We start from the raw sequence: 72089 nt of genomic DNA on the forward strand, positions 1-72089 counted from the left end.
TTTTCATTTCTGAACTCGTTGCCTGTTTAGAAAATCATCTACATCTTTATTCCTTCCTCCAAAGTGTAGGGTTAGGGTTAGGGTTAGGGTTAGGGTTAGGGTTCTGCAGACTCAGCGGTCTTCAACTTTGTATCATCTGGGAGTCACGTGATGGAGTAGTGGCCGGACGGTGAACTCCAGCCCTCTCCAGAAAAGTCGGGAAAAACAAAGGAAAACACAAAGGCACAGAAATAAAAGTTAAAGAAAAGTGAGTATAAAGGTGGAAAGAAGATGGCGACAAAAAAATAAAAATCGAAATCAACGGTAAGAAGAGAGGAAGAGAAGACAACGGAGGAAGAAGGTGAAGGCCTTACCTGTTCGAAGAGGCCCACGGTGGAGAGAGAAACCCGCTCCCTCAGGTCGGTAGATAATGGACTACAAAAATGGCTTGCTGAGCCGAGTAAAAGTGCGCAACCGCGCATGAAAAAAAACACACCGACGGGAGGGGGGACCAGCTGGGGAGTCGATCTCCACAGCCGGCAACGACAGCTGCAGAACACCTGCAGCAAGAAGAGAACACAGAAGACAATGGAAACAAGAAAGAAGAGAAGAAAAGGGCAACAAAGAAACAACAGATGGCCAACCCAGAGGAAGAAGAAGAGGAAGAGGAAGAATACAGTGAAATAGAAGAAGAAGAGAAAGGCAAGATAAAGGTTGTACTTTCTCTTATTAAAGGATACATGGAGTCATTTAAAGAATGGCAAACACAGGAATTTAATGATTTAAGAAAAAGAATAAACAACACAGAAGAGAAAATGAATAAAATAGATATGACCTTAACAGAAATGGGAAATAAAATGGACAAGATGGAAGAGCGGACAGTAGCAGCAGAAATGGAGGTAGAAGACTTAAAAAAGAAATTGGAGGAATCTAATAAAAAAGCGATAGAGACACAAGAACTGTTAGCTCAAAAAATAGATATAATGGAAAATTATAACAGAAGAAATAACATAAAGATAGTGGGCCTTAAGGAAGATGAAGAAGGCAAGAATATGAGGGAGTTTATAAAAGATTGGATCCCTAAGACCCTAGGATGTCCAGAACTACAGCAAGAAATGGAAATAGAAAGGGCACATAGAGCATTGGCCTCTAAACCACAACCACAACAAAAACCAAGATCTATTGTAGTAAAATTCCTAAGATATACTACAAGAGAAAAGGTACTGGAGAAGACAATGGAAAAAGTAAGAGAGGGCAACAAACCACTGGAGTATAAAGGGCAAAAAATCTTCATTTATCCAGATATAAGTTTTGAACTCCTAAAGAAGAGAAAGGAGTTCAATACAGCAAAGGCGATTTTATGGAAGAAAGGATATAAATTTATACTAAAGCATCCAGCGGTATTGAAAATATTTATTCCAGGGCAACAAAACAGACTATTCTCGGACCCAGAAGAAGCACGAAAATTTGCAGAACAATTACAAAAATAGACTGAGGGAGGAAGACGGGTAATGAGAGTAAAAATGATCACGATTGATATGTATGTGGGTAAAGAGGTATAAGAGTGAATAGATACAATGTGCATACGTGAATGTATCTGTACTTAGAGGAAAATATAGATAGTATAGACAAGAATGAATAAGGGAAGGTAATGGAATAGAGAGAATAAGGAGGGAATTAAAAGAGTGACCTTTGTTACATATGAAAAGTGAAATCTTTTCTGGGGGGGCTGGGTGGGGGGAAATAGTGGTCACTGCAAAATCAGTTGACGCTTGTGAGTGGATTCGCAAACCCAAATGGTGAGGGGAGATGTGGTTGTCCGACAAGGGATAAAGGACAACTCAGGAGGGGAAGGGGAGATTGGGGATAAAGAAGATATAAACAGGAGAATAAGGAAAATGTTGGATGTTGTAGGAATGTTGTCTTATAAAGAGTTGAAAATAAGAAAACAAAAATCGAAAAGGAGGAAAGGTAATGATGGAAAAACGGAAGGAGAAGATAAACAAAGTATAAAATGGCTACGCTGAACTATATGACTTTAAATATTAATGGAATACATAACCAAATTAAAAGGAAGAAACTACTAAATTTACTGAAAAAGGAAAAAATTGATATAGCATTTGTCCAAGAAACACACTTAACTGAATTGGAGCACAAGAAATTAAAGAGAGATTGGGTAGGACATGTAACAGCAGCATCGTATAATTCAAAAGCAAGAGGAGTGGCTATATTAATTAGTAAAAATGTGCCATTTAAAATAGAAGAGGAAATAATATATCCAGTAGGGAGATATGTAATGATAAAATGTCAGATATATTCGGAGTTTTGGAATCTACTTAATGTATATTCACCTAACGAAGAAGATCAAAAGTTTATGCAAGATATCTTTTTGAAGGTAGCTAATACGCAAGGGAACATACAAATAGGAGGGGATTTCAACCTGAATTTGGATCCAAATATGGATAAAACGGGGAAAAAAATTAACAGAAAGAACAAAGTAACCAAATTTATAATTAAATCAATGCAAGAAATGAAACTTTTGGATATATGGAGAAAACAAAACCCAAAAGAAAAGGAATACTCATACTACTCGGCTAGACATAAAACATACTCAAGAATAGACCTATTTTTGTTATCAGCTAGTATGCAGGATAGAGTAAGAAAAACAGAATATAAAGCGAGAATACTATCGGACCATTCACCCTTAATATTGACAGTAAAGCTAGAGGACATCCCTCCAAGAATGTATAGATGGAGATTAAACCCCATGCTACTTAAAAGACAGGATTTTAGAGAATTTATTGAAAAACAATTAAAAATGTATTTTGAAGTAAATACGGAATCAGTGGAAGATAAGTTTACACTATGGGACGCAATGAAAGCATTCATTAGAGGGCAAATAATAAGTTATGTAACCAAGATGAAGAAGGACTATAATCAGGAAACAGAGCAGTTGGAAAGGGAAATAGTAAACATAGAAAAAAAATTAGCAATGAAGGAAGATACAACTAAAAGAAGAGAATTGGCAGATAAAAAAATAAAATATGAAACATTACAAACATATAAGGTAGAGAAGAATATAATGAAGACAAAACAGAACTAGGTGAAAAAACGCACAAAATCCTAGCATGGCAGCTTAAGACAGAACAAGCTAAGAAAATGGTATTGGCATCAAGGAAAAAAGATAAACAAATTACATATAATCCAAAAGAAATTAAGGAAAACCTTAGAGAATTCTATGAACAATTATACCGAACTGAAAACGAAGGGAAAGAAGGGAAAATAGATGAATTTTTGACTAAAATTGAACTACCAAAACTACAAATAGAGGAACAAAATAAATTAACAGAACCATTTGGAACAGTAGAAATACAAGAGATAATAAAAAAAATTACCAAATAATAAGACACCAGGAGAGGATGGATTTCCAATAGAATTCTACAAAACATTTAAAGACTTATTAATACCGCCCCTCCTGGATGTAATCAACCAGATTGATGAAACACAAAGCTTACCAGATTCATGTAAAACAGCAATAATTACAGTAATACTAAAACAAGGGAAAGATCCACTCTCACCAGCGTCATATAGACCAATATCTTTGCTAAACACAGATTATAAGATAATAGCTAAACTATTAGCAAACAGATTAGCAGAGCAGGTACCGAAAATGGTAAATTTAGACCAAACTGGATTTATCAAAAAAAGACGCACAACAGACAATATTTGTAAATTTATTAACTTAATTCATGCAGTAGAAGGAAATAAAGCACCTGCAGTAGCAGTTGCTTTAGACGCAGAGAAGGCCTTCGACAGAGTAGAATGGAATTATTTGTTCAAAGTATTGCAAAAATTCAGTTTACCGGAGAAGTATATTAATTGGATTAAAGCATTATATAAGGGACCGTTAGCGAAAGTGACAGTAAATGGACATGTATCAAAGCAATTTAACTTAAGCAGGTCAACGCGGCAGGGATGCCCACTATCACCTTTATTGTTTGCGCTAGCTATAGAACCACTAGCAGAATTGATAAGAATAGATAAGAATATAAAAGGAATAAAATTAAAAGACAGGGAATATAAAATCAGTCTATTTGCGGATGATGTTATAGTGTACTTAACAGAACCAGAACTATCAATAAAAGAATTATATAAGAAATTGAAGGAATATGGAGAAGTGTCGGGTTACAAGATAAACGTAAATAAAAGTGAAGCAATGCCTATGAATAATGCGGATTTCTCAAAATTTAAGAAGGAATCTCCATTCAGATGGCAAATGCAGGCAATAAGATACCTAGGTGTACAAATAAACAAAAATCTTGGCCAATTATATAAACTCAATTATAATCCACTAATGAAAAAATTACAGGACGATTTAGAGCATTGGAAAGATCTACCACTAACACTGATAGGAAGGATAAACTGTATTAAAATGAACATTTTTCCAAGGATATTATACTTATTTCAGGCATTGCCAATACAACTGACAGAAAAATTCTTCAAAGAGTTAAAGAAAATAATAAGGAAATTTTTATGGAGAGGGGGGAAACCGAGGATAGCACTAGATAAATTAACAGAATGGTATAAACAAGGAGGCTTACAATTGCCAAACTTTAAAAATTATTATAGAGCCGCACAATTAAGATACCTATCAGATTTTTATCAAACAAGGGAAAAACCAGACTGGACGAGATTAGAATTAGATAAAATAGGGGAAAAGATACCTGAACACATATTATATAAATGGGACGAAAAATTGGTACAACATAGAACTTCTCCAGTATTACATCATCTCCTCAATATTTGGAAGAAGATTCATGTAGAAAGAAATAAAACAAATTATCAATTACCAAAACTAATATTGACGCAAAATAAGCTACTCCCTTTTACAATAGATAACCTTTCCTTTAGAGAATGGGAAAAAAAAGGGATTAAAAGAATAGAAAATTGTTTTTCAGGAAGTAGTTTCTTATCCTTTGAACAAATGAGAGATAAGTACAATATAACTGGAGATACAGCGCTGGCATATTACCAACTGAGATCCTACTTGAAGGATAAATTAGGAAGCAATTTGAGTTTACCAGAGGGAAGTAACCTTGAATATGTGATTACAGATACAATGTTAATCAAAAGATTTATAACAAATATGTATATTAAACTGCAAGAAAAGGAGAATGAGGAAACAAATGGTAAAACTAAACAAAAATGGGAACAAGATTTAAATATAAAGATAAAAAAGAAACATGGGAGAAATTATGTTCTGGAACGATGAGAAATACAATAAATACGAGGCTACGTATGATACAATATAATTGGTTACACAGACTATACATTACACCGCAAAAGTTAAATAAATGGGACCCAACAGTATCTGATAGATGTTTTCGATGTAAAAAAGAAATGGGAACAACAATTCATGCAATCTGGACATGTGAGAGAGTAGAAAAATTTTGGGATGATCTCAATCAGATATTAAATAAAATAACAGAAAACAATATACCAAAGAATCCAGAGATCTTTCTCCTAAGTAACATAAAAAACAAAGAATTTGGAATTGATTTGGAGGATGCACAAAAAAGTTTTGTTAAGATAGCCCTAGCCGTAGCAAAAAAATGTTTCATGTCAACCTGGAAATTGGAAGATAATTTGAAAATACAACAATGGTATATAGAAATGAATAAATGTATTCCATTAGAAAAAATAACATATAGTTTAAGAAATAATATTGAAATATTCGAACAAGTATGGGAGCCTTACATTAAATACAACAGCGAAAACCTACCGGGGACAAACATTACCTAAGTTGATGGAAGGAGAAGGAAAGAAAAGAATGGACTCAGTAGAATTTCTGGTGTATTTTTGTTGAATGACAACATTGTCTGACTGGTTTAATGCAACCTAGATTGTATACCTAAAATGGATGAGAGGGGGGGGGTGGGGGGTGGCTTGGGAGGGGGGGGGGAGAAAAAGTCACTGTATATGTGTGAAAGAAAAAGTGTATATCATGGCTAGTGTGATTTATGGTGTGAAAAATAAAAAATTTAAAAAAAAACAAAAAAAAAAACTTTATATCATCTGAAATTTGGCCTCAAGGCAATCTAATCCATCATCCAAGTCATTGGCAATATAACGAGAAAAGGATCACCACTGTTCAGCTAACTAGAAAAGGCCCCTTTCATCCCCATTTTCTGCTTCCTGCCAATCAGCCAATCTTCTATCCATGCTAGAATTTTTCCCATCATACCATGGGCTCTCATCTTGCTTAGCAACCTAATGTGAGGCACCATGTCAAAGGCCTTTTAATAGTCCAAGTAAACCACATCCACTCCCTTGCCTTTATCTAAGATTTTCCCTTCAGAAAACCATGCTGACTTTGACCTATTTCACTTTGTGCCTCCCAGTACACTGAGAGCTCATCCATAATTATAATTTCTAACCAATCACTGAGGTCAGGCCTATAATTTACTATTTTTCCTCCCTCCTTTCTTTTTTCTGGAATATTTTATTTATAGACATGGACGAGAGCTTGAGTTGTAAGGAAAGACAGGATAGGCTGGGACCAGTCTCCCAAGAGTAAAGGAAGCTGAGGGGTGATCTCATAGACCAGTGGTTCTCAACCAAGGTTGTATGTGGGTGGAAAGAAAATGTTTGAAAACCACTGTTTTTTCTTCCCTAATTGACTCATTATGTGCACATTTTCATAACTCCAAAAGAAATGGGCTAATGACAATTTTTCTCAAGCAAAATATTTCAGCAACAATTGGGTCAAGAGCAGTGATTCTCAACCTTCCCTTCCCACTCACATCCCACCTGACGCAATCCCTTACTAATCACAGAGCACCGATGGCATAGGGATTGGTTAAAGTGGTATGTGAGTAGAAAGAAAAAGGTTGAGAACCACTGTTGAAGATGTTTATAAAGCCATAAGAGCCATCGATAAGGTAGATTGCTGGAAACTTTTTCTCATTGTAGGCATATCAAAAACAAGAGGTGAATGGTCACTCTTTTTCCCAGGGTCTAAAATTGGAGGTTTCATTTTTAAGGTGTGAGAGAAAAAATTTAAAGGGGATCTGAGGGGCCGCTTTGTGTTGCATAGTATGGTGGGAATATGGAATGAGCTGTCCCAGGATGCAGTGGAGGCATTTGAAAGAAATTCAAGCAGGTGCATAGATAGGAAAGGTTGCATAGATGTCGGCCAAATGTAGGTAATAGAATCAGCTTCGGCAACCACCTTGGACAGCATTGGAGAGATGACTGAAGGGCCTGTTTCCTTGTGTTATAATCTATGACTCTACACCATCTAGCAGGGATTAAGATTCTTTGTCTGTATGTATGATAGGTTTTGATGTGCAAATTTCAATTATATGTACCCAGTTGTTCAATATAATTAACTGCCTTTGTTGCATGCATTCCTCTGTCTGAATCTCAAAGTGTGCTCAGCTGTTAAATATATCTTCAGTGCTTTTTCTCCAAGTAGTACATTATTTTCGCTGTAGGAGATTGCTATGTCTCAGGAACCCAGACTTCATTTATTCCACTAACTCATGATTTAATCTTGATCTGTCCTCTGGTTCTCCCTGTCTAACCACATATGTCTTAAGCAACAATCTCAATTTCAGTTTATTAATGGGAGGGAGGTAAACAAACACAAGAAAACATGAAGCATGTGTTGCTAAGCACTCTACCTGCTCTTGTAGAGAAATAGAATATTCAGGTCACTGATCCAATGTAATATTTGTGTTATCGTTCACTTGCCACTAACATCTTGCAGGCAATATCTCCACCAAAACAACAGCAATGAAACAGTGGAAGATTATTACTTCCTGTTTCATCCAGTCACTGCAGCGATATGGCAAGTAAAGCCACTACCTTACACTTCCAGCAACCCGAGTTAAATCCTGATCTCCAGTGCTACATGTGTGGAGTTGGCATGTTCTCCCTGTAGCCACATGAATTTCTTTCAGGTACTCCTGTTAGGGCCCCAAAGATGCCAGGTTATCCGATGAATTAACCTCTTATTGTGCCCATGAGTCATAGACTTTGCGGGGAGGGGGCAGGGGAAGCAATAATGGGAATGTGGAAGGAATAAAATGGACCCAGTATAAATGGATGCTTGATGGTCAGGTGGGCTTGTTTCTGGGGTGTACACCTTCATGAACCATGACTTCTCCAAACACAATCCAGAAATTTCAGATGTAGGTACAGAGATAGAAAAGGTTTGATAGATGTCAGCCAAATGCAGGTAATAGAGCCAGCTTTGGTAGCCACCTTGGTCATACCTTAATGAAGGGCTCAGGCCCAAAACATTGGCTATGAATTTATATCTTTGCTATATAAAGGACACTGAGTTTCTCCAGCACTGTGTTTTGACTTCAGTCCCGGCATCTGCAGACTTCAAAAATGTAATGAATACATCCACTCCTTGATGAAAAATATTATGAGCTTTGGTCTTCATTGTGATTTGTTAATCATGTCCTTGGATTTATTGCACCCATCATCAAACTTATAAAAATGGAGCAGGATGAAGGTGTTTGTTCCCTCATACATGCTCTGCTATTCTGACTGAATGTCAACCTCAGAACTGTTTTCCTACCCTGTAGATCAGACATTGTGTTCATATCCTGTATATCCACGTTACTGGTGTTCCAGGGGATTCTTTATGCTGGCGCACTCCAGCGGCCATGTTCTGTTACTTTGCATCCTCAATGTATATAGTAATAAAGTAGGTTTGAAGTTAATCCACTTGTTTTCATTTATCTAAACTCACAACATGGAGTCAGAAGTGGGATGTCCTGACCTTTCATGGATAATGTTTTTCGTCCAGGATTTGGTTTTTTTTCTGAGCGAGGACAACTCAGCCAGCCATGACAGCACAGCTAAACAGCGATTATGGCGGATGAACTCCGGAGACCTGACCCACTTGTTTCTGATGGTAACATCATTGGATCTTTGAACAAGAATATATTTTCCTTGCCGCGGCATACTCCGACAAGCTCGTACTCGAGCCAATACATTCTCCTCAATCTAACGGGACCTCAGGCCACTGAACATCAATGGTCTCTCGTGTACACAGGAGAAGTGTTGGATCTCTGCGAGAGAGGGATGATCCTCGTTCTCCGCAGAATCTAAAGAGGATCTTGAATGCCCCAAGAGAAAATTTAAAGATATCTGCAACCCTCAAACCAATATTACTATGGAAAGACAAGTTCAACACACAAAATCGGAAAGCTGGTGAGACGATTGACTCGTATGTGAGTGATTTAGGAATCAAAGCAAAAAGCGGCAGTTTTGGGGTTATTAGAGATGGACTCGTCTGTGGTATTAATAATGACAATATGAGAAAGGTGCTACTGTGTGATAGGGATTTGGCATTAGCTAAGGCTATCTCCATCTGTCAAATTCACAAGATGAATGAAGAGCAGAACAAAACACTGGCTTCTCCAGAGCACCCAATCACAAATGTTGATGCAGTCCAGGCCGGGTTCAAGAGAAGACAACAGTATGAGACATAAATGAAGAAACGGCTAGAAAAAAAAAAATTGTGACGCAGTTTATTGCTAACTAGAATAACTGTGGAGGTGATCATGGAGCTAAAGGAGACAAATGTCCAACTTTGGTCAACAGGGCAGTGCCTGTAACAAATGGAATCATTTTTTAAAATGCTGCAAGCCCAAACAACAGACCTACAATAGGCAGAGACCTAAGGAAACTGTTCACCAGATAGAACCAGACCAAGCTGATCGCGATACAATTGAGGCATGCTATGTCGATGGTATAACTCTGCAAATGGCTGTTCAACAGATGCACAGATAAAAGACAATGATGAAGTTTTTGTCTCTTTGCAACTTAATGCAACTTCAGTTAGAATGAAAGTTGACACAGGCACCAAGTGTAATGTCTTGTCAAAAAAGGTATTTGAGCAAGGAAAGTGTGCATTAAATCCACACGCCTTATTGCATTGGGGGGTAGCAAAATCCAAACGGTTGGTACAGTTAAGTTGCAGTGCGACCTAGAGGGATGCCTGTACACATTGCCATTTTTCTTTGTTCATGAGGATGTTCTACTGCTGCTAGGGCTACTTGCATGCATTCAAATGGGGGTGGTCTCATTCAGCAAAGCCATTCACCAGTTAAGCCCCACTGAAGATAATCTGTGATTTCAAATTCAAGCTAACTACAGCGACCTTTTTTTGGAAAGCTACCCGTAATCTATTCCGTGAGACTTGATCCAGAAGTGAGACCAGTTGGTTGACCTGCACATCGCATTCCTGTGGCTATGAAGGACAGAGTTAAATCTGAGCGAGACAGGAATTGGGTGTCATCACTCCAGTTTAGAAGCCAAATGAATGGGTATCTTCTATGGTTGCTGCCAATAAAAGGGACAAACAAGAAATCAGAATATGCATCAATCCAAGAGACCTGAACGCTGCCCTGAAAAGGCCACATCACCCTATGAGAACTGTGGAAGAGGTGGCAACACAAATGTCGAATGTAACTGTGTTTTCGGATCAAACTGTCATTGCTAACTACCGTCTGCCCTTATTTTGGTCGCTACAGATTTCTACAGATGCCATTCGGACCCAACTCTGCCAGTGAAGGGTTCCAGCGCTAAGTTATTGAAGAAGCCTCCCAAGTAATACAGGGACATGATTCCTTTATTATCCAGAAATTGATCAATCTCAGTTTTGACTGGTCTTTGCCAGCCCCCTGGACTACAGGGCTCCAAGGATTTTCCACCCTTTGAAGGAAGAACATCCCGCTCACATCTGTCCCAAATAGCAAACACCTAAAGAAATTTGTTCCATCCACACCTTCCTGCTTTTTAATGGCTATATCTGCTTCATTGTCCTTTTCACCCTCTCGTACAAATCTATGGGCTGGAAAGTACCTACCTTTGATTAATGGTGCCATGGAGAACATAAATCAAAGCCCTTTTTGACCTCTCAGTTGAATACGAATGCCACCCACCCCCCACCCCACCCCCACACCTGCCAGTTTGTGAAGAGCAGGATGATCCACTAACTGCTATTCTTGGTGTCATAAGCCAAGTCTTCATTGCTGTCCTTGAGAGTTGGCTCTGTGCCACTGAGATGCAGTAAAACTCCAATAACCAAGTATCCCCAGGACCTCCGTGGTGCCGAACTATCTGGAATATTAATACTCAAACACATTTTTATTCCTTCCTTTTTTGATACATACGAGTTTAAAGGGATCAGGAAACTGAGAAGCGGAGTGTAAAATTGAATAGAATAATTATTTAGTACAAACGGGAGCCTGCTGGTTTGCAGGGATGTAGTGGGTTGAATGGCCTGTGGGACACTAACCCAGCAGCTTTCATTTGTTTTGGTTCATTTGTGTGGAGTTGATGATAATGAGTTTACTGTCATACATATGCCCCGAAATTCTTACTTACTGCAGATGGACAGGTACCTTTTAACAAAATTACACCTACAATGGTTCACGGAATAGAATTAAAAAAAGATTGTAGCAGCTGTGTCGCAATGTGAAATTAAGAATGAGAAAATGATCAGACATAGTCGAGTCGAAGTTCAGTAAAAGTCGTTCTACTCAAACAGTCAGCTGCAGCTTTTTAAAACCCCGCGTGTTCCAAATGGGATCACTCAGAACCTCCTGAGCCAGTTCAGTTAAGCCTCCAGTGAGTCACTACATGCCCTACCCCCCAGAACTGGTGATAGGTGGCTAAATCTTTGGTGCCATTACTGTCTACCATTCTCGGGTGGTTGTCCGCGCCTTCACATCGGGGGTCGTGGCAAGGGCCGATCAAGGTCAAGATGAATGGGCATAAGTCAGTCAATCTGTAACAGTGGCCCGTGTGCACCTCTCTACACAAAACACAAACTCACAGTCCCTGAGTTCCTTTGGGATGAAGGGTGTCATTGTTCCAGTCCTTGACGTGGGAAATGGAGCCGATTTTCCAGACCATTCCCACAGTCTGCCAAAGACTTCAGTTGGTGGCACCTCCTGTCCATGTGCTGCGGGCACAAACTCCCCAGGTACAATGAGCAGGGATTCATAAACCAACTCTGCTGATGAGGAGTTGAGTTCTTCCTTAGGTGCTGTTCTTATTCCCAGGAGGATCCAGGGCAGCTCACTCACCCAATCAGGACCCTGTAAATGGGCCATCAGTGCAGCCTTCATGTGCCTATGGAACCACTCCATCAGGCCATTCAACTGCGGGTTGTCGGCTGTTGTGTGGTGGAGCTGCATTCCCAGCAGTCGCAACAAAATGTCCCAGAGTGCGAGGATAAACTGTGGGTCTCTGTGGGGAGTGATGTGTGTGGGTAAGCCGAACCAAGATGCCCAGGCAGAAATAAAAGCTCTAGCGTATGAATCATTCAATAAGTCCATCATAGGAACCACCTCCAGCCACCTAGAGATTCTGTCGATGACTGTTATCAAGTACCTAGACCCTTGTGACACCAGAACCTGGCCGACAATGTTGACACGTATGTGGTCGAATCTGCGCTGCGGTGGCTGGAAAGGCTGAAGTGGCACCTTCACGTGCCTTTGCACTTTTTCAGATTGGCCGTCCCTGCACATCTTTGCCCAGTACGTGCCCTGCTTTTTGAGTCCATGCCATAACAAACCTGTCAGCTCTCAGGCAGACTGACAGTCCGTGAATGGCATGGAAAATGCAATATATGCTGTGTTACAAGATAAGACGAGTAAACCAGATTCAAGTAAATCTAGAATTAAATGGGAGAAAGATTTATTTTTTGATATATCCCAGGAGGAATGGGAAGTTATGTGTCAAGAGAGTGTGACTAAATTGATTAATGTAAGATATAGTTTAGTCAATTATAATTTTTTACATCAGTTATATTTGACCCCTGAAAAGTTAAAAAGAGATGGTTTTAGTAATTCAGATTTGTGTTTTAGATGTGGATTCACACTGGAATGTTTTTATATGCAGTTTGGTCTTGTGACAAAGTTCAACCATTTTGGAAAAAAATTAAAAACTTTTTGGAAGATTTATTTAAGATTAAATTACCATTGGATCCATTAATTTTTTGGTTAGGTTACAGTGTATCTTTAACTTCTGGTTTAAAGTTGGGTAAGTTTCAGATGGCATTTGTTCATCTGGGTTGGCAGTGCGCAGAAATGTATTGCAATTACATGGAAAGATAATGTGGAATTAAATATGGTTCGTTGGCATAATGAGTTAAGATCCTGTATTTATTTGGAGAAGATAATGTATAACTTGTATAATAATTACTCTTTTGTTTAGATGTGGTCACCTTATTTGAAATTTATGGGTTTGGAAATATCTTATTTTTTTTCCTCTGGTATTGTTAGTTTGACACACCACACAGTGTAAGTAATTAATTGATACATATTTTTTGCTCCCCTTGATGGGTTAGTTGGGGTTGGTGGGAGGGAGGATGGGAGGGCGTAGTGGGGTTAATTGTTGTTTTTTTATGTATCTTAAATTTATAAATAAAGTTTTCAAAAAAAAGAAAATGCAACGTCTCCACACAGCAGGGATGATAGGGCGAAGCTGACCTTTGGAAATGTTGCAGAGGAGATTGATATCTTGCGGCCCAAAGGCTATGTCCTTGGGTTGCAGGCTTGTGACAGCAGTTCTATAAGCTGGGAGCTCATCATCCTCGCGCTGAGCTTTGGTGAGCACCATGTAGTTTACACCCGGACAGGGGGCACATACTGCTTGAACAGAGGAGCAGGGCAGGGCATTAGCCACCACATTACTCTTACGTGAGATAAGTTTAATCGTGGTTGAAAACTCAGATACATAAGATAGGTGGCGTTGCTGGTGGGCTGACCAGGGATCTGATATATTTGCAAGGGAGAATGTTAGCAGTTTGTAGTCAGTAAAAACCGTGAAGTCCTTCCCTTCCAAAAAATAGTGTACAGCGCCAGCTTGTATAAATACAAGCTATCCTTTGTGGTGTATTTTGTTTCCGGAGGGTGGAGGTGCCTACTGTGACATAGTATATAGAAGTGTTTAGGAGATAAATTGGGAAAGGTTTGTTAGAGCAGGTCACATACAAACACTTTAAAGCACAGAATTTTTGAAGGAGTTTTTGCAAGAGGCTCAGACTCATGATGGACTGTTATTTGCAAAAGGCAACAAATGTAATAACAGGCAGTAACAGCTTTGTCTGGAAAAGAGAATTTACTGCCTGGAAGATCATGTGATCTTTGCAGGCAGAAAGGAGAGGAAAAAACAGACTTTGCTTTCAGAGTTGAAGGAAGTGAGAGAGAGAGAGGAGAGACAAGCTGGCAACCTTTGGAAGACGGCCCGGTCAAAAGAGAGGACTGGCTGTCTGGTGTTTCCCTTGGAATAGGAGAAACAGAAAGGAACTCTGTGGTGACCTGGAAGAAAGAGGTTATCATCTGGAGAATCCTGAAGGGGGCAAGTTTTGTCAGCAAGACATTGGAGTGGCTGATTAAAAAGGAATCAGTTGTGGATGTCCTGGAACAAGAAAAACTCTCTCTCTGAAAACTAACAAGAATCCTTCTGAGTGGTAACCATTTACCTGTTAAGCACCAAAGCCTGGTGAAGTTTATTAATGTTAACTTCTGTGCACAGTACAAGAATCGGCTGCAACCAGTGAGATTGGACTGTGATCTAAAGAACTTTGCTGAACTTACACACATATTACACAAACGTGGGCTTAGCATTAGAAGGAGGTTAAGTAGGTTAAGTGAGTCAAGAGATAAGTTTGATTCTTTTTTCATGTTCAAAGATAATTAAAAGCAACTTTTATTCAACTAACCCTTTGTCATGGTGCATATCTATTGCTGCCGGGTTTTGGGGTCCTCTGGACTCTTAACAATCTTTGCTTCTTACTTATGTTTGTTTCATCAGAGATGAAAGTTTGGTTCAAGAGCTGTTATTTGCAATACAACTGGAAACAGATACAAAAGGGAGACTGTATTTTGTGTTGTTGAGAATTTTTTCAGAGAGAAAGACATCCCACTTTCCAACATTCTTGCTTGTGCAACAAATGGAGCACCATCGATGACAGGTCGTCATCATGGCTTCATCACTTTCTTGAAAAAAACTGTACTTGCTGTGTTTATGGTTCACTGTGTAATCCACAGGCAACATCTGGTTGCAAAAAACCTATGTGGTCGACTTAACAAATCATTAGGTACTGTTATCACAGCAGCAAATAAAATCAAGGCTCATGCTCTCAACTCCCGACTGTTTCGACAGCTCTGCACTGAGATTGAATGTTTGTTGGTGCACACAGAAGTTAGATGGCTGTCAAAGGGAAAATGCCTGAGATGTTTATTCACTTTTTAAAACAGTTGTCAAATTCTTCCAAGACTCTAATTCTGTTCTCTAATGAATTAAGAAACATCAAGCAAGACATGGCTTACGTGTCAGATGTATTCAAAAAGTTCAACAGTTATCTTGCAACTGCAAGGAAACGAGGTTAACCTTATCCAAGTCAAATCAGCCCTCTCCACATTTCTGTCCAAGTTAGTTATTCAAACATAACATAGTCCATCGTGAGCTCTTATAGTTTCCGGGTCTCTCTGAATTAGAAGGAGAAGAACAAACGAGACGATGACCTTCAAATGTATTGCGTACACCTGGATGAGCAGCACAGAGACACGTCTGACAGATTTCAGGATCTTTTTTTGCTTGAAATACGAGACTGGGTGATCAATCCATTCCTAGATATCAGCAGTGAGGAAACAGGAATGGTGGAGGAAGAATTGATTTCACTCCAAAATGACAATGAGCTGAGGCCAAAGTTTTTACAAAAATCATATCAAGATTACAAAAAAAAATTTCTGACCGAAGTTGCCAGCTTCTTTCCAAGCAAAGAAACAAACTGAAAATGACTGAACGTGGGGATCTAAAACTTCTTCTTAGTGCCTTTCAGCCTGATGTTGAAAAGTTGATATCCCTGCATCAAGCACATCCATCCCATTAAAACAGTGAAGACAATGTAGTTACAGATGAGAGCTAAACTTACCCTTTCATATTGCTGAATAAATTGGTTTTCAAAAAATTTTATTTGTGAAATACATATGCTTGTTTTGAGTATTAGATTAGTTGTTGTTTTAAATTTACAGTGGACCTAATACCAAGAAAGGTGTGTGTGTGTGTGTGCATGTGTGTGTGTGTGTGTGTGTGTGTGTGTGTGTGTGTGTGTGTGTGTGTGTGTGTGTGTGTGTGTGCGCGCGCATTTATCCATAAGACCATGTCCAGAAGTCTGAGGAGCAGATAAAAGGTTATTCAGCCCATTGAGTCTGCCCCACCATGCAATCATGAGCTGATCCATTTCCCCACTTATCCCCAAGCTCTGACCTTCTCCCTATAACCTTTGATGCTCTGGCAAATCAAGATTCTATCTATCTCCATCTTAAATACACCCAATGACCTGGCTTCCACAACTGCCTGTGGCAACGAATTCCATAGATTTACCACCCTGTCAAATACCCTCAGGATTTTATGTTTCAAAGTGATACACAAGAGCTACAGGGAGCCAGTCATTCCCAAAAGGCAAGAGGGGAGTAGCTCGGAGGTTGTTAGGAGGGGGAAAAGGAAGATGTAGTCAGTGCAGAGCATCACTGAGGCCATTCCCCTCAACAATAAGTATACCATTATGGATATTGTTGGGGGGGGGGTTGGCAAACCACCAGGGACACATCTCTGGCACAGAGTCTGTCTCTGGTTAAAAGGGAAGGAGAGAGAAGAGGAGAGTGATAGTGATTGGGGATTCAATAGTTAGGCAAATAGATTGGAAGTTCTGTGAACAAGATCAAGACTCCTGGATGGTATGTTTCCCCCCAGGTGCCAGGATCAGGGTCATCTCTGAGTGAGTCCACAGCATTCTGAAGCAAGAGGGTGAGCAGCCAGATGTTGTGGTCTAATGACATAGATATGAGTCGGGATAAGGTCCTGAGGAGGTTATATCGGGAGTTAGGAAGCAAGCTGAAAATCAAGACCTCAATCTCAGGATTGCTGCCTGTGCCACGCACCAGTGAGGGCAAGAACAGGAAGATGTGGCAGATAAATGAGTGGATCATTGGGATCTCTTCTGGGGAAGGTCTGACCTGTACATACAGGATAGGCTGCACCTGAACTGGAGGGAGACCAATATCCTGGCAGTTTGCTAGAGCTGTTGGGGAGGGTTTAAACTAGATTGGCAGGGGAGTGTGAACAAAAGTGTGAGGGCAGAAAATAGGGCAGAAGGTGAAAAGGATGATGCGATGCGTTGTGGGTGTGTGAGGAAGGAGAGGCAGGGGAGGAAGCATAAATGTTGTCAATTGGGAAGTTTAAATGTAAGGAGATGAACTTAGAGCATGGATCAGGACATGGAATTGCAATGTTGCGGCCATTACTGAAACTTGTCTGGAGAAAGGGCAGGATTGGCTGATGCAGGTACCTGGGTTTAGGTGTTTTAAAAATAATAGGATGTGGAGGGGGGGGTCATTAGCGTTTCTGTTTAGGGATGGTTTTGTGGCTGTAGAAAGGGAGGACACTGTAGAGGGAGTGTCAGCCAAATCAGTGTGGATGGAAGTCAGAGATAGGAAGGGAGGTATCACTGTAATGGGAGTAGTCTATGGTCTATATTCCCAATGCAATCTAAGCATAGGTGAAGAATAGAAGGATCCGAATCAGAATCAGAACTTATTGTCATGAACAAGTTGCAAAATTCAATGTTCTACTGGAGTGTCACAGAGCAAACATTTATATAAACCACCTTACAACAGTAAATTTTTAAAAAGTCAAAGGAAGGCGATGTCTTTGGTCCATTGATCATTCAGGAATCTGATGGCAGCAGGGAAGAAGCTCTCCTTGTGCCACTGGGTGTTCGTATTAGGCTCCTGTACCTTTTACCCGATGGTAGCAGAGTGAAGAGGGCATGGCCTGGGTGGTGAGGGTCCTTGAGGATAGAGGCTACTTTCTTAAGACACCATCTCTTGTAGATGCCCTTGATGGAGTGGTCTGGTGCCCATGATGTCACTGGCCACATTAATCTTCTGAAGTTTTTTCTTGTCCTGAGCATGGCATCTCCGTACCAGTCCATAATGCAACCAGCCAGAATGCTTTCCTGTAGAAGTTTTCAAGAGTCTTTTGTGACATACTAAATCTCCCCAAACTCCTCAGAAAGTATGGCCACTGGTGAGTCTGCTTCATTTTTTAACTTTGACATGGAGACTCCAGGACTGGAGATGTTGACATCCAGGAATTTGAAGATATTGAGCCTCTCCACTACTGAGTCTTCAAAGAGTACTGGATTGTGTCCTTCTGACCTCCTCCTGAAGTCCACAGTCATCTCCTTGGTTTTCCTAAAGTTGAGTACACGGTTGTTGTTACACCATTCAACGAGCTGATCTATCTCCCTCCTGTAAGCTTCCTCATTGCCGCTTGTGATTCTGCCGATAACTGTGGTGTTATCGGAAAATTGGTGGATATAATTTGAATTGTGCCTGGCCATACAGTCATGAGTGTATAGTGAGTAGAGCAGTGCCTGCATTGATAGTCGGGGAGGAGGAGACAGGAGGAGACATTGGTCTTCTAAGGAGAAAGTCAAGGATCCAGTTGCAGGGTTGGGGGGGGGGGGGGTTGGTTTGGAGCTTCTTGACCAGCACTGAAGGAATAATGCTTTAGTTTATGAAGAGCAGCTGTATGTATGAGGTGATCCAGAGCTGAGTGGAGAGGCAGCGATATTGCATCTGCTGTGGAGCAATTGTGACGATAGGCAAATTGAAGTGGGTCCAGTTCTTTGATTAGGTACATGCTAATTCTGGCCGTGACCAACATCTCAAAGCTTTTTATCACAGTAGATGTTAGTGCTACTGGGCGAAAGTCAAAAGCTCACCCTCTTTTTGGGCACCGGGATGATTGATGCCCTTTTGAAGTTGCAGCAATGAGAGGTTGAAAACATCCGTGAACACTCTAGCTAGATGGTTGGCGCTGTAACCTGTCAGGTATGCCTTCATGGCCTGATGCCTGTATGAATGTGAAAGTAGGGCCGCTTAAGGATAAGGGAAGAAACAATATTGGAGGTGGATGAGGATGGGGAGGAGCTAAATGAATATTTTGTTTCATTATTCATCAGAGAGAGGGACCTTGATCAAGGTGAGGTCAGAATAGATCAGGCTTGTGTGCTAAACCGTGCTGAGATTAGGAAAGAGAAAGTGCTGGATCTTCTTAAAAGCATTAGGATTGATAAGTTCATGGGACTAGACGAGATATACCACGGGTTACAGTGGGAAGGGTGGAAAGAGATTGCTGGAGCTTTGATGATGATCTATGCATCCTTATTTGAAAGAAAACTCCTCAAAAAGACTCATGAGTTTAATGAGATCTAAAGATATTGATGCTTAAAAATTTCTCAAAATTACTTCTGAACTGTGATTTAAAAATCTTCAAGCAACATAAGATATTTATTGCTGAAGTTTAAAATGGACTTTTCAGACCCAATCTTAAACTATAATGGTTTGGATTTTGACACACACACCCGCACACACACACACACACACACACACACACCCGCACACACACACACACACACACACACACACACACACACGCACACACGCACACACACACACAGTGGGAATTAAGTTAGAGTTAAGTTTATAACTGTTGTGTTAGTAATAGTTCAATAATAACTCAATCAAATAGCAAATGTGATCCACTAAACACGTGGTAGTAGGGAAATCCTGGAACTATAGACCAGTGAGCTTTCTGTCAGTGCTGTGCAAACTATTGGAGAGGATTCTTAAGTGCAGAATTTCTCAGGGATAGTCAGCAAGGCTTTGTGAGGGAAAGGTCATGCCTCATGAGCCTAATTGAGGTTTTTGAGGAGGTAACAAAAGAAAAAGATGAAGTTTGGCTTTTATTAAGGCATTTCATAAGGCCTCCCATGGGAGACTGGTTCAGAAAGTCATGAGGCATGGAACCTACAAAGCCTTGGCTGTGTGGTTTTAAAGTTGGCTTGCCCATAGAAAGTAGTAGTGGACGGAACATATTCTGCGTGGCGATCAGTGACTAGAGAAGCTCTGCAGGGATCTATTCTGAGACGCCTACTCTTTGTAATTTTTATAAATGACCTCAATGAAGAAGTGAAAGAATGAGTCAGTACATTTGTGGATGGTACAAAGGTTGGAGGAGTTGTGAATAGGGTTGAAGGCTGTCATAGGTTACCAAAGAATATAGACATGTTTCAGAGTTGGGTGGAGAAGTGGCAGATGGAGTTCAATCCAGATAATTGTAAACTGATGCATTTTGAAAGGTCAAACCTGAAGGAAGAGTATGTGGTCAATGGTAGGATACTTAACAGCGTGGAAGAACAGATCCAAATCCATAGATCTCTCAAGGTTGCCACACTGGTTGATAGGAAAGTTAAGAAGGCCTGTGGTATGCTGGGCTTCATTAGTTTAGGGTTGAATTCAAGATTCAAGAGGTCATGTTAGAACTCTAAAAAATCTCTGGTGAGACCACACTTGGAATATTGTGTTCACTTCCTCATTATAGGAAGGATGTGGAAGCTATGGAGACAGTGCAGAGGAAATTTACCAGCATGTTGTGTCTGGTTTGGAAAATAAGTCTTATAAGGCAAAGTTAGCAGAGCTGGGGTTTTTCTCTTGGGAGTGCAGAAGGATGAGAGATGACTTAATAGAGGTCTACAAAATACTGAGAGGTGGAGATAAGGGCAGACACCCAACATTTTTTCCCAAGGGTAGGAATAGCAAACACCAGAGGACATCTATACAAAGTGAAGAGAGGAAAGTTTAGTGGTGAGATAAAGGTTATTTTTACACAGAGAGTTGTGGGTGCCTGGAATGCCTTGCCAGGAGTGGTGGCAGATGCTGTCATGTTAGGGGAATTTAAGAGACCTTTAGACAAGCACATGGATTTAAAAAATAGTGTGATAAGAGGTAGGAAGAGTCTTGAACTAACAAATTTTGTTATAAACTAACAAAGAAACAGGAATGAAAAATTCACCAGACAATGGTAATTTCAAAATAATAGTTCTTCCTTAACTCTAACTTAATTCCCATTATTGCAAATGTAGATATGTGTGTGTCAAAATCCAAACCATTATAGTTTAATCTTGAGTCTGAAAAGTCCATTTTAAACTTCAACATCAAACATCTTATGTTGCTTGAAGATTTTTAAATCGCAGTTCAGAAGTAATTTTTAAACATCAATGTTTTCAGATCTTCATGAACTCCTGAGCCTTTTTGATGAGCTATCTTTCTTCATACGAGTGATTTCACAAACTCCCTTTTATCTTGCCTAAGAGTTTTGGTCTGTTTTCCACAATGATTTATTTCTTAATCAAGAGCTAAGTTGTCTTACTTACTTTAAAGCCACTTATTTTGAGTATCTCATATAATAAAGATAATACATTGCAAAACAGTATCTCCCCCTCTCTCTCCAGAGATTACTGTTTTACCCCTGTGTCTTTTACAGGATGGACAATTTCTTCAGTATGGTTTCAAAATGTCTCTCTCGACCTTCAGTTATGTCTGTCTGTGAAATCATGTGACATGACATAACCACTGTTTCAGTTTAATTTCTTCCAAAACACAATCATGGTAGATGACCTTTTGCCTTCCTTCAAATTATCATTTCACATCCACAAAAACACCTGACCTCATCTCTGTCCAAGAGGTTTAAGTGTCTCTGGAAAATCTTAGCACATATCACTTCAAGAAAGAATTTTCTTAATTGCACATCTGCTAGCATAATGTTGTGTACACACCCATTGCTTTGAAATCAATTAAGATCCACTTCAGTTCCATTAGAGTCCTGTCCTTCCAGACTTGGTGACTCATATCATAAATCATAAAGCCATCATTTTAGTGAGGCCTCTCCAGAGCTATGACGTAACTTGTTGCAGATAGTTTATGTCTCTGAAGTGTCCAGGAGGGAAGTAATCAATGCTGCCCAGAAAGCTAGATGTTTATTGTCAATCTGATGTACTGATTTTTAAGCAATCTTTTACACAGATGGCCCATGTGATGTTTCTTTTATTGTAATAAAGAAATTTGGGTTCTTTTAAAACAATTATACTTTATTCACTAAAGTACACAAGACCATGTGGAAGCATCCACCGTGAATCCAACCAAACCTGTAAAAAACTAGGCTCCGGCTCCCTCTAGTGGGCAGGAGGATAACTAGTACTCTATCACTACATCCCCTTTCCTTGAGATGTTTAATCTAACAACATGACACACTAATACAGTATTAATTTCAATTTAAAGTTCAATGCAAAAGTAAACACAAACATCAGCAGTACAAACTTTTGAAGTGTGCAGTTCTTTTTCTTTTAGTGATGCAGTCTGTCAGGTCCTTTGATAACACATGTGGATCATCTTCACACAGGCGCTTGTGTCTATTCTGCTGGCCCACTACTGTCTAGTGCTGGTGGTGTTTCATCTGTTGCTGTGGATCTTCTGCATTTGTCTGTTCCTGCAGTGTCTTTGGCACTTTCACCAAGCTCTTTTGATGCCACCTCAGTATTTGACCATCTTCTGTTCTGACCGTGTAGGATTTACTTCCTCTAGAACAGTGGCCTTTTGGTCCTAAGTGTTGGAATCTCTGAGTCTCACTGTGTCATGTTGTGCCAGTGGCTCTAAACTTCTCACTGACATCATAGTTTGCTTTTTGTCTCCATGGCAGACCCTTTTGTTTCCATTTGACATCTTGGTTCTTGTTTGGATCTGCAGAGTAGGGAAGTGTGGTGCATTGTCTATGTCCCATCAGAAGATCAGAAGATGGGCAGGGTGTGTGGCCTGATGGCGTAAACAAAGGACGTGGGAAAGCGCCTCCCCTGGGAGAATTAATTAATAACAGAACAAACAAAAGTTTAAAAACATTTTCATTAGTTAAAAATTACTCTCAGTCTCACTTGCACGGGTTGACTATGGCTGTGAGAAAGGCAAAGCCTCCAACAAGTAGAAAACTGGTCTTAAAAGAAGTCACAAAATTGGAAAGAATTGGGCTTACCTTGACATCGGAGCCTCGGGCTGGATTTGCTCCTCTTCCACAGATGACAGGAGCGATAGCAGCGAGTGTTCAAGTGACCCTGGGGCCAAATCTTTGGGGACCCAAAGAATATGGCCCCGGTGTCCCGAAGAAGACTGAAACTACAAATTTGCAAGACTGAAAGTTTGCACATGCACAGAATGGATCAAAACGGAATTCCAGTCGGAGACTGATAACCCAGCTCTCACTAATGTTGAATTACAAAACTTTCCCCCTTTGTATTTGGAGGCAGAGCAAGAACCATTTTTTTTTCACCTATTGGTGATGTGGAGTGGAAGAGGAAGATCAAATTAAATAACTGGAGGAGGGGCCAGGAAAACAATATCAACAGGCTCAATTCCAAGAAGAGGCTGTGCAGATAAAGTTACCTGAAGTCAAAGGGTAAGGTATGGGCAAGTATTTGATGAATCAGCTGCAAGCACCGATTCAGAAAATGGATTTACCATATGGATCTATTATATGGAATGTCAAGACTCAATTTGAATAAGTTAAAGGAGAAATTAAGATAATTAAGAAAGAGATGAAGAAATATGTCAAAGTGGATGATAAAGTTAAAACGCAAGTTCAAAAAATTGAAGAAAATATGATGTAGTAGATCAATGTAAATATTGGTTAATAAGTTGGAAAAATAGGTTATGGCATGGAGTGTTGAGAAAAAAGAACTTTTACAAAAGATTAATTCCTTAGATCAATGGTTCTCAGTCTTTTTCTTTTACTCACACACCACTTTAAGTAACCCTTATGCCATCAGTGCTCTGTGATTAGTAAGGGATTGCTTAAGGTGGGATGTGGGTGGGAAGGGAAGGTTGAGAACCACTGCTCTAGACCCAAATGTTAATGAAGTATTTTGCTTGAGAAAAATTGTCATTAGCCCATTTCCTTTTGAGTTATGAAAGCATGCACATAATGAATCAATTAGGGACGATTAAAACAGTGGGTTTCAAACTTTTTCTTCCCACCATCATGCCACTTTAAGTGATCCCTTACTAATCACAGAGCACCAATGGCATAGGAAATACTTCAAGTGGTGAGTGGAAAGAAAAAGGTTGAGAACCACTCCTCTAGCCAATCATAGTTGAAGAAATAATGTGAAGATTGTTGGATTGCCAGAAAGTTTTGAAGGTCCCAAAGAAGTGCAATTTCTTTCAAATATGGATCCGGAGACTTTGGGACCTGGAAATTTTCCAAATAATTTTAAATTGGATAGAGCACACAGGGTGCTTAGAAAGAAACTGTTGTCGGGTCAGTTGTTATGCTCAGTTTTGATTAGATGTCTTTGTTACTGAGGCAAAGAGATTATTTTGAGAGTAGCAGTTCAGAAAGCTTGTGAATTTCCTTTGATGTGGCTGATAAAATAAGTATTCTTTTAGGCAAATCTTACTATGAATGTGGCGAAAAGAAGAAAGGAATTTAATGCTGAAAAATCTTTCTTTTTCAATCTTTTTATTATTATTATAATTTATAAACACATACAGTTCAAAGAGATATAAAAAATACATAGTAAGTAATGAATTAATACAGAAATATTAAACAATAATATTACAGAATAAAAATATATCATTAAAAAAATTTAGATCAGTTTAAGGTGTGAACTATCTCTAAAAAAAAGATATAATTAATAACAATATATGAAAAAAGAGAAAAAAAAACCCCAAAAAAGAAGAAAAAACAAATCTGAATTTAAAAAAACTTTAAAAAAAACCTACAGATATAGCTAAACCACGCCGATCACTCCGATCTCATCTTACAGCCCAATTATCATACATAGTCATAGAAAGAAAACAGAGCCAGATCAACTCACCACAAATGAAAATATTGAATAAATGGTCGCCAAGTTAACTCAAACTTAGAAGGGGATTCATAGACAGAGTTTCTAATTTTCTCTAAATTTAAACATAGTATAGTTTGGGTAAACCATTGGAAAACAGTGAGAGGATTAACCTCTTTCCAATTCAATAGTATAGATCTTCTAGCCATTAGTGTAAGAAAAGCAATCATACGATCCGCAGGAAGAGATAAATAAGTCAAATCTATCATAGGTAATCCAAAAATTGCAGTAATGGGATGTGGTTGTAAATCAATATTCAAAACAGTAGATATAATGGAAAAAATTTCCTTCCAATAATTCTGTAAAGAGGGACAGGACCAAAACATATGTGTAAGGGAAGCTATTTCCAATTGACATTTATCACGTATAGGATCGATATAAGAATAAAAGCGATGGAGTTTATCTTTAGACATATGAGCTCTATGAACAACTTTAAACTGTATTAGTGAATGTTTTGCACATAGAGAAGAAGAGTTTACCAGTCGCAGAATTTTATTCCAATTTTCATTAGAAATATGAAGGTTGAGTTCTCTTTCCCAATCATTTTTAAACTTTTCAAAAGTCCCAGAATTTATTTTTGTAATTATACAAAAATCTGTGCTCTGGAAGAAGGGCTATAAAGTTTTATTTTCACCACCCTGCAATACTTAAAGTCTTTTGGGGTAACAATCAGGAAAAATTATTTGACAATGAAATGGAAGCTTTAGAATTTGCAAATTCTCTTCCAAATAATAAAATGGATCAACAAGTTGATTTATTCACAGCAGATATACCACAAATTGAGAAGATGCAAATATCAGATAAGGAGAAGTTACAGCAGGAAATTGTGCACCTTGAAGATGATGATTAAGTTAACAGAGACGTGGAAGCAGCCGACTTTACCTGATGATAATGGCTATTTGAATATTTTTTCTCTCTCTGCGGGAGGTGGAGCTCTTTCCTTTTCCTTAACTAGCTGTGTGCCAACTAGTGATGAGAGTCACTTCCCACACAATTGAGGGCAGTGGGACTGACTTTTTTTGACAGTACTTTTTGGGGGGAATGTTGTATTATTTTTTTCTTTCTCTTTTTGTCTTTCTTTCCTCTTTCTTGATGGAGATGCCAAGTGTAGTTAATGATTTTGTGATGTGGGAGGTCCAAGAGAAGATGTAGAGGGGAGTTATGATTTTTTTTCAATTTAGTATAATGGCAAACAGTAAAACTTTGAAATTTTTAAGTTAAAAAGTTAATAGACTTAATAATACAATAAAAAGAAAGGGGGTGTTAGTTTATCTGGAGAAAAATAGAGTTGATATTGCTTTTTTACAGAAAACTCATCATCTGAGAAGGACTGTCAAAAATTGGAAAGAGATTGGGTTGGACAAGTGGTAGCTTCGACTTTTAACTCAGTAATTTTAGTTAACAAAACATTACCTGTCAAAATTCATAGAGTGATTAGTGACCCTCTGGGAAAGTTTGTATTAGTAAATGGTCAAATCTATTCTGAGAATTGAACTTTTATAAATATTTATACACCAAATATAGATGATGAAGGGTTTATTAGGGATACTTCTATGAATTTAGCTGTCATATGAAAAAGTATTGGTGGGAGTGGATTTTAATGGGTGTTTGGATCCAGTTTTAGATAAAATGACCAAATCAGTTATTCTAGCTAAAGCAGCAAAGGAAATTTTGAATATAATTAAAGATATTTGGAGGAGATTAAATCCTAAAATAAGGATTCTTTTTATTCTTATAGACATGATTCTTATTCTAGGATAGATTTATTTTTAACCTTGACACATTTGCAAGGAAATGTTATGAATGTGGATTAAAAGGCTAGAATTTTATTTGATCATTCTCCACTTCTAATTACTTATTTGTTTTTGATAAAGGAACAAATGGTTTATAGATGGGAATTAAATTCAACATTGTTAAAAAGGACAGATTTATGTGTTTTTATAAGAAAGCATTTTCAGGAATTTTTAAATAAATTCTAATTCTTTTCTCAATAAATTTATTGTATGGGATGCAATAAAGGCATATTTGAGAGGACATATAATAAGTTTTACATCAAAAATTAAGAAATATTATATTAAAGAGGTTGAACAGTTAGAAAGAAATACTAGATTTGGAAAAGGTATGACAGAAAAAGCAAACAGATGAGAAAGAAAAGGAATTAATTTTAAAAAGTTTCATTTTAATGCGATTCAGATGTATGGGACTGAAATTTTTATTGATAGAACTAAGCAAATATATTATGTATTAGGAGAAAGAGCTCATAAAATTTTAACTTGACTGTTAAAAATAGAGCAATCATCTAGAACAGGGGTGTCAAACTCAAATTCACGGAGGGCCAAAATTAAAAACTTGGACTAAGTCGAGGGCCGAACTAAATATTTATTGAAAATTTTCAACAACATCTGCATGTTTTCTCTTCTTTCAACATATGTAATGTTAAACATTTTCTTATTAAAATAAATGTTTAATAATAGTTTTGGATAAACTTTTTCCAGAAGCATTAACAAATGAGAAATAATATATTCAATAAATAATATTTCTCTATAGAGGATTTGTCAAATGTTGCTAGTGTGCTGTCGAATAGTAAAGTCTGAGGGCTATTGAGAATGTGGGAGAATAACATGATTCCTGAAACAATCAAATGGGTGGCTGATTGTGGGCATGAACTCTAGCAGGGTTATTTGCCATGCCCTTTTTCCATTGGTACAGATATCCTTTGATTTACACACTTTTCAAGTTTTATGCCTAATGAGCTTGTATCCAGGTGCAGGACCATTTTTAACCAGGAATATATTTATCACTGTGATATGAAACTATTGGAAGATCGTTTTATCCTGAGATTAAAGTTCATAATATTTACTCAGGCCTGTGTGCGGGAGGGCGGGGTTTGCGGGCGATTGGGTTGGACAACGACAGTGCGGGGGCATCGGCTCTCACTGCAGGGCGGCATCTCGGCGGATCAGCGGCCCCGTCACCATGAGTCGCGGGTCGGCCTGCGGCAGGGAGGGGGAGTGGGCAACAGTCCTGGCGAGGTCAGGCCCCCCTGAGTTTCTGCTGGATCCCCCTTGACCTGCTGAGTTTCTCCCGGACCTCCCTTGACCTGCGGAGTTTCTCCTGGACCCCCCTTGACCTGCTGAGTTTCTCCTGGACCCCCTTTTCTTTCCGTGCCGGTGTCCTAGGACCTTTCCAGGGCAGTCTCCGCATTCAGGACCATGCTGGGATCCCGGTCAGCGGTGGAGGAGCAGGTGAGCGTGGCTAATCCCGATCCAGCCCACGCCACTCCCGAGATTGGCGGGGGGTTCCACCCTACCTGCCCGACCAGCCTCGCTCTCCACGTGTACTCCGGGCACCCGCCGCTGGTCCGGTGGGAAGGTGCAGGGCGGCCGGCGGCCGGCGCCCCCATCGCCCGGCGGGGAGCCCCAATCTTCCCTCCGGCGTCCTGACTCCATCTGCAGCTCCAAGAAACGCTGTGCCACTGGGGTTCCAGGCGCTGGGAAGCGGCCTTGGCTTCCCCTGACACCAGCCAGGCCACACTGCGGTGGGGGGGTGGGCGGGGGGACACGACAGCGTGTTTATAAAACCACCCACCACTACTTTTCAAGGAGCAGGATTTTTCTCTCTCTCTCTCACCCTGGGACACAGCGGTTACTGTGCATGCGCTATACTGGTGCGGCGGCCAGCGGGCCACCTCTAATACATTTTTGATATGATCTTGTGGGCCAAATATAATTATATCGCGGGCCAGAGTTTGACATGTGTGATCTAGAATAATTAATGCTGTCAGGAAAAGTTCAAAGATGATTACTTATAATTCTAGAGAAATTAATGATGTATTTAATATTATTTTTTAGTTTAATTTGTATAGATGAGAATTTACTGAAGATGAAGTTAAGATTGATTTTTTTTATCTCAGATAAATACGTCTAGCTTGACATATCAAGATCAGAAAAACTTACATGCTCTTTTTTACAATAAGAAAAATTAATTAAGTGCTTAGTTCATTACTTAAAGGTAAATCTCCAGGAGAAGATGGTTTTCTGTCTGAATTTTACAATAAACTTAGGATCATTAAATACCTCAGTTTATGGAGGTTTTAAAGATGGTGATAAACTCCCATTCTTTATGGGATTCTTTTGCAACAGCGATAATTACAGTTATGCCAAAGAAAGATAAAGATTTGTTGAATCTTGCATCTTGTCATCTGATATTCTTTATTGAATGTGGATTATAAAATTGTTGCAAAAATTTTAGCAAATACATTATCTGAATGTTTACCTAATTAAATTCATATGGATCAAACAGGATTTATTTAAAAACAGTATTTAGCAGGCAATATTGCAAGAATAATTATCTTCATTAATTTAATTCAAATAAAGAGAGATCTTAGTGTAGCAGTAACTTTTCATGCAGAAAAAGCTTTTGATAGTTTAGAATGGAATTTTTTGTTTAAAGTACTGGAGAAGTTTAAGATTGGTTCTACTTTTAGAAATTGGGTTAAAGCTTTATATAAAAATCCTTTTGCAGAAGTTCTTACTATTGAACGAATATCTGGATCTTTTCCATTAACTAGATCAAGTCCTTTGACCTTGGATTTCTTTATTTTAGCAACTGAAACTTTCATTGAACTTATTAGACAAGACTTTAAGATTAAAGGAATTAAGGTGAATCGGGAAGAATATAAAATTAAACTACTTGATGATAATGTTTTGATTTATTTAACTGATCCAATAAATTATTTGTCCCAATTACAGATTAGAATTAAAGTATGTGGATATAAAGTTAATTGGGAAAAAAGTGAGATTATGCCCTTAGCTGTGGGTGATTATACAGATTGTAAAATAGTTACAAAATTCAGGTGGCAAAATGTAAGTCTTAAATATTTAGGTATTAGAATTGATAATGATTTGAACAATTGATATAAGTTGAATTGTTTATCTTTGTTTAATAGAATTGCTGCAGATTTTAAAAAGTGGAATAATTTACCTATTACTTTAGTTGGCAGAGTAAATTGTGTTAAATTGTATGTTTTTCCTAGAATTCAATATCTTTTTCAGTTGATCCCTATTGCAATTTCTTCAAACATTTTAAGGATTCATTAGGACCATTAGGAATTTTTTATGGAAAGATAAAATGCCAAGGGTCTCTTTGGAAAAATTGACTTGAGTATGAATTAGGAGGCTTACGACTTCATCATTTTAATAATTATTATGAAACAGCTCATTTGAGATTTATAAATTTACTATTTAGTTTAGATAATATTCCAGCTTGGGTTTCTATAGAATTTAATGCAATAGGGGATATGAATTCCAAGGATTTTCTTTATAAATGGAACTCTAAATTCTTATTTGGAATTAGGGAATCACCCATTTGGAAACATTTGATTGAGTTGTGGAATAATATTGATAATAAAATTGGTATGAAAGCCCATTGGAGGTGCCCATTGTCGTTGCACTTGCCGACGCCATGCTTGCCCAGGATTCCTGGCCAGGTTTCTGAGTCTTTGCCGACACGAGCGTTGAAGTCGCCCAGGATGACAACCTTGTCGGCTGTAGGGGTGCGTTGGATGAGGTTGCGCAGGTCGGTGTAGAACTTGTCCTTTTCTGCTGGTTCTGCCTGGAGGGTTGGAGCATAGACACTGATGAGGGTGATGCGACGCTTGTTTTGAAGGGGGAGTCGCATGGACATGATTCGGTCTGAGAGGCCTGTCGGAAGGTTTTCGAGTTTGGAGGCAATGAAGCTCTTGACCATGAAGCCTACACCAGAGAGGCGTCGTTCATCCGAAGGCTTGCCAGACCAGTAGAGTGTGTAGCCCGCACCGCGTTCTTGGAGGCTGCCTACATCTGCCAGGCGGACTTCACTGAGAGCGGCTATGTCGATGTCAAGTCTGAGGAGTTTTTGTGCAATGAGGGCAGACCGACATTCAGGTCGGTGGCTGTCAGCCTTGTCTAGCATGGTTCTGATGTTCCAGCATGCTAGCTTGAGCTTGTGAGCATCTTTTGAGGGGGAGGACGTGGAGGGGGAGGACGTGGAGGGGGAGGACGTGGACTGTCCTCGGGCCTGCGCAAAGGAGCTTTTAGATGGAGTGCAGTGCGCGCAGTACTGGCCCCACCCTTTACACCCATGGTTCGTGTGCCGTGGCCGAGCAAGCTGGGACGTGGCAGCGAGGTCCTTGGGTTGTAGGTTTTATATCGGAGTGGCCTTCTCCTATGCAGGTTTCTTACCCGGGCTGGAGGGGCCTGCCTCCCCTCCTAGGTCGGTCCATACTGCCCGGACCAGGGCCGAGGCCACCGCAGCTCACCCCGTGCCCGGACTGGGGCCGCCGCCCCCCACTCTCCGCCCGGATCGGGCCCCCCGCCCAGGTTTAATATCTAGGAAAATGCCTCTTATGTTAAAATAGGCTTATTCCTTTTTCAATGGATAACCAATTTTTGAGGATTTAGAGATGGAAAGGTATTCAAAAGATTGAAGATTGTTTTGAGGATGGGAGAATGAGGGGAAGATTTAATGTACCAAACAATAGTTTATTTTGTTACTATCAAGTTAAAGCTTTTTTTATCTACCAAAATAGGCCCTACTTTGACATTACCTAATCAAAATGAATTAGAATTACTGATTTGTAATACTACTGTAAATAAATTTATTTCAATAATATATAACTTACTTCAAACTAAGTCCCCCAAAATTGGGGTGCATAAATCAAGATTAAGATGGGAACTAGATTTACATACACAAATAAATGAAAATGATTGGATTGATTTGTCTAAGAACAGTATGAGTAAACTTATAAATTTAAGATATAGGGTAGTTCAATATAATTTTTTACATCAATTATAGTTGATTCCACAAAAATTAAATAGATTAACTCCTGTTGTAACAGATTTTATGTTTTAGGTGTAGATCTGAGATTGGAACTTTTTTACATTCAACTTGACAATGCCCTCAAGTTAGACAATTTTGGTTAGGGGTAGGTAATTTTTTGGAATGAATCATGCGGGTCAAATTCCCACATGATCTGGTTATTTTTATTAAAGCTAAAAGGCCAAAATTAAATAGCTATCAAATTGAATTTGTGATAATTGCTTTAGCAGTCTCTGGAAAATGAGGAAGTCAGAAATAAATTTAGGTTTGGAAAGGTGGCAGAATTACATAATTTCCAAGACAAATATAATTACAGAATTACATAATTTCCAAGACAAATATCATGTTTTTTGGAAAAATGGTGCCCATATTTACAAAATTTTGGTTTGCATGTTTGATAGACTCTCTAGAGACCTCACTTGTGGTAACCTCCAATAGACTTTACTGTGTAAATGTTTTATTTTCTTGGCATTCTCCAGTTTTTCTTTCTTATTCTTTCTTTTTTTTTAGGAGTTGTGCTACAGGAGGTAGGAGGGTGAGTTGGTGGGGTGGGACGATATATACCACATGTTTAACTTTTTGAAACAATTTCTAGAACTGAATGTAATGTAACTGTTACTGTGGTTTAAAATTTATAAACAAAATATTCAAAAAAAGAAGCTCAGCTGGTGATGTGTCATGTTCGAGTGGCAAAGCTCTGTAACTCAATAGAGCTAGATACAGATCTGAGCCACTGTCTTGTGCTTTCTTGAGCAACTGTTTAACTCTGTGAACTTCTTTCTCTGCTTTACCATTTGACTGTAGATACAGAGGACTTGGTCACTTGTCAGAAATCATACAACATTTTGGAATTCTCTACAACTGTAGCATGGCCCTTTGTCACTGTAGACAATTTGATGAACTCCATGTCTTGCAAAGATTGATTTCATATATTTGATCACATAAGCAACAGACACATTATAAAACAGTGTAATCTTTGGATAGCTTGATAGATAGTCAATAACCAGGAAATAATTCTTTCCATCCACATAAAACAGATCAGTCCCAACTTTCTGTCATGTTTCTGCTGGTACATCAGCTATTATCATGGGTTCCTTTGCCTGCTTTGCTGAGGTTCCAAACAGGTCTCACAGGTTGAAACCATCCTGTCAATGTCAGCATTTATCCCTGGCCTATAAACAGCAGTTTTGGCCCTCCTCCATTCCTAGGTTCCCCTCGTGCACCCTTTCAGCATCTCTGGTCACAGTGATTGAGGAATGATAATTCTGCTGTGCCTCAGTTGAAGCTCATTGACAACACTCAGCTCAGGTCTGATGTTGTAGTATGGCTGACATCCTTCCTTCAGATTCTAGATGGTCTTCTGTAGAACTTGTGCTTTATGTCCTGCCACAGGAAGTAGCAGTGCAATCTTCCATGCATCAGGTCTGCTATCGAGTCAATTGGCTAGTAGTTACGGTGTGCATCTTTGTTTGAACAGCTTCCATTCATGATCAACATTTCTAGTCCAATTTACAGCATCAGGAACCTTCACAATTTCCATTTCTCTGATATCAACTGATTCTCACTCCTTGTACCATGTGATGTTTCTTTTATTGTAATAAAGAAACTTGTGTTCTTTTACAACAACTATACTTTATTAGCTAAAGTACACAAGACTGTGTGGAGACATCCATCTTGAATCCAATTGAGGCTGCAACAAACTAATCTCTGACTCCCTCTAGTGGTCAGGAGGATCACTAACACTATCATTGCAGCTTGTGCACTGAAAACAATGCTTTCCATTCACAGAGACATCCTTCTCCCTCTGCTTACTGCTGTTCCCTTCTTCCCTTATCCACCTATTCCCTCCTGCATTTGGGTCTGTGCTCCTCCTCCTGCCACCTACCACCCCCCACCCAGTATTTTGTTCAGGCACTTACCCACATTTTGTCCATACATTGATGAAGGGCTCAAGCCCAAAATGTTGGTTATCTTTGCTACATAAAGTACACTGTTTGACCTGCTAAGTTTCTCCAGCATTGTGTTTTCACTCACTATTATCACCTCAGGAAAGAGGTGCTGATTGTTCGTCCAATCTATGCCTCTCATCATCTTATATAATTCACCTCTCATCCTTCATCACTCCAAAGAGAAAAGTCCTAATTCTGTCAAGTTGCTGAAATATTGGGGAAACCAAAGATTTAACAAGAACAAGGAACTTAAGAAATTGGAACATCATGAGACAAGCATGCCAAATCCCTGGAGCCTACTGGATTACAGCCAAAGCATTTAAAAAATGATTGTAACAGAAATAATGGATTCATTGATTTTTATTTTGTAGTAATCATCAGAGAGAGTCCAATCATCTACCCCTGATACCCATCTGAATTGCCAACACATTTGTAAAGCACATGCCACTTGTGGAATAAATCCCTCATAAGAACACGATGTGCACTTGTCTACCCTAATAACTCAACTGTCTATAAACTCTCATTAGAATTGTCAAATGCAATTTTCCTCTCATAACTCCACTGTGACTCTGCCAAATCATGTTAGAATTTGTTACCAATTGTTAATTTCGGAACTCTAGCAAATATTTAAACACGAAAATCTGCAGATCCCAAGCAGTGTCTTTTATGTAGCAAAGGTAAAAAATACGTCACTGGCATTTCGGGCTTGAGCCCTTCATCAAGTTATGGGAGGCGTCCAAACAAAAGAGTAAGGGGGTTGGGGGGGAAGCAGTGGTCACAAGGCAGGAGGTGATAGGTGGAGAAGGGAGGGAGGGGTCAGCAGTGATCAAGGGGATGGTTGGGTGAAGGGAGGGGGAAGGGAGGGAGGAGAACTTGGAAGGGGAAGGGAAGGGGAGGGGAAGAGGAAGACCCAGACGGAATAACAGGTGTTGTTCCTCCAATTTGTGGGTGGTCTGGGTGGGACAGTACATGAGGCCATGGACAGACATGTGAGTGTGGGAGTGTGACTCAGAACTGAAATAGTTGGCTAATGTGAGGTCTCTGTTACTGGTGCGGATGGAGCGAAGATGCTCAGCGAAGCGATCTCCCCATCTGTGCCCAGTCTCTCCGATGTAGAGAGGACCACATAGGGAGCACTGGATGCAGTAAATCAGTCCTGCAGATACATAAGTGAAGTGTTGCTTCACTTGAAAGGCCTGTTTGGGGCCACAGACCAAGGTGAGGGAGGAGGTATGGGTGCAAGTGTGGCACCTCCTACAGTCACAGGGAAAGATGCGGGGGGTGGTGATTGGTGCGGAGAGATGGAGTGCATGAGGGAATCATGGAGGGAGTGGTCCGAACAAAAGGGAGAGAGGGGAAGGGGGGAAGATTTGTCTGGCGGTGGGATCCTGTTTTAAGTGCCGGAAATTCTGGAGGATAATGTGTTGGATGCGGAGGCTGGTGGGGTGATAGGTGAGGATAAGGGGGATTGTATGTTTGTTACATTTGGGAGCAGAGGGGGCCAGGGCAGATGAGTGGGAAATGCAGGTGGAGAGGAAGCCACGTTTGTGGAAGAAGGCAAACTCATCTCACTTCCTTCAAATCAAAGGAGTAGCAATGGATACTTGCATGGGTCCCAGCTACACCTGCCTGTTTGTGGGCTTTGTGGAGCAATCCATGCTGCAAGCCTACACAGGCAAGGCCCCTCAACTCTACCTCCAGTACATTGATGACTACATCTGAGCTGCTTCTTGCACTCACAATGAGCTTGTGAACTTCATCCACTTCGTGGCCCAATTTCCACCCTGATCTCAAGCTCACCTGGTCCATCTCTGACAACACTGTCCCCTTCCTAGATCTCTCTGTCTCATTCTCCACTGACATATATTACAAACCCTCCAACTTCCACAACTGCCTTGACTACACTTCCTCACACCCTGTCCCTTGCAAGGATTCCGACATTAACAGCAGGATTCCACCTCCAGATACATCTTCCCCACTCCTCCCCTCTCGGCCTTCCACAGGGATCACTCCTTCCATGACTCACTTGTGCGTTAATCCCTCCCTACCAATCCTACCCCTCCCCCCCCCTCCAGCCAGAACCTTTCCTGTGATCATAGGAGATGCCACACCTCTTCTCTCACTTTGGTCCAGGGCCTCAAACAGGCCTTTCAAGTGAAGCAACACTTCACTGTGTATCGGCAGGACTGATTTACTGCATCCGGTGCTCCCTTTGTGGCCTTCTCTATATCGGTGATACTGAATGCAGATTGGGAGATTGCATCTCTGAGCATCTTCGCTCTGTTCGCAGCAGCAACAGAGATCTCCCTGTAGACAACTATTTCAACTCTGTGTCACACTCCCATGCTCACATGTTTGTCCATGACCTTATGTGCCATCCCACCAAGACCACCTGTAAATTGGAGGAACAACAGCTGATTTTCCATCTGGGCACTCCCCAGCCTGATGGCATTAACATCAACTTTTCCGGTTTCTGCTAACCTGCTCTCCTCTTCCCCCTCCTTTCCCCTCCCTCCCTTCCCCTTCTCTTCACCCAGCCATCCCTCCTCCCCTTGATTGGTGCTGCCCCCTTCCTCTTTCTGACCACCCCTTCCACCCTATTCTTTTGTTCAGATGCCTGCCGACATTTTTCCACACCTTGATGAAGGCTCAAGCCCAAAACATCAGATATGCATTTTTACCTTTGCTATATAAAGCACACTGATTGACCTGCTGATCCAGCAGGTATTAAATTGAATTGGTCTCTATTTCCTCATGTTTCTCTCCCATTTCTATAAAATAATTGTGTTAAATTCACAGATTCTCTTGGGGTGCTTCTAGAATTTATAAGAAGTTTAGTGGAGATGTCCATCATCATAAATCTCCTGCAGTATCTCAGGATACTGACTATTTAGTCCCCTTCATTTCACATTAATGCTACAAATGGCTTCAAGATCCATGCCAATGTTGGTGGATTTCTGTTCTATTTACTGGAGCTGCAGTTAAATGCTTAGTCCAGATATGTTTCTGGTCAATGCTAATCACCAGGAAGTGGAAAGTTGTGAATAAGCGCGATGAGTGTGATATTGAACATGAATGAAAACAAATGTAAGATATTGTTTTAATGCCTCAACTGTGTCTTTATTCTCCATTGTTATTTACTGTTTCTATCTTTTGCAGTGTTTTTTTTCTTAGATTAGATGGGGTTTTATACAATTTTTTTCTTCTTTTGAAGATTTCAGCTTGAGGAGATGAGAACATTCATTACTTGTGGTGTAATGCAATATGTTATATCTTACGATGTCATACAGTGATATTTTCTCCCTGTTTGATTATGTTCTCCCATTCTCCTCGTGTATTGTTTACCTATAAGATGATAAATAAAAAGATTGAAAAAGAAAGAAAAGAATTTGCTTTTTTTCTGATCTCGTCCTTGCACATATTTATCGGAGATCTTCCAGTATTTCCTCCACAGATTCTACAGCGATTATTTTTCAGCTTTTCAAAACTCTCCAAGTTCTTAAGCTTATCGCTCTTCTTGGCATCTTTTAGGTACTTTCATTTGTTTCTTTGATGAAGCCCAAGGCTTGAGGGGTTAGATGACCCATTTTCTTCCATTAGTAATCCAGGGAAGGATTCTTGTGGAGATTTTATTTCTGTATGAAATCCACATTCCTTGAAAACTTCAAATACGTGTAATCTATTATCATTTTTAAAAAATCTTATTTCCTAATCTTTATTTTCTTCACCTGTAATATCCATATAGATGGCTCTGGCCTCCAAGGGAAAATTCATTTATGTCAAACTCTGCAACATTCTATCAAATAATGATTACTTTTCCCTCAAAGATTTCTTCATCTGAAATTACAAACTAATTGTATTTCATTACATTAGGCAAGATATTAAATAACTTGTCCTTTATTGGTTCCATGAAAAATCAATCCAGAAAAATTATCCCAAATGCATTCATGATGACTCCAAGCTATTTTTGTTCATTTAATTTCCTTGTCTTTTAAAAAAATTGTTGTACTGTAAATATTGTATTACTTTTCCAATGATTTTTCAAAATCTGTTTTAATTCTAATTGTATTTTTACTGTTAGCTGGATGGTTCTCTTTGCTTGGATCCCCTTAACCCTCCTCATCCTCCCTTAAAAGCTCTGTCTTTCCCAACCCTCAACCTCCCCCAACATCCTCCTGCTTGGTCTTTACCATCCACTCTGAGTGGAGCACTCTGTCCTCATCTTGCCTTAATGACTTCTGTGCCTGCCATGATGCCAAACTCTTCTTCAGTCATCTCCGTCTCCATACCCACTTCCATAACCAGGATTCTACACCTCCCACTAAAGACCCCTGCTTAGCTTTAAGCCTTCTTCCTCCTCTTGAACACCTCATCCTGGCCAGCTGCCTGCTCTAGATCTTTTTGGCACTGAGACATCGCCCATTTCAACTTCACCACTCCCCTCCCTTATTCCAATCTCACCTCCTCTGAACACTCTGCTCTCCACTTTCTCACCAACAATCTCAACCTCACTATCCTCACAGATAAGGCTGGTGCTGTTGTGGTCCGGCGTACTGACCTTTACCTTGCTGAGGCCAGTTGACAGCCCTAGATACTTCCCCTTTCTTACCCCATTCAACAGGACCCCACCCAAGATCAAGCCACCATTTCTAGTATTATCTCTAACTTCATCAGCTCTTGTTATCTCCCTCCCATGATGTCCATTGCTTCATGTCCCCACACTGCCTAGTTCTATAACCTACCCAAGATCCTCAAACGCAATTATCCAAGTGTACTGGATGATTTAGATCAGCTTATGCAAGAATGTGTACATGTGAATCAGAAAACATAACCTAAATTCCACCATGGGGCCCAGGGATGCAGTTGAATCAGAAGACATAATCTAATTTACACCATGAGGCCCAGAGATGTCTATCAATCTGTAAACATAATCTAATTTCCACCATGAGGCCCAGAGATGCAATTGAATCAGAAGACATAATCTAATTTACACCATGAGGCCCAGAGATGCAGTTGTCTTTTGTTGGTCGCAGACTGTCAGGAGACCTTGAAAATAAGTATATAATTTATTCAAAGAGATAAGCTATGAGTAAACAATTTAAGTCATGGTCCCACTGCTGAAGTTTGAGACTCTCTGAGGGGTGGAAACATCTCTCAACAAGAAGAAGAACTTCTAGACTCCAACCAACATCCCGGTTGGGGGAGGTGTAGAAGCTGCTTCCGGTGCCCAGACAACCTACTATAAGTGTGCAGTCGTTGCCTCGCTTCGGCAGTTGGGACCAGTCCAGGCGTTGATAAGTATAATTGGGAAGGGCTTGCATATTGTAGTTTGAAATCAGCTTTAGATTTAGTAATAAAGATTTGTATAAACTGAAGTGCTCTCGGCGTGTGTCTCTGTTTTCTTCCGGTAGCTCAAACACTGTGACAAATCTAAAATTAACAAAGTGAGAGGTACAAGTTTACCCTGGACAATTGGCGTAGTCGGCAGGATTGGTCTTGAGATGTTTCGCCGAAAGAAAGAGGTGAGCCCTGAGCAGTTCTTAATTCCGGGATGGACTTCCAAAGACGGTGGGTTTGGCATGTTGGCCAATACCCTGTCTTTGTTGGGACCACCCATTAGTTGGGAAGAGAAATTAGATCCATCAAGTGCGCCTCTGGGAGAGCGGGTTGCCGCTCTACTTTGAGAAAGTAAATTTCCTGTTAAAAAGGGGATGCTGACAGATGGTTTTTGGCTGCTGGCCACAGCCTTACACGTGAAGCAGAATTAGTTCAGCGAGAAGTAGAATCCCAGCACAAGAGAGAGCAACTAAAGAAGGAGCTAGAAGCTATGCGACAACACTGTTCCATGATGAGTGAAATTGTTCGCACCAGTCAGGACCGAGCCAAAGAATGGGAGGATAAGCATGTCCAAACGATCTGTTGTAATATTAAACTCTGGCAGCAGCTCTCTGCAGATAAGGAAAGGCATGGAGTAGAACCCAATCCACATCGTATTGGTGCCATGATAAGGAATGGCGATGATCCTGATGTAATTGATGATTGGGACAGGAATATCTGGAATGATGACAATGGTAATAATGCAGATACCCCTTGCCATGTGCCTGACATACTCCCCTCTCCACCTGCTGTTCATGCCCGCCCCATAAGGCAGCAGATTTCCCAAAAAGACGGAGATGGAAGGGGGATGATGTAAGGGTAGAGATTGAAGGGATAGATGGTGCGGACTCGAAAGGCCGACATGGCCTGTTTCCGCTCCATGAATGGTTATATGATTATACCCCGGTCTCCCAAACAGACCCAGGGGAAGATACCCGAACCTTATGCTCTATGGCCCACCCCCTCTACGGGATGGCCTCAGCCTCCTCCCGTAGACTGGGTAGAGGGCCATGTGGGCCAAAGTGGGAACAGGGGTTGAGAGCAATCAACGATACGTGACTTCTCTATAAAAGAGCTGGCCGCCATTGGAGATCGATTTAGGCAAAAGACGAGAGAAACTCTGGCGGCCTGGAATCGTGCATGTTTGGGAACAAGGAGGGGGTAATGTATATTTAACCCCTGAGGAATTGTTGGATTAGGAATGTTAACTACTAATATCCGGGACACAGCTGAACTACGTGGTAGAATGAGAGGGGTGGATTACTTGTCACTCTAGGGGATGCCCTGTTACGAGTATACCCATCCACCAGTAGATTGGGATTTACATTTACAGAACAATTGGGGCATCCCAGAGAAGGGTATACCCATTATACGGGGACTGGTTCTGTCCGAAACTTGTCTGCTAATTGGACACCCTGTGTCTGAAGCGGTGCACGCCTTATCTGGGCTTAGAGAATTAGAGTTGGGAGGTAAAATCCACTCACGTCCAGCCCAGGTTAAATCAGACAAGCAGGATGAAAGAAGAGGGACTGCTGCTAATAACGGACCGACAAGAAAGGACCTTTTTCTAACCTTGTTAAAGTTAGGCGTATCTAAAGGTGATATTGATGGGAAACCTACTGCAGTCCTTTATGCCCTTTATAAGAGGAAGGCAGGGGAACATCATCCCCAGCTGTTGAGTCCTCCTGGCCCAGCTGTGCCTTCTGCTCCCACTGCTTCTATTGAGCCAGCTTCTCTTGCTACAGTTTCCCGTGATGAGATACAACAAATAGTTAAAAAGTCTCTAATGGATAATAGTAGCATGTGGTCCTGGAAGCCCCCGAACCCCACTAAGGCATGAGGATGTGGGCGAAGTTCCCATGTCTACTCCATTGAGATACGACGGATACATGGGGACCCGCGGCCCTACATACTGTTAACAATCCATTGGGGTGAGGGTAATGACCACCAATATTTGGCCTTGGTCAATACCGGTGCAGAGCACTCGGTGATTCCGGGTAACCCCAACCTCTGGACTGGACCGACATTTTGAATAGAGGGGATGGGAGGAGCGGTCACCCTGGCGAAGAAAATAAAAGTTCACACCATGTTGGGTGATTGCCCTTCCCCTGTATGGTTACATGCCCTGATGGCTGCCACTGACATGTGTATCCTGGGTATCAATATGTTGGCTGGTACATCTCTTAAGACTAGTCAAGGGGGATTTGCATTTGGAATTCGGACTATTACAAAAAGACTAGTGGTGGGTCGGGCTAAGTGGGATCCTGTGATGGTGCCTCCCCCCCCACCAAAACCAGTGTGCATTCCAGAATATCGCCTCCCTGGAGGACAAGAAGAGATTACTGCCACCATCGATGCTTTGCAAGAAGGGGTAGTGAGGCCCGCAACATCGCCCTTTAATAGCCTTGTTTGGCCGGTCCAGAAACCGGATGGCTCCTGGAGAATGACAGTTGATATCATTTTTTGAACAAACATGCCCCACCACTTGCTTCGGCAGTTCCAGACATTGTTACCCTTATTGAAAACATTGCTACTGGGAACTCAAGAACATGGTATGGTGTCATTGATCTCGCTAACGCCTTCTTCAGTATTCTTATAGCTGAGGACTCACAGGATCAGTTCACCTTTACCTGGAAGGGGCGTCAGTATACCTTCACCCACCTCCCTCAGGGCTATGTACACTCTCCCACTATTTGCCACAACCTAATTGCCTATGATTTGGAGGTGGTGCCAGTATTGCCTTCTCTCTTGATTCACCATTATATTGATGATGTGATGATCCAAGGGACCACGGAAGAGATGGTACAGGAAGCAGAACAAGAGGACGCCTGGTTTACTGATGGTAGCAGCCAGTGGGTGCAAGGAAAACAGAAGTGGAAGGTGGTGGCTTACCATCCCAGGTTGGGAACTCACTTATCGGAGGGGATGGTGGATCCAGCCAGTATGCTGAGTTGAAGGTGGTCACTTTACCACTAGACCCCCATGATCACCCACTTCGCCTGTTTACCAATTCCTGGGCTGTGGCTAATGGACTAGTGGTATGGATCCCTGATTGGCAAAAGAATAACTGGCTGATACATGACCACCCAGTATGGGGAAAACAGCTGTGGCACCTGTTGTGGGATGCTTCCTACCATCGTGAGATAACCATATATCACATTGACACCCATACCAATACGACAACGAACATGGCACAGCATAATGCAGTAGCAGATCAGCTTGCCACTATCAGCCACGCCAACACCGTTCCCCTGGCTTGATGGGCACATGAACAGAGTGGCCATTTTGGGGAGAAGGGATCAGCTATGTGGGCCCGTACACATGCCTTACCCGTCCATCAGGATGATGTCTGCATGGTCGTGCGTACATGCCCAACATGTCAGCCTGTGAAGTCCCGCACTGTTCCTCCTGGTCTGCATGGCAGAATAAAACGGGGAGCTCGCTCAGCTGCGGTCTGGCAAATTGATTGCATAGGCCCCATGCCAGACTGTATGGCTAAACATTATGTCCTAGTAATGGTTGACACCTTTCGGGCCTGGTTTTTGCTTTTCCAACTAAGACGGCTGACCAAGCTAGCACTATCCAAGGACTAAACCATTAAATTTCTCATTATGATGTACCAGAGGAAATTCAGACTGATAATGGGTCGCATTTCTCCGTAAAGGCAATCTGTGATTGGGCAACTGACAACGGTATCTTATGGGTTCACCATATTCCTTATGACCCGCAGGCTGCCGGGTTAGTTGAATGAATGAACGGCTTACTGAAGGAACAAATTCGTTTATTAACACCACTGGGGACCCTGAAGGGGTGGTGCCATGTGCTGCAGCAGACAGTCGACAATTTGAATCATCACCCTTTAAAGGGAGGTACACCTTTCCACTGACTTCTTCATGCTTCTGAACTACAGCCTATTCCAGAGGAAAAACAGTCATTGCCCCTCATTCCTTAGCCAGAGAATGCCAGACAAAAGTATGGGTGGCACCACCAGGTAGTGGCCCTTCTGTAAAAGGGAAAATAGTGACACCTGTCCAGGGTAACACTCGGTGGGTAGCTATTGAGGGACAGGATGATTTAGTTTGTTTAAATACTGAACGCTTATGGCATCGTGAGTGACATATATCAGGCTTCTTTGTTCCAGGTTCTCCATCTTGCGCTCCTGCTGATCTGGCTTAACAGCTGCTTTGGTGCCAGCAATTGGATTTGTAATGTCGAGGACGTTCCGAGGGAGTTGCCTGTGGGGGACACGGCCCGATGTATCCACTAATATATCTGTTATTGTTCAGCATGTTTCAAAATCTGTTCGTGAGCTCCAGCATCTGGGTATTGTGGCCCACAAGGATAGTTTGAGCCTTGGTTGGAATCCTTTTTCATGGTTAACTGGTACATTTGGGGGATTGGGCCACATTATTCTCCATTGGTTGATCGTATTATTGCTTATTTTTGTAATTATTGCAGTTTTGGTTTCTCTTTTACGCTCCTGTACTCTAATGCTTGTTAGGTCTCGTAAGTGACAGACTGTGACCAAGGGGTGGAAGGTATTAGAGGATTTAAACCATGCTTTTGCTTTAGATTTAAAGCATGCTTTTGCTTCTGCAAGGCTGAGAATCAGTAACCTGCTTTGAGACTCAGCAGACATAAGCTAAATTTGACCATGGGGCCCAGAGATGCAGTTATCTGACATAAAGACATCTGTGTACCAAAAGCAAAATAAACTATTGTATTCAAAGTGATAAGCTAGAAAGTTGTGTTATTCGATAGAAGCATAGGCCTGCTAGCTTGCTCGCTTATCTTTCTTGTTGTGCTGGGAATAGGTGCTTGGGTAAGCAGTTTTTGGGTAATATAAGCCATGGTCCCGCTGCTGAAGTTTGAAACTCTCCGAGAGGTGGCAACATCTCAGCAAGAAGAAGAACTTCTAGAATCCAGCTAACGCCCCGGTTGGAGAAGGTGGAGAAGCTGCTATTGGCACCCCAACAACCTACTACAAGTGTGTAGTCATTGCCTTGCCTCGGCAGTTGGGACCAGTCCAGGCATTGATAAGTATAATTGGGAAGGGCTTGCATATTGTAGTTTGATATCAGCTTTAGAATTTGTAATAAAGATTTGTATAAACTGAAGTGCTCTCAGCGTATGTGTCTATTTTCTTTCGGTAGCTCAAACACTGTGACCAATCTAAAACAAACAAAGTGAGAGGTACAAGTTTACCCAGGACACCCCCTATCAAAGTGATCTACCAGGATCGTTGTCTGAAGAAAGTGCGCAAAATCATTGAGCACCCTTTCTACCCTGCCCACAGTATCTTTCAGCTGCTCCCATCAGGGAAGAGATACAGGAGGATTGGAGCCAGCACCACCAGGCTGAGAAATGGCTTCTTCCCATAGGCAGTGAGAATGCTGAACGACCAAAGGAACGGCTCACATGAAACACCCGAGACTCTCGTTTATGCAAAACAATATTTATTTCTGTAGATAAAATACTTGTCCTGCATGTGTAAATTTTGTCTGTATGTGTGTTATGTCTGGTTGTATGTCTGCATGTTTTGCACCAAGGACTGGAGATCACTGTTTTGTCGGATGGTACTTTGACAATCAGATAACAATAAACTTGACTTGAATTCTCACTAGATTTTGGGCACATCAGGTAAGAATCTCAATGAACCTGAGTATCATCCATTATTTGTGGATTAGCCCACAGTTCAGCTTTGAGTGATCTGGAGCAGTTAATGTCTCAGGCCACACCCTCTGGAGATCTGAACTACCATCTCCACTTGGCATGACCACAGTCCACTCATGCCTATGGAATGCATATCCCATCTCTTGCCTGCGCCCGACAGTGTAAAGTGCTTGGATCTTGAGAATGATTATGAGTTTATTGTCATATACATTATATAACTCGGCCTACGACATCACAGGCACCAGACTTCACTCCATCAAGGACATCAACAAGAGGCGGTGTCTTAAAAAAGCAGCCTTCACCACCCAGGCCATGCACTCTTCACTCTGCTACCATTGGGAAAAAGATACAGGAGCCTAAAGACGAGCACTCAGCGGCTCAAGGACAGCTTCTTCCCCATTGCCATGAGATTCCTGAATGATCAATGAACCACAGACACTGCCTTACTTTTCATGCACTCTTTTTATTTATTTTTTTGCAAGGTGGTTTATATGGATGTTTGCACTGTGATGCCACAAAACAACAAATTTTGTGACTTGTTCATGGCAATAAATCCTGATCCTGATTCTGATTCAAGGCATTGGAATTCTTACTTGAACAGGCAGGTCCAAATATCAGAGCAGCAAAGCTTTGCCTTCTTACGAGTCACAAGATCTTCAGTCCAACATACAGTTAGCATCTTGGTTATTACAGCACCAGAGACCCAGATTCAAATCTGCACTGTCACTAAGGAGTTTGTGCGTTCTCTCGGCATCCACATGGGTTTCCTCCATATGCTCTGGTTTCTTTCCATATTTTCAAAGACACACCTGGCTAGTATCTTAATTTATCACATGAGTACATTTGGGTGGCCAGGCTCGTGGGCTGGAAGGGCCTGTTACTGTGCTCTCTCTCTCTCTCTCTCTCTCTCTCTCTCTCTCTCTCTCTCTCTCTCTCTCTAAATTTCAACAAGGAAAGATGAATTTTTCAGGCAGCAAGAAATGAGGCACTGCCATTTCAAGGATGAGAAACTTTTCAGAGAAACAAGCATGCTTCAGTGAAACTTTTGACAGCCAGTAACGTAGAGAAGTGGGATAAGAGAAGATCATTACTGGTCATGGGCATGAACTCCAGGTTCTCTGTGAGTCCTAAGGGTCAGTGAGACACTGAACCAATCAGATGGGCAGTCAGCAGTTTGTGGTAAAGGTGCTCATGAGCTTTTATGATATGCGTGGCTCTGTTGTAGAGCTAGAATACGGGTGCGCGAAAGTCCGGTTACAGAGTTGCTGGTAGATTGAGTTTTTTTCTTCTGTGCTAATGCCAGGTCCTAGTTGTCGTATTTACTTCCATAGCTATTCCTGCCCCTACCACTCAATCTGGGTCACTGAGTATGCAGGACCCTTTTCCGAGAGTTCACTCCAGCCATGCCAGTGTCTGAGAACCAGAGTACTAACTTCCTTATCTAATCAGTATTTCTCCCAGACTCCACAGTAGCGTCCAGCAATGGTTTGAGGGAGGAAGCTCAAAAACCAATGCTGGCCATGACAGTGAATTGATGTTCACTAATGTAGAAACAGCACAACTGACATCATTGCATTTGTTCCTGTGCGTGTAATACCCGAACAAACTGGAGATGATCCCTCATGCCTCATTACTTCAGTATTTGGTTTCCACTGTGATTAAATATGAATGTATTAAAAACTCCTTGGGGACATTGCTGAAGGTAAATAATCTCCTTCTCAACATATTTCAAGGCACTGATAGGATTAGTAAGTGAAATTGTCTAAAATTGCATAGTCACAGAAGTAAAAGGGCAAATTAATCTAATCAGTAGGAAATTCTGCATGAAAGCCCTCTTTAGTCAGATCTACCTCAGACCAATAGCTTAAGCTACCACTTTTAATTACACATCAGCATTTGATTCATGTTCTCAATTATAATGCTAAATAGTATTTGGTATTCTCACAGTGACCTTTTATCTTCCAAGACACCAATAATTCAAGGTATAATTGAACTGATTATGATACATACCTTTAAATGTTTAATAAATCTCATTTTGTTTGGAATTAAATCAAATTAGAATGCCACTTTAGGGTAAACAACATTGATTCAATCCAAAAAAATCAAAACAGTACATTTTGGCCCATGAGCCCGTACCACCCAATTACATCCAATTGGCCTACAACCCCGGTAGGTTTTGAATGGTGGGAGGAATCCAGAGCCCCCAGGGAAAACCCACGCAGACACGGGGAGAACGTACAAACTTCTTACAGAGTGGGATTTGAACTCCGGTTGTTGGTGCTGTAATGGCATTGTGCTAACCGTCCTGCTACATGTTAGTAAATATATACTTATTATATAGATTATAGTAAAATGATTAGTAAATCAAAAGTGATTGATTCTTACCTCCAGCTCTCCACCCCCTTCCCTCACCTCTCCTATCAGAGAGCTATACCCTCCTCCTGGACTTCCTAATGGAAAGATCACAGTCTGTCTGGATCAGTAGTGAATATTGAGCACTGGTGCACCGAGGGCTGTTTACTCAGCCCACTCCTGTTCACACTACTGACCAACGACTACATCACTACCTCCAGCTCCAACAGCGTCATCAAGTTTGCAGAATACACAACAGTAGTTGGGTCTCATCAGCAACAACGATGAGTCGCACTACAGACAAGAGGTGGAAAATCTCATGAAATGGTGCGAGAGTAACAACTTGCGTCTAAACATGGACAAGACAAAGGAGATGATTGTAGACTTCAGGAGGACCAAGAATGACCACCCTCCACTACACATCCACAACCATAGAGAGAACCAATTTCCTTGGAGTTCACTTAATTAGTGACCTATCATGGACACTCAACATCTCCTCACTTGTCAGGAAGGCCCAACAGTGACTGCACTTCCTGATAAGACTGAAGCAGGCAAGGCTACCATCATGTCAGCCTTCTATAGGAGTTCTATCGAGAGCATCCTGGCCAGATGTATCACAGTGTGATACAGTTGCTGCAGGGAACCATATGTACCATAAGCTTGCCACAGAGGATCACTGGAGTCTCCCTCACCCCCATTGACGTGATCTAATGGGATCATTGTCTAAAAAAGGCGTGCAAAATCATTGAGGACCCCTTTCACCCCACACACAGCATCTTTCAGCTGCTCCCGTCAGGGAAGATACAGGCGTATCAAAGCCAGCACCACTAGGCTGAGGAACAGCTTCTTCCTACGGGCAGTGAGAATGACCAAAGGAACTGCTCAAACTAACTATCCGAGACTCTTATTTGAAAAAACATTATTTATTTGTTTAGTTTTATAGATAAAATACTTGTCCTTTATTTGTAGTATTTGTCTGTATGTGTGTTATGTCTGCATGTTTTGCACCGAGGACCGGAGAACGTTGTTTCGTCGGGTTGTACAATCAAATGACAATAAACTTGACTCAATGACTCTTCACCTCAGATTTTTTTCTCTTCTACTCTTTCACTTGCATCCATCCTTCACTCCTTCCCCTACCCCTTCCTTCCTCCTTCCTCTCCTCCTCTCCCTTCCCCCTACCTTTTTATCCACCTTTTTGTAAGCTTTTCCTTATACCTGATGAAAGGCCCAATGCACCATCAATCACTCAGGAGACTATTGTGGAGAAACCAAAAGGCTTTAATTCACTTGAGATCATAGTATATCCTTATTGTTCGGCTGTCCTGCACTGAGCTGCAGGGGGCTGTGGAACAGTCACCTTTATACAGAAGCCTGTGGGGAGGGGCCACAGGTACAATTGGCCAATAGGTATGCTTGGCCAGACAATTATACATGACAGTGGTTTACCACAGGCCCAAGCCTGAAACACTAGTCAACCTTTAACCCATGACCTGCTGGGTTTCTCCAGTGTGATTGTGTATCAAAATCTTTTTCTGGGCAATTGTGGTACTTCTAAATCTGTGGTAGGCTGTCAACCTTCAACTTTTGGATCTGGAAATTGATTGGAGAAGGGTGCAAGTTGATGATAAAAATATTGAAAAGCATCATTTCTGTGTGAATGCAGGATGCAGCACCAATGCAGTCATCGGTGTATTGGAGAAAGAGTTGGGAGGGTACAGGGTCGCTAACCTGCCTCAGGCTTGGGACAAGGACTGTTCCACACAGCCAACAAATATATGAGGGTTGAGGATAAGTTCTACCAAGTGGATCAGGGAGTTAGTGATGGGGAACTAGTTGGTCTTTGTTTAAAAAAAAAACCAGAGGGCTCTCAGCCCTTCCAGATGAGAGGTAGAGATGTATATAGACTGGTAAAGATGAGATGGTTGGACCCTGGGATTGGAATCAGAAGCAACTGTGGGGCCACATAGCTGAACAATGACTACTTATTGCATGACTCCTACGAGAATTTCACACTATCATGAGAGAATGGATGAGAAAAAAATTAGGAGAATGTCCTTGTCTTTATATGTTAATTCACTGAATAAAATATTTTGTCAAACTTTACTTGCTAAACAACCCTCAAATTACCTTACATTCAGCTGCCATTATTGAGTGCGGTGACATTGTGTTTGCTGACTTGGATGACCAATAAAAAGGATTGGATTATCAAACTGTGGTCAGAAGATCAAAAGCTACCGTGAATATAGATTAATTTTATTAACTCAATCTAGAATGTAAAATAAAATCTTGGAAATGATAGCTTTATTCATAAGAACATAAAAAAATAGCTGGAGTCACACATCACTAAGATCGTGGCTGATCCGAGCCATGGAGTCAGCTGCACTTACTGTTCCCGTCATCTTCAAATCCCCTGCTTCTCAAGAATCTAGCTGACTGTGTCTGAAATATACTTAATGAGGCTCTACTGTTTTACTGGGCACAGAATTCAACATATCCCCTCTTCTCCTTTCTTAATCCCCACATAATTTGTGGCCCAATGACCACTGCCTGGAAGTTGGATTGTGCCTAAAATGGATTTTCCCTGAATTAAAGCACATTGCCAATCATTTCCTGATAAAATGGTGCTAATCCCTAATTTGAGTTAGTTGTGTCTAGTCATGATATGTGGATGTGCTTCTGGTGTTTCTCTTGGGACAGATGTGCACCTAATACTGTCGACAGAACATAGAGTGTATCATAATATTTTGATCGGATTGACATGCAATGGTCTATAATAGATAGGGAGAATCCTTGAGGGATTCCTTCATAGAGCTCTGTGAGAGGTACCTTAATCCATTATACCAATGGATTAAAATATGGCACGTTTGGCATATGGGTGACATGGTTAGTGCAATGCCATTACAGTGCCAGTAATTGGGACCTGGGTGCAAAACCCCCTGCTGTCTGCAAGGAGTTTATAAGTCCTTCCCATATCAGCAAGGGTTTTCCCCAGGGGCTCTGGTTTCTTCCCACCATTCGAAACATATGTTGTAGGTTAATTCGGTGTAAATTGGGTGGCACGGACTCATGGGCTGAAATGACGTGTTACCATGCTGTAGGTCCAAATTTAAACTTAAAATAAAGAAGTGGTGCTGGAACCATTATATTCTACACAGCTCATAACAACTGAAGGTGATGACTGCGAGGTCATGTTTTTCTATGAATACAACCCCTTTTGACTTAAACACTCACCTCTGGCTTTCAATTGCTCACGAAAACAGAGAGCTCCAAGACAAGTGGAATGTTGAGCAACAAAGGTGGGGTCAAAAGGACAGTCGCACCTTAGGTCGAGACACAAATTTCATTGAACTGCAGACCTGCTCTTATCCATCAGGCTCTTTTAGACAGGGATCCTTCACAGATTGTCATGGGAAGAAATGCAAAGGCAAATTGAGCAGTAGAGATTATACTTGCAGTCAAGAACATCATTCAATTTTTTTTCACACATAGATTTTTCACTGAAGTGAGAAATTTATTTTTAATGTATAAATCCTCTGCTCTGTCTAGCAGTAGACAAGGTTTTCTCAAGTGTGTCAATGTGAAATTAACAATGTCTGAAACACAGCAACTAACATTCAAGTAATTGACTTTTTAACCATCTGAATTGAATTACTCAACAGGTTAGTGATCACACCATCAAGTCTGTTCTAAACATTGCTTCCCCGAAACTCTGCCCTTCTTTTCTGCTTTTAAGCCAATCCTTAAAGCCCTTTAGTCCAACTTCCAGATTATTGTAATACCATCACTTTGTGTGTCATATTAGGTTGGTGAGTCTTCATTCCAAGATGCCCTTTGCCCCATCAAGCCTGCATCAATTATCAAACACCCATTTACAGTAATCTCATTTTATTCATTCCATATGCTGGGGAAAACCAGAACCGGGGATCACAATTTAAGGATCAGGGGGAAGATTTTTAGGACTGAGATGAGGAAAAATTTCTTCTCTCAGAGGGTGGTAGATCTGTGGAATTCTTTGCCACAGGAAGTAGTTGAGGCTGGTTCTTTGTCAATATTTAAGAGTAGATTAGATTTGGCCCTTGTGGCTAAGGAGATCAAAGGCAGAAACCAGGTACTGATCAGCCATGATCATATTGAATGGTGGTGTAAGCTTGAAGGGCAAATGGCCTTCTCCTGCACCTATTTTTCTATGTTCCTATTCTTCTATCAAACTATCCCACTCCCTTCCTCACCTCCACACCCCCCCCCCCCCCCCCACCACCCCATATCCAGATTCTACCACTTATCTACACAACAGGGAAAATTGATACTGAGAATTAACCTCCCAACTTGCAAATCTCTGGAGTGTGGGAGGATACAGGAGGATCTTGAGGAAGGCCACACCATCACAGGGAGAGCATGCAAATTCTGCACAGGCACCACCTGGGGTTGGGTTTGAACCTGGCTCTCTGGCGCCATGAGCTGCGGCCAAACTAACTGCACCAGAGCGTCGACCTCATTGCCAGCCTTATCTCCATGTTGCACAAGGAGCAAGGCTTTATCTGGATAGCCACTCTCTCTGAGCAGCTTGCAAATGAAATGTAAACCATTGACTTTCTCTGTATGCTTGTCATTGCCATCATTATTGTCCACTAAATTCAGACAGGGGATTTAAATTTAAATGTAGACAGTAATGGACCCTTTCGCCCCACCAGGATGTGCTGCCCAATCTCATCCACAACACGATACGTTTTGGAGGGTGAGAGGAAAGGGAGCCCCTGGGGAAAAGCCATGCAGAGACAGGGAGAAAGTACAAACTCCTCACAGACAGCGCTGGATTTGAACCCCGGTCCCAAATCACTGGCAATGTAATAGCGTTGTACTAACTGAGATATGTAGCATTCCCTCAAACCATGCTCAGTTGGTAACCCTGCAGGATTATCCACTGCTCCAACACTGAACTGGTGTACCATTGCCTCTGTGTATTTCTTAAAGAATAGCTCCAACCTCCACACACAGCAGAATGTCTCAGGATAGGTCCACTTTTCTACTGTAAGCAGTAGCTGAAAGCAGCAAACTCAACATTGAAGGTGCCTATTGACCACTGGCACTAGTGTAACTGAGAGTAGTGCAATTTGAATATAATACCCTGGTCAGATTGCCGTGCAATGGAGGATAATAGGTAGTGAGATTCATTGTGGGGCACCTTCCATGAAATTGTCATGTGAACATAGAACATTCCAGCATAGTGCAAGCCATTCAGCCCACAACTATCTCCCAGTAGCACTCACATTTACTGAGACAAAATGCTTTGAGAGGTTGGTCGTGTCCAGAATGAGCCCATACCTAAATAAAGAACTGGACCCACCACAATTCACCTACTGGAACAAACACTCCACAGCAGATGCACTCTCCTCTTAGCCCTGGATCACCTAGACAACAGCAACATGTACATCAGGCTATTGTTCATCAATTACAGCTCAGCTTTCAATATTATCATAGGCTCACTGGGCACCTCCCTCTGCAGCTGGATTCTTGACTTCCTCATTGGAAGACCACTGTTATGATTCTGAAACATCTCCTCCTCACTGACAACCAACACAGACTCATCACAAGGATGCATGTTTAGCCCCCTCGCTCTACTCGCAGTACGCCCGTGACTATGTGACTAGGCACAATTTCAATCCCATCAACACATTTGCTGATGACGCCACAGTCATCAGTAGAATCATGAATATCAATGAGGAAGCGTCCAGGAGTGAGATAGGCCAGCTCGTCAAGTGGTGTCACAGCAACAACCTTACACTCAACGTTAGCAAAACCAAGGACTTCAGGAAGGGGAAATCAGGGGAACACAGGCCACTCCTCATCGAGGGTCTATCCTGTGGCCTCCATGGTCGATGCAATTATAGCCAGCGGCTATACTTATTTTGAAAATGTTATATAATTATTTGTATTTGTATCATGACAGAAAAAAAAACAATGAATAAAGCATTAATCAAATATCCATATCTAATGATAAAATAATTCTATATTTTTTCTCCCCAACCCCCTTCCCACCCAAAAGTAAAAGAAGGAAACACCTACCATTTAACATACAATAATATTAGCAGGTACAATCATTAATTATTATTAAAATTACTGATTAAGAGGAGTGGATAATATAGAAGAGGTGGACAGAAAATTATTCAAAAAATCTATATATGGTTGTGTGGTGGCACACATCCTCATGGCGAACCGGCCCCGTTTGTATCGCCACGTGGCAGAGCAGCCATGGGGAAATCGTGTCGTCAGAGGTTTCTCTCTGACTCCAGCATCCCTTCCAGCGTGGACCCCTGGCAGCGATTATGATGTCACAATGCACCAGGTGACTGAGCTCATGCTGCCCTTATAGGGACGTGCGGAATTTGAATAAAAACTGTCGTTAACGACCCTCAACGTGGTGGCTGTGTTTCTTCCACTGCTCACACCACCACAGTGGTGACCCCAATGAGCCCAGATGTTTTTTGGACTCAAAACACCATGGATTCAGCAGATGTTAATGGTGTCTCCATCAAGCTTCCCCCATTTTGGACCCACCGACTGAGAATGTGGTTCAGGCAGGCGGAAGCACAATTTCAACTCCACAACATCTCCTCAGATGCCATGATGTTCTATCTTGTTGTGAGTGTTCTGGACCAAGATACGGCAGCGAGGGTGGATGACATTATCCACCACCCCCCAGCTATGGGCAAGTACACCACCTTCAAAGACCTTCTGCTTAGAACTTTCAGGCTAACTCCCCAGCAATGGTCTTCCAGCCTCCTTCACCTAGATGGGCTTAGGGACCATAGTCCGTCGGTGCTGATGGACGAAAGGCTGGCCCTGGCAGAAGACCACAAGCCTTGCTTTCTCTTCCGCCAGATATTCCTGGAACAGATGCCAGAGGACATCCAGATGAAGACTTCTTGAACCCGAGGAGAGCAGCAGCCTATGCGGATGCCCTCTGGTGCATGAAGAGGGAGAATGAGGCAGCCCTCAACCAGGTGGCACAACCAGGAGCCAGTTGACCACAAGCCACTCCCAAGATCAAGCCAGAGGAGGACCAATCGACCTGGTGTTTCTACCACCAGCGCTGGGGAGCATAAGCCCATAAGTGCTGCCAGCCCTGCGGATTTCAGGGAAATGACCAGGCCAGCTGCCATTGATGGCTGTGACGGCCGGCCACGCAAACAGCCACCTTCATGTGATGGACAGATCCACTGGCCACCGATTCCTGGTGGACACAGGGGCTCAGCTCAGCATCCTTCCCGCCACAGCATGGGAGACTCAAACCCAATCTCGAGGTCTAACCCTGCAGGTGGCCAACAGCTCCACCATCAGGACCTACAGCACCCACAGGGCACAGATCCAGATCGGGAAGGAGAAGTTCCACTGAGGTTCATCCTAGCTTCCGTGGGTACCACGCTGTTTGGGGCCGACTTCCTCACAGCTCATGGCCTACTGGTTCACATGAAGGGCAAAAGGCTGGTCAAAGCTCAAATGTTCCACTCCACCCAACTGGACACAGCAGAAGCCCGCAGGCCTGAAGTTGCTGCCATAAGTGCCGCCAGTGATGAATTCAACGAGATCCTCTATGAATTCCCCGCCATCTTAGAGCCACGGTTCAATGCCACCCTGCCCCAGCATGGGGTCTTCCTCCACATTGCCACACAGAGCCCCATGCTGCACATTAGACCCAGATGGCTGCCACCCGAGAAGCTCCAGCAGGCAAAGAAGGAGTTCTCCAGGCTCCAGGAACTGGGAATCGTCCAGCGCTTGGACAGCGTCTGGCATCGCCACTCCATATGGTACTGAAATTGTCCGGTGGCTGGAGACCATGCGGGGACTACCATTGGTTGAATGACACAACCACCCCTGACAGGTACTCAGTGCCCCAGATACAGGACGTCTCCACCAACCTCCATGGTGCACGGGTCTTCTCCAAAGTGGACCTTGTGCAGGGATACCATCAGATCCCAGTGCATCCAGATGACATGGGTAAGATGACCATTATCACCCCTTTCAGCCTCTTTGAGTTCACGCATATGGCCTTCAGTCTAAAGAACACGGCCCAAATGTTCCAGTGGCTCATGGACATCAATGAAAAAGACCTGGACTTTCTATTCATTTACCTGAGCAATATTCTCATGGTTAGTCACAACCACAATGAACATAACGTCCGCCTCCGTATACTCTTTGCCCGGCTGTAGGACTTTGGCCTCACAGTCAACGCGGCCAAATGCCAGTTCAGCAAGAAGACCCTCCAGCCTCTGGGGCGCACCATTTCGGCAGCTAGGGCTGTGCCGGTGCCGGAGAAGGTAGCGGGTGTTCAACGATTCCCCAAACCCTCCACCTTGAAAGGCCTCCAGGAGTTCACGGGTACGGTGAACTTTTACTATTGTTTCATCCTGGAGCCACGCACACCATACGCCCATTGTTCGCGCTCATGGCCACCAAAAAAAAGACTTTATCATGGTCAGAGGAGACGGACAGGGCTTACATCGTGACACAGGAGGGTCGAGCTAGTGCCACGCTGCTGGTGTACACAGCGCTTTCCGTGGATGCCTCAGCTACGGCAGAGGGGGGGTTCTGGAACAGTGGCACGATGGACAATGGTGTCCGCTGGGGTTTTTCAGCAAGCAGCTGCACCCACTGGTGCTCAAATATAGCACCTTCAACCGGGAGCTCCTGGCGCTGTATTTTGCCATCCACCATTTCCTCTACTTCCTCGAGGGCAGGCGTTCGCAGCCTTCACGGATCACAAGCCCCTCACTCAAGCACTGGCAATGGCCAAGGATCCGTGGTCTGCCAGACAGTAAGACTGATTGAGAAGGAATCAGTTGCGGATGTCCTGGAAAAGAAATCTCTCTCTCTGAAAACCTGCAAGAACCCTCCTATGTGGTAAACATTTGCCTGTTAAACACCAAAGCCTGGTGAACTTTGTTAATGCTAACTTCTGTGCACAGTACAAGAATTGCCTGCAATCAGTGAGATTGGACTGTGATCCGAAAAGCTTTTCTAATCTTAAATATACATTACACACATGTGCTTAGTATTAAAGGGGAGATTAAGTAGGTTAGGCAGGTTAAGTAAGTTAATAGTAATAATTTAAAGTTTAATTCTGTTTTCTTGTTCAACTATAATTAAAAACAACTTTTGTTTAAATATCCCTGTGTTGTGGAGCATATCTCGTGCTGCTGGTTTTTGGGGTCCTCTGGACTCCACAACAATAATATGCAAAAATTGTATTATATTTATATTTTAATTGATCAAAAGTAAAATAAAAGATCCAAAGAAATGATCTTTTATTCTCTGTAAACCTTCACTTTACCAATTGTCAAATAAAGAATTATGCAAAGTAAAAGGAAGAAGTTGGTTTTGTTTTAAAAACAGTTTTGGTCATTGATAATTTTTAATTCCTCTCTCAATATGAATTCTGTTCCATATTTTTAATACGTTTCAATACTAATAAATCTTTAGTTCCTTTAAACAATTCACTATTCCAATTGCTCCAGAATTGAGTTTCACCAATTTTATTAATTTTCCCAGCTGGATTTTCATCCCGTTGATAACAGGAAGACAAAAACCTCAATTGAACTGCTTTAAAAAAATTCTTAAAATGTGGTAGCCTGAGTCCACCCTGATCAAATTGCCACATTAATTTTTCTAAAGCGATTCTCAACATCTTATCTTTCCAAAGAAACTCACGTACTATACAGCGGCGATACGTTGTGAGGAGTTTTGAGGAGATTTGGCAGGTCACCAAATGCTCCGTGGGGAGCATTCTGACTGGTTGCATCACTGAATGGTATGGAGGTATCAATGCACAGGACAGGAAAAGGTGACCAGAGAGTTGTGAATTCGGCTAGCACCATCACAGGCATCAGTCTTCACTCCATTGAGGATATCTACAAGAGGCCGTGTCTCAAGAAAGGAGCCTCCATCCTCAAAGACCCCCCCAGGCCATGCACTGCTATCACCAGGAAGGAGGTACAGGAGACTAAAGTCACCCAATGGTTAAAAAAACAGCTTCTTCACCTCTGCCATCAAATTTCTGAATGGACAATGAACCAATGAGACACGACCTCATTTTATATTGATATTGCACTATTTTTTAAAATATAATGTATAGCAATTTTCCACATGTAATTTAGTAAGGATATCAATAAGGTAGAGAGAGTGCAGAGAAAATTTATTAAAATGTTGCCTGGATTGCAGTGTCTAGAATACAAAGAAAGATTGAGTAGACTGGGTCTTTATTCACTGGAGCATAGAAGGTTGAGGGGGGATTTGATAGATGTATTTAAAATTATGAGGGGGATAGACAGAGTAGATGTGAATAGGCTTTTCCCCTTGAGGGTAGGTGAGATTGGAGCGAGGGGTCATAAGTTAAGGGTTACGGGGCTGAACTATAGAAGTAACACAAGAGGAACCTTCTTCACTCGGAGAGGGGTGGCTGAGTGGAATGACCTTCCGCAAGAGGTGGTTGCAGTAGGGTTGGATGAGTAAATGGATGTGAGGGGATTGGAGAGTTATGGACAGGGAGCAGATAGGTGGGACTAGAGGAGTTCACTTAAATCGGTGTAGACTAGAGGGGCAGAGATGGCCTGTTTCCGGACTGTAATTGGAGGGTTATGGGCAGGGAGCAGGTAGGTGGGACTAGAGGAGTTCACTTAAATCGATGCAGACTAGAGGGGCGGAGATGGCCTGTCTCCGGATTGTGATTGGAGGGTTATGGACAGGGAGCACATAGGTGGGACTAGAGGAGTTCACTTAAATTGGAGTGGACTAGAGGGGTGGAGATGGCCTGGTTCTGGACTGTAATTGGAGGGTTATGGGCAGGGTGCAGCTAGGTGAGACTAGAGGAGTTCACTGAAATCGGTGTGGACTAGAGGAGCGGAGATGGCCTGGTTCTGGACTGTAATTGTTATCTGGTTAGATGCTATATAATTCTGCTGCAAAACAACAAACTTTGTGATGTTCATGATAATAAATTTCGATCCTGATGTTTTGCTAAACTATATAAACCGACTCAGCAATCTAACCCTTCCCTACCTGAATCACATAACCCTCTATTTTCCTTCCCTCCACATACCTGCCTAAGAATCTCTTAAATGTCCCTGTTGTACCAGCTACCACTGCCACCCCTTGAAATGCATTCCAGGCACCTACTACTCTGTAAAAATAAAAACGTACCCCTGACCTCTTCCCTTTTCTCTTCTCACCGGGTATTTAAATGTGTTGGCTGTCTGCCCTCTCTATTGCCTCTCATAATCACGCCAACCTCTATTAAGCTGCCTCACATCTTTCTCACTCCAAAGAGAAAAGTTGCAGCTCTGTTAACCTGTTAAGCCATTGTGGTAGAATAGTTTAAAATAATACTGATAATGATCTTTTTTTTCATTTACATTGTTCAATGTACACATGCACCAAAATTCTTACTGCAGTTGAGCAGGTACTCTGTTAAAAAAAAGATAAAAATAAACTAAAAGACAAGTACGTACTAAATAATTGACTTAGAAATACATTAATAAGACAATAAAAGATAGTTAATAAATTTACAGCTGTCCAACTGCAAATAAAAAGAGTTTTGCAGCAGACAGCACTAAAACATGAAAATCAGCAGATGCTGTAGTTGAAGTAAAGATACAACGCTGGAGAAACTCAGCAGGTCAAACAGTGTCAATTATTTCACAGAGATAAAAATACATAACCAATGTTTCAGGCTTGAGCTGTTCATTGAGGTATGGAAAAATGTGGGCAGGCACCTGAACAAGTGGGTAATGGGGAGGGGCAGGGGTAGATGGGTAAGTGAGAGAGGGCACAGCAGCAAGAATGGAGAGGGAAGGGGGTGGAGAGCTGGAGGAAAGGAGAGAAAGGAAAGGGAAGGGAGGGAGAATGGAGATTAGGCCAGCAGAAACCGGAGAAATCACAAGGAAGACAACACAGTTAGCATAGTGATTAGCGCAACGCTGTTACAACACCAGTCATGGGCACCGAAGTTCAAATCCCGGAAGGAGTTTGTATGTTCTCCCCATGTCTGCATGGGCTTTCTCCGGCGGCTCCAGTTTCCTCCCACTGTTCAAAAATTTACCACATGTTGTAGGTACAAAACCAAATCTAGTGAAGTAGCAACAGCAAAGCTTCGCTCCCAGAATAATAACATATAACATAACATAACATAACAATTACAGCACGGAAACAGGCCATTAGGCCCTTCTAGTCCGCACCGAACCAAACACCCCTTTCTAGTCCCACCTCCCTGCACAATGCCCATAACCCTCCATCTTCTTCTCATCCATATACCTGTCCAACCTTTTCTTAAATAATACAATTATTTAAATAATACAATTGACTCCGCCGCCACTATTTCAACAATTATGCTCTGGCAATGCCTTCTATGCCCAATTTGACAAGAGTATCAGTGAAGAACTACCCCTCCGCACCCCCATGTCTCCCGATGATCCCATCCTGCCCATATCTGAGATGCTGCCTTCAGATCAGTGAATCTGAGGGAAGCATCCCAGCTAGATTGAGAATCACTTCACCAGTCAATACCAAGAGGTAGATTATTTCCTTCCTGCCATTTATTAAACATAAGGTTATCGCCAACATGAATGATCATTTTCTTATATTGTCCGGTAAATTATATAAAAAACTTTATGTGCTTGTTAGCACTTATGGTCCTAATACCAATGTCCCAATTCTTTTTAATGGCTGATAAATAAAATGAAGCCCCATGGAATTACAGGGATACTATTAGATTGGAAGGAAAATTGGCTGATAGGCAGATAGCAAAGGGTTTTATATAATTTACCGGACAATATAAGAAAATGATCATTCATGTTGGCGATAACCTTATGTTTAATAAATGGCACCAATTGACTGATCAAGATTGAAACACCCCTAGATTTAGCCAACAATGCAGAGCAGAGTTGTTGTCCCTTACAACAATGTAAAAACCATGAGGTATCAGGTATATGTTTCTTGTAAGAGAAATTTGAAATTCAGTTTGAAATTTTCTAATATGAGAAAAGACCTTTTGGCATTTAATCAGATGTTTCAACCCTGCAATATTCCATGACAAGACCTTAATGCATTGGCCATCTGAGAAATTAGACCATTGCTGGGGAGTTAGCCTGAAAGTTCTAAGCAGAGGTGTTTGGTGTGTCCCCACCCCGAACGAAAACATACTCACAACCATTAAGTCCTTGGGGGCATAGAACTTGGCCTGGTCATGTGGCAGAGGCTGTGGAGGGGCTAGAGTAACCAGTCTTTCCTTCAGCTTAGTTAATGAGGCCATGGGGTCCTCTGGATCCTTGGCAGTAGCCAAAAACTCCCCTTGTATAAGGTGAGCCGTACACCATCTCGGCTGCTGAAGTGTTGAACTCTTCTTTTGGCGTGGTGAGGATCCCCAGGAGGACCCAGGGTAGCTTGTCTGCCCAGTTCGGCCCCTTGAGCTGAGCCACCAAGGCCACCTTTAGGTGCTAATGGAACCGCTCCATCAACCCGTTGGCCTGAGGGTGGTAAGCTATGGTGTGGTGGAGCTGAGTTCCCAGCAACTTGGCCAGCGCCTCAAAGTGAACTGTATACCTCTGTTGAAGGTCATATGCTCCCGGACTCCAAACCTCGACACCCAGTTCCCTGGCGCAGGTCTCGATGGTTGTGTTGGCCAGCAGGACCGCTTACAGCCGCTTGTGGCATAGTCAATCATGGTGAGGAGATATCTTGCCCCATGGGAGACCAGTAGCGGCCCTACAATGTCAACATGGACGTGGCTGAAAATACTCATGCCCCTTGTGAGTTAGCAATAAAGTCTTGGATGTGGGGCACGGGGTACCTGTCAGGTGTGGTGGCTTCATTGAGGTGGCGATAATCACCACGTGGCCTCCATCCTCCTACTGCCTTCGGTAGCATGTGCAGGGGTGGAGCTCAGGAGCTATCAGAACACCACACTATCCACAGCTCCTACATCTTTTTAAAACTTCTCCTCGGTGAGGGTGAGCTTCTCAGGGGGAAGGCAGCATGCCCTGGGGTATAGAGTGGGGGACCCTCGGTGAGAATGTGATTCCTTACACCATGCTTCGGTTCGGGGGAGGAAAACCATGTGCCACGATTGAAGGGAAATCCGCCAGGATCCACATAAATGTGTTGTTGGTCAGAGTAGCGGAGTCAAGGTGGGGGGCAGGTAATTTGGCTTCCCCCAGGGGCGTAGTTTGCAAAGTCCTGTTGAGCACCAATTGCCACCCTTTAAGGTCCACCAGCAGGCAGTGGGCTCGTAGGGTCTGCTCCCAGGAATGGTTTTGCCACAGCCACAATCGTGAACGTCTATATCAACCAGTTGCTGCCGAAGCAGAAGAAACGGTGAGGGTGCCGAACATTTGTATGGTGGTCCTGTTCGCTGCCCTCAGTGCTCGGCCAGGTTTGCCATTCGGGGTGTCATAGGCCAAGGGGGTAAGTATTTCGGTGCCAGTGTCAATGAAGAACCACCTTCCTGACCGAGAGTCCCACACGTGGAGGAGGCTGTCACGTTGGCCAATCGCCACAACCATTAACAATGGTTGGCCATAGCATTTCCAAGAAACACACAGGGTGGGCAGCATCAACAGGCCCCCCCACTGCATTGTTGGTGATAGTAGCAATACTGTTGGGTCAGGGGGTCCACCTGCCTCTCTGTTTGCAGTGGCCTTGTTTCCGGCCATGTCTGAGGCCTAACGTGAGGCACCATTTTCTTTCTTCATTCTCCAGAGCACGTCCGGCCAGGCTGCGACATTCCTGGGGTCGCTGAAGTCCACATCGGCGAGCAAAAGTCAGATATCTTTGGGCAGCTGCTCCAGGAAAATATGCTTGAAAAGCAGGGAAGGCCTGTGTCCTTCAGCAAGGGTGAACATTTCGCTCTTGAGGGCAGATGGGGCCCTGTCCCCCAAACCATTCATATGTAACAATTGGGACGCAAGCTTATGCACTGAGAGCCCGAAGGTGTGGGTTAATAGCTCCCTGAGTGCATCGTATTTGCTTTGCTCTGGGGCTGCCATAGGAAATCGACAACCCTTGCTGCCATATCCTAGTTGCACGAGCTCACCACGTAGTAGTAACGTGTGTCGTCAGCGTTGATCTGTCAGAGGCAGAACTGGACCTTGGCCTGTTCAAACCACACATGTGGCTGTGATGCCAGAACGTTGGCAGTTTCAGTGAAACCACGTGAAGAACCATTTGGTCTGTCATCTTCAGGTCACCAATGTAGCACGCGCACTACTGTGAAACATGGAAAGAATACACACCCAAGAGGTCAAAGATGAAGACTGATTTATTTCTCTGGCAACTCAACTTATATTCTCACCCCGGCGCTGACAACAGAAGTGACACCACGGCAGCGCCAGCATCGGATTGATTGGGGTTCCCGCTGTTCAGGTTTTCACCTAGGACAAAGGTCTTTGGCCCCTGTGGGGTCTCCGTGGCCATCGCGTTTGTCTGCCATCTTGTCACGTCCCAGTTAGCGGGCTGCTACAACCAACAATTAATTTCTTCTGTTGGCTTTTGTTCTTACCAAATCAAACTAAATTTTGACCATTCTCCAGTGATCTTTGTCTATTAATATCCCGGATTTACTGAGAATTACAAAACAGTGGCTGCAATTTTTAATTTAGATTTTAAAGTTAAATAAATTTTAATTTAGACATACAGCACGATAAGAGACCATTTCAGCCTACGAGCCCGTACTGCCCCATTAATATTCTATGATCTTATGGGAGATAAATTCCAAGTGATTTTCATTACAATCAATGGCATCATTCAAATTATTTCTAAAATATATTTCTCACTACAATGTCAGGTTTATTTTTCATTGGATAAACATCTGCACTGTCTTTCAGCAAACAAAATTCACTTAAGTAAATTGAGGCGAATTGCCTGGTGATCTGGGGACACTGTGACCAATGGTTTATTGTATCTCATTTATTGTTATGTATACAGACACTGTCGCCATTCTCCAGCACCACTGGACTCTCAGATTCCCACGTGGTAAAAACAAAATCCTGCAACAATGTTAATCTTAACATGGTCAAACTGTGTTTCAAGCAAATCAAATTCATTCAGCAGCTAAACAAAAAGTCTGCAGATGCGAACGTCAAGGGGAATACACAAAAATGCTGGAGAAACCTATCAGGTCACATGGCATTCAGAGGAAGATTTCAGACATGAGCCCTTCATCAAGGTGTGAGTCAAAAAAGTCAAGGGTCTGAATAAAAAGTGGGAGAGCTTGGGTGGGGGGGATGTAGGGGGGGTGAAGAGGATGGAGGAAAGGGCAGGAGGAAGCGCACAGGGATGGAGGGTAGAAGGGAAAAAAGGTGAGGTGATAAGAGAAGGGGTAGCTCTCTGGTAGGAGAGGGTATGGGGATACGAAACGGGGTGGAAAGTGGACAGAGGGATAAGGAAAGAGAGATTCCTGGGAGGGGATTAATGGAAATTGGAGAAATTAAGGTTAATGCAATCTGGATGGAGAGTGCCCAGGCAGAATACAATGGTGTTGTTCCTCCAATTTACAGCTAGCCTTCGTTTGGCAGTGCATGAGGCCATAGGCAGACATGTTGGTGTGGGAGTACTGAGTGGAATTAAAGTGGTTAGCCACTGGGAGGTACTTGCTATTGTAGTGAACAGAGCAAAGGTGCTCAATAAAATGATCTCCTGGTCTCTCCAATGTAGAAGAGGCCACAGATGCAGCAAATGATCCTACAGATTCACAAGTGAAGTATTGCTACACTTGGAAAAATTGTTTGGGGATATATAATGAGAAATGGATAATCTGTTAATTACCATATTGATGAATTTGATGGCTTAAAGAAATAAATTGAATAAACAATTAGGATGTTTTTGATTTACATTTGTTACAAACTAACCGATCCCCGTTAATACTAACACAGGAACAGCAATGGAAGATTCCCCAGACAACGGTAAATTCAAATTAATAGTTTTTATTAAACATTATTTAAACATTTTATTACTCACATAACAGTTCTCACTTAATTCTAAACTTACTTAATGCTAAGCTTAAACATGTGTGTGTATTAAAGACCAAACTATTTCAGCTTAAAACTGAGTCTGAAAAGTTAGTTTTAAGGCCCAGTATTTTAAAGTCTTGTTGAACATGAAGGTCTGTTAAATTGTGGTACAGAAATGATTATGAAGCATCAAGTTCTTTAAAATTGTTGCTTAAAGAAGTGTTTGTTAACACTGATTCAGTCTTTAGACTGTTCCAACTCACAAATCTTACTGAGTTATTTCCCCAGGAAGAGATTTCTTCTTAAATTCTCACACTGGTGATCTTAAGAGTTCTGGAGTTAAAAAGAGTCAGTCAGAGGTGGTCTGGCTTATTTTAAAGCCACTTAGAACAGCACCTCCTCCTCCTCCAGAGAATACTGTCAATCTTTTTCTTCTTCTTCTGGGCTCCTAGAGCTCAAGATTCCTCTCCCTTCAGATATATATTAGACTCATTTGAAATTACATCACGTATGAGATCAGTCTTAATTTCTTTTAAATCATGTGACCAATTGCTAGAATCTTTAATAGGTGTGAGCAACAGTTTCTTGGAAATCATGTGATCTTCGTACCTCTGACTTGTAGACATCACCACTCTGAAAGATGACATCACATCGGAACTGGCATTTTTGCACAAAAACCAGAATTATTCCGAAATTTTCTCCCCATGCTCCGATGTGGTCTTTTACACAGGGGCACTTTTACACAGGCATTCCTGTGTGCAGAGTTTGTCAGAGGGGAACGTCGTATTCATTAGGCCTATTTGGCTGCAGTCAATTTACACTGCAGCTGCTCCGTAAAAATTTGTAGAGGTACGAGTGGAAAGATTACGGGATGGAATTTGCATAAAAAATTCCATCCCAACCTTTTAACACTGAAATTTTCCTGAAAATTTCTGCTGTTCAGTGGCTGTGTGAAAGTACCTATGGAGGTGTGTGCAACCCTGTTCCAAACCTACTCTATTACTTAAGAAATAAGAAATATTGCTTAACCTTAACCTAGCATTAATATTAACACAAATCCATTACACATTATTATGTTTAATTTGTGATGTGTACATGATACGACTTGTTTGTTATAGTAGATGATTTTATATGTAGGATTTATGTGTTAAACAATAAAATATTTTTAAAAGAAAGGTAAAAAAAAATGACAGTAAAGCCAACTGGGAGATAATTCGCTTTTGTAACTCAAGTGGCATTTCATTTCCAGCATAAAAGTAATAAGCCTGGTTTTGGAAAAGGAAATTTGGGCATGATGCATTTGTTCTCGCATCCCTTAGATCATCTGTGAACACTGCTGCCAGGGTGGAAATTTCTTCCAATGCATTTATGTTATTAGGTTAAGTGGTAGGCTCTTAACTTGGATGGATAACTAAAGCACAAGCAAAATTGGTCCTCTTATCTTCTTCTTGCATTGCTACTAATGTGCAAAGTGGAAATATCTGTGCAAAGGTAAATCAACCATGCTTTATAATACTTTGAGAAATAATGTCAGGAGGGGGAGGGGTGATTGAGAATGAGAGTGAAGGTGATCAGAGAGCCTTATGCAAAATGAAGTCACAAGTTCACAAGCTAAAGGAGGAGAAGCAGGCCATTAGGCCCATTGTGTCCGTTCCGTGACTCTACACTAAGCTAAAATAAACTCACCCCTAGTTCCATTTTCCAGCCTTTCCCCATATCCCTTGATATCCTTACTAATGAAATGCTTATCCATTTCCTGTTTAAATACTCCCAATGACCTGGCCTCCACTGCTTTGCGCAACAGTGAGTTCCACAGATGCACGAACTTCTGATTAAAGAAGTTCTTCCTCCTTTCTGTTTTAATTGGATAACTTCTAATTTTAAGACTATGACCCCCCCCCCCTTCTCCTCGATTCACCCATCAAGGGAAACACCTTATCGGCATTCACTCTGTCAAAACTTTTCAATATTCAAAATGTCGCTATGAGATCTCCCTCATTCTCCTATACTCCAACGAGAACAACCCAAGAGCTGTCAAACACTCCCCGTTCGCCAGCCCTTGCATTCCAGGAATCATCCTAGTAAATCTCCTCTGCACCCTCTCCCACAACATCACATCCTTTCTAAAATAGGGGGCCCGAAACTGTACACAGTTCTCCCAATGGGGTCTCACCAGTGTCCCATAGAGTCTCATTAACACCTCTCTACTCTTAAACACTATTCCTCTTGAAATGAATGCTAGCATAGCATTCGCCTTCTTCACTACCAATCCTACCTGGGCATTAACTTTTAGATTACTCTGCACAAGGACACCAGGTCTCTTTGCACCTCCGAGGATTGAATTTTCTCCCCATCCAAATAGTCCTCAGCCTGTTTATTTCCACTGCCAAAATGTAGAATCGAACACTACTCAACATTGTACATCATCTGCCATATTTTTGCCCAGACTCCCAATCTCTCTATATCCTTCTGCAAAGTCAATAGGCTTTTGGATGGAAAGGAAGTTGACAATTAAGATTGAAATGAACAATAGTGTGGAACAGGTTGGACTGCAAGGCATAATTTCTAGTGCATCCTACTCTGTATCTCAAACAGATATGAGCAAGGGTTTTTTTTGATGCAAAGGGTCTGAATGTTTGTACAGGAGGCTTTATTAAATTGCCAGGTTGTTTCCACTTCAGCATTGATTATAGGACAAGCCAAACCATTGTCTTTACATTAACCAGCAATAACAACATTGTTTTCAGCTGCCTCATTTTCAGATTCCCTTCCAAATCCTTGCGTCTTCTGGAACTTCTTTCACCTTTAAGCCATAAGCATTTTGGCAAAACGTTAGGTTGATCCATTCGGTTCTTTAGTAACTTCTGCTCCATTTTTCAGTAATTTTGCTATACAGACTCTGTGAAAACAAAAAAATACAAAAATACTGAGCAAGTCAAGTTTATTGCCATCTGATTGTACAAGTTCAACCTGACGAAACAGCGTTCTCTGGTCTTCGGTGCAAAAACCAGATATAACACACATACAAATAATACATATGGAGAACAAGTATTTTATCTATATAAATAAATAAGAAATTTTGTTTTGTACAAATGAGAGTCTCGATTGTTCTGTTGTATCTGTGGTGAGAGAAACATCATTTATATTCCCGTATGCGAATGCAAATTTTTTAACTGGGGAATTAATGAATAATAACAAACCATGCTGAAATGTATTTTTAGATTGGATAGAAAACCAATTTGGGAATGGACAATAGTACTCTAATTAAAGCTCCTGTTAATAGCTCTGTCCCATGACTCATGTGCTCAGTGCTTTGGGTAACTGATGCAGACGGAATAGTGTGTTCAAATTCAACCCCAACCTCTCTAATAATTCAAAGTGAACCCAGAGTCCCAGCAGAATGAAAAGAGCTGTAAGTATTTCACATTGTCAAGTTGTATCAGATTTGGCAATTATGACTTGTTCTACAGGATTTTTTAAAAAGTAAAAATTCCAATTTTTTAGTCAGCTCAGGGAAAAGAAAGAGATGAGAAGCATATTAGCCAAGGGGCTGCTGGAAAATCAATTCCACATTAGATCCATACCTTCAAAAATACAGTTAAATCTCAAACTGAAGCAAAGCCATAAGTATGAGTCATCAGGAAGTGCCATTAACAGCACCTTTAATTGGAGTGCTATCGATAGACTCTAGAGCGTTAAAGTGCTGCAGATGGACATGAACAGGAAGGCAGGAGAGAAAAGCTAATAAATGATCAGTGGGGGGTGACTGCAGAGCTGCAGACTTCCCTGCTTCACTTAATTAGAGTGCTATTGTCCTCTCCCAACTTGGTGTCTTTCATAAATATCAGCATAGTTTGTTATTGATTATTAATTACCCAGTTAAAACACATTGCGTTCACAAATGGCAAAAACTCATCGATTGGCAATGTAAACCTTTCCCCACAACAGACCTAACCAGTCCCCCTCCACCACCACCCTCCTCTGCCTATCAGAACTTGTCCTGACCCTCAAAAACTTTCATCCCATTTTCTCCAAGTTAAGGGAGAAAGCCGACACAGTCAAAGCTCCTCACCTCTTCCACCGACACATTGATGAATATGTTGGTGCTGCCTCCTGCTTCCATGATGAGCTTGTCAACTTTATCCACTTCTCTGCAAACTTTCACCCTGGCCTAAAATACACTTGGTCCATCTCTAGCCACACTCTCCCTATACTTATCCTCTCTGTCTTCATCTCGAGGGATAAACTCTCTACAGTTATTTTCTGTCATTCTACCAACTCCCACAGTTCCACAACTCCACCTCTTCACATCCTGTCTCCTGTAAGTACTCTATTCCTTTATCTCATTTCCTCCATCTTTGTCTCCAGGATGAATTCTTCTATTCTGAACATCCAATATGCCCTCCTTCAAAAAAACAACTTTTTTTTAGACATACAGCCAATTCAGCCCTACAAGCCTATGCCGCTCAATTTACACCCATTAACCTCCAAACCCTGGTACATTTCAAATAGTGGGAGGAAACTGCAGCCCACAGAGAAAGCCTATGCAGACATGGAGAGAATGTATAAACTCCTTACAGACAGTGTGGGATTTGAACCCAGGTCCCAATCACTGGCACTGTAAAGGTGTTGTGCTTACCACTACACCAACCTCTACTGCCATCAACTCAGCCCTTACCTGCATCTTCTATTTCGTATATTATCCCTAGTCCCTTCTACCCCGAGATGCCACAAGGTCCCGATTCCCCTTGTCCTTGCATACCATCACACCAGCCTCTGCATCCTCAATTTCCCCCACCTACATGATCCCATCCCCTCTCTTCCCAACTCTGCTTTCCACAAGTAATGCTCACTCAGGGATTCTGTCATCTATTCATTCCTTCCCACTAAATGTTCCCTCAGTACCTTCCCCGTGACTCAGCAAATGCTACCCTTCCGCCCACATCTCACTCCTCACCAATATTTGGAGTCCCAATTAGTCCTTCCAAGTGAAGCAACACTTGTGAATTTGCAGGGGTCAAAATGTGCTCTCCACATCAGAAATTCCAGACGCAGACTGGGAGATCATTTTGCTGAGCACCTTCACTCAGTCCACTGCAAGAGCAAGGACCTCCCAGTGCCCAATCATTTCAATTCCACAAACCAATCCTACACTTGCACTGTATCTGTTGCTGGCCTCATGCACTGCCATAAACTGGAGAACACCTGATATTTCATCTGGGTACTCTGTGGTGCACTGTTAGCCAGAATCAGACACACACAAGATAAAGACTGTACAACAGACTTTAATCCACAAAGACTTCCACAGATCCAGGCTGACTGTAGCTGCAGTAACTCTGAGTGAGGCTTCGGGAGGCTGGCGCAGGCTTATATCCTGGAGGGTGATTGACACCCGACCGGGTGGGGCTTGATCCCTTCAGGTCGACTAATTGACAGCCGGCCAGGTGTTGTCCTGTCCCCTTACACTCCTGCAGATACAGAGGTTACCACCACACACTCTCTATCCAGATGGTTTTAAAATCGACCTCCATTTCTTATTGAATCCCATCCCGGCCTCTCTCTCTTTCCCTATCCCTCCAGCTCTTCCCCTTTCCCTTCCTTCTCCATTCTGAACAGTATATATATACTGTTTAAGAGTCTCGGAGGGTTTGTTTGAGCAGACCATTTTAGTTGTGCAGCAGTCTCACTGCCCGTGGAAGGAATCTGTTTGCAATCGGCCAGCACCCTCTTGATAGAGCTCCTATAGAAAGTTGACATAATGGTGGCCAGTAGCCTTGCCTGCTTCAGTCTTCTCAAGAGGTCCAGTTACTGTTGCCCTTTGTAGCAGCACTATGGTGGCACTACAACTTCCAGAAGGCATCGCACCAGTCATGTGTCAATGCATGACAGGCACATGATTCAGGCTTTTGAAAGGTTGCGCGCGTTCTGAGCAGTAAATCCATTTGGTTCACTGAAGAAACGCCTTGCGTGGTTTTCTCATCGTGCTCACTGCAATTCCAGTGGCCACAACTGGTGACCCAGATGAGTCCAAAAACGTATTTTTGGACAAACATGGACTGTCCAGTCATTGCTGGGAAGCTGTCACCTTTCCGGACAGCTGAACCTGAACTGTGGATTCAACAGGCTGAAGCGCGATTTCACCTCCACATAGACAAGTTGGACAACACTTGTTATTACCATCTTGTCAGTGCCCTGGACCAGGCCACCGCTAAGAGGGATTTCCTACAGGATCCATCACATTCCAGCAAGTATGACTCTTTATAAGCACTTTTATTGCAGGTATATGGTATGTCCCATAGGGACATAGCAGCCAAATTACTACTCCTCAATGTGGATGGCTTTGTCTCGCTTGCTCGGTACAACAATTCATCATACAAATGCCTATCATCCCCAGGCTAATGGAATGGTGGAAAGATTTCAATGACAACTAAAGTCAGCCTTGATGACTCAGTTAAAGGGCCCAAACTGGGCTGATGAGCTGTCCCCTAGGTATTACTGGACATTGGAACAACTCTAAAGGAGGACCTCCAAGCTTCATCTGCCATGTAGAGCGCACCGTTGGTGGTCCAAGGAGAGTTTGTCCCCTCCCATTCCAACTCCAACAATGATCCTAAGGAACTGTTAACCAGGGTAAGGGAGATTCTATGAAAATTAACCCCTATACCACCATCTTTGCATGGAGTACACTCTTCCTTCATGCCCGAAGACTTCAAAAACTCCAAATATGTATTCATCCATAGGGGAAGAGTTGGTCAACCTTTCCAGGTGCCTTACGAAGGATCTTATAAGATACTCAGACAAACTAGGTTGACCTGTACTTTGGACATTGGAGGAAAGCCACAGTCTTTCATTATTGACAGGCTTAAACCAGCTAATGGGGACAAGTCTTCCCCATTCCAGCAGCCAACAGTCCATTGCAGACGTCAACCATCTAAAAGAAAGACAAACCTTTCTGCCAGTTCTGGGGTGGGGAAAAGTGCATGTAGCAGCACTATGGTGGCACTACAACTCTAAAAAGGCATCGAATCGGGATGTGACTTCAGGGCGTGACGACATCAGCGTATGTTGGGCACGTGTTCTGAACAGTAAATCCATTTGATTCAATGAAGAAATGGCTTGTGTGGTTATTTTATCATGTTCACTGCAATTCCAATGGCCACACCTTCCTGAAAAGTGAGATGTGTGTCCAGGATAGGCTATTTCTAAAGTGGATTGGAAGGAACTTGATGCTCTCTATTCTTTCCTCTACCAAGCTATTTATGTGTAGGGGAGGGTGGGCTTCTCTGGTCCTCCTGAAGTCTACAACTTCTCTTTTTTCTTATTCACATTGAGATTCAAGTTGTTATTCTCTCACCATTTCCAGCTTTTCTCTGTAGTGCAACTAATGAAGAGAAAATCTGCTGTTGGGTCATCTGAAAATTTGATGACTCTGTTGGAGCTAGATTTGGTGTTGCAGTCATGGGTCAGTTGCTTGAACAGGAGTGGACTAAGCACACAGCCCTGAGGCGCAACAGTGCTCAGCATGACAGTGCTTGGCGTTCTGTTGCCGACCAGGACAGTCTGTAGTCTTTCCATTAAGAAGTCCAGAATCGGTGTCGGTGTCCAGAAGACTATTGAATTATAAAAACTACAAGAACAAGTGCGCATGCGTGAATTTTCGTGCATGTGCAGAAGAACATGTCGACAAGAACTTCAATGGGAAACTAATAAATCAGGTCTTACTAGTTTTCAAGTGCAGGACCTTCCTTCCTCTTTGACCTTCCTTCCCTGGAGTCAAAGAAGGAGTTGGAAGCAATCTTTTCAACAAGTGACATTGAAAAGGAAGAAGAGGATCAAGCGAAGCAAGTGAAAGTGGAGGCTCAATTAATACAGGAGATGGAAACTGTGCAGGTCAAGGTATCAGCAGCTAAGGGCATGGGATAGATAGGCAATTGATGAATCAATTGCATGCTATGAGTGAGAAAATGGGTTGATAGTATAGCTCTATTAGATGGGATGTTAATGTTCATTTTGAATATGTTAAAATAGAAATGAAGATAATTAAGAAGGAAATGAAGAAATATGTTA

The 72089-nt window shown here is 41.9% G+C and overlaps 1 long non-coding RNA gene across 1 annotated transcript; it reads right to left on the minus strand.

The window, feature by feature from the left end:
- Window positions 1-22058: 22058 nt before the first annotated feature.
- Window positions 22059-53303, minus strand: LOC138742946 (uncharacterized). Its single transcript, XR_011344533.1, has 4 exons — window positions 53092-53303; window positions 50260-50420; window positions 22951-23090; window positions 22059-22774 (listed from the first exon to the last, which is right to left on the minus strand). It is a non-coding gene; the product is annotated as an uncharacterized lncRNA (long non-coding RNA).
- Between the last annotated feature and the right edge of the window lie 18786 nt (window positions 53304-72089).

This window comes from Narcine bancroftii, chromosome 9 (assembly GCF_036971445.1).
Source record: "Narcine bancroftii isolate sNarBan1 chromosome 9, sNarBan1.hap1, whole genome shotgun sequence".
NCBI classification, from domain to species: domain Eukaryota; kingdom Metazoa; phylum Chordata; class Chondrichthyes; order Torpediniformes; family Narcinidae; genus Narcine; species Narcine bancroftii.